The sequence below is a fragment of the Cupressus sempervirens genome, chromosome 1 (genome assembly GCF_028749045.1).
Source record: "Cupressus sempervirens isolate cs-2001-9-10 chromosome 1, ASM2874904v1, whole genome shotgun sequence".
Lineage (NCBI taxonomy): Eukaryota > Viridiplantae > Streptophyta > Pinopsida > Cupressales > Cupressaceae > Cupressus > Cupressus sempervirens.
This window is the reverse complement of record NC_143118.1, coordinates 243,564,335-243,636,423: the sequence shown is the minus strand read 5'-3', so window position 1 is coordinate 243,636,423 and position 72,089 is coordinate 243,564,335.

The following is a 72,089-nucleotide window of genomic DNA, read 5'->3' as shown; positions in this document are numbered from 1 at the left end:
AAACCACATTACATAAGGCAATTGGTCTAAAAAAATCCAATTGATTAGCACCCTCTCTCTTAGGAATAAGAGTCAAGAATGTAGAGTTCAAAGCTCGAAGCATCTGCTTGCTAGCATAGGATTCTTTAACCACCTCCAACAAATCATGATTAATGATGTCCCAAAATTCTTGAAAGAATTCAACTGGAAAGCCATCAGGACCAGGAGCCTTCCCCTTAGGCATGCCAAAGACCACCTCCTCTAGCTCTTCCAAAGAAATAGGACGCATGAGATAATCATTCATTTCCTGAGTGATAAGAGAAGGAATAGAGGACAAAATAAGATTTTCTTCATTATCAACAGGAGGAGAGTCCTCAGAGAAGAGGGTAGAGAAGTACCAAATAGCCTCCTGGAACAAAGCTGGCAAGGAATTCAGTTGGATACCTTGAGAATTAACCAAAGAAGAGATAGTGCTCTGATTCTGGTGACATTGCACTGTTTTATGGAAAAAGGCAGTGTTACAATCACCTTCTTGGAGCCAATCAACTCTAGCCTTTTGCTTCCAAAAAATTTCCTCTCGAAGTTCCCATTCTTCTAGAGCTCTAGAAGCAAGGGATTCAGCCTTGCCAAGATCCTCTGAGAAACCGCGATCTCTAATCTCCCTTGTGATGACATCAAGATCTTCTTGAGCAAGCCTCTTCATAAATTGAAGGTTCCCAAAGCATTCCCTATTCCATATCTTTAGCTGCCTTTTAACATATTGAAGCCTTTTAGAAAATGAGAACATTGCAGTACCATATGCAGGAGCACCATCTTTCCACCAACAGAAAACACAATCATGAAGAGAGGAGTCCCGAAGCCACATCAACTGGAACTTAAAAGGAGGATTCTTTGGAACATAAGCCCCTATAGTGGAAAATTTGATTGGCCAATGATCTAAACCCCTCCAATCAAGGATTTCTGAAGAGATAGTAAGGGTGCCACTAACCCAAAAGCAAGAAACAAGAAATCTATCCAGACATTCTGAGATAGCAGCAACACCAGTCCTGCGATTATTCCAGGTGTAGAGACCATTAGAAGGCTTAACATCAAAGAGATGCAAAAGAGATTTATGTTGCCGAAAAAGAGTAGAAGAAGGCCCCAATCTAGCCAAACCACCATGCTTCTCCTCCAGACTTAAAACTGAATTGAAGTCCCCTGCTAACACCCAAGGATGATAAGGATGACAATTTCTAACATATTGAATATGTTCCCAAAGTTTCTCCTTTCCCACAAGATCAACAGGTGCATATACATTAGTAACCATGATCACCTCTCCTGAGTCTAGAGCAGAAGCTACCATAGAGAGAGCTGAGTGAGAAGACATCCATCCAAGAGGAGAAATTTTTTGAGGATCCCAAAATATAGCCAAACCACCCACACTGCCTGTTGCCCCAACACACTGGCATTGGCCACGAGACCAAATACTAGAGGCATGTTGGACCATAGACTCCACAGAGAGCTTAGTCTCTTGGATACAAAAAACATCAGGGCTATGATCAACCACCAAGTTATGAATAGCCTTTTGTCTAGGGATGCTATTCAACCCCCTTACATTCCATGAGAGAATAATCATCATTGGGTAGAATTGGGAAAATGAGAATCCAAAGGTTTCACTGAACTAGACTCAATCAATATATCTCCTATGAGTTTAATCTTCTCTTGGTCTGTTTTGCGCCCACTCCTTAGAGGAGGAGTAGAAGAAGCCCGCTTAAAGGGTCGAGACATCAACCCCAAGGGGAGAGGAGAACCCTTGCCCTTACCTGATGGTAGCACATCCTTAACCAAGTCAGCTAAAACAACATCATTATCCTCCAACACTGCAGGAGTCACAAGAGCCTCTGTCACAGGAGCTACAGGGACCTCACAGTTCTGATATACTACAACTTGGGATGCCCCACAAGCATCGTTAGGAACAGATCTCTCATCTGGGCAAACTGGATCAAAAGAGATAGGAGGAGGAATACCCTCCTCTAGAACCATACTATCCAGCACCTCAAAGCGGTTAAAACCTGAATTAGATAATCTTTCTTTCAAAGGCCTCTTTTGACCACGACCCTTAGCACGAGGACGAACAGGGGTAAATCCATCCTTATCCTGCATTTATCATTCTATAGTGAAAAATATATTTATTTTCACTTAAATATTTAGATATATGTTAAAATTCTTACATTTCTTGATATTATTTCAAAATAGTTAAATAAGAATATAGATTTTTTTATTTTAATGTTAAATATGAAAAAATTAATTCTGATTAGAATAATTATTCTTCATAATTTTAGAACTAACTCAATAAAATAATTCTTCAAGGTATTTGCAAATTTTGTATTTGATTCACTATGGAGCTCTTGAGAGTGAGCAAAGAATGTAACATTTTTTATTTTTTATTTATCTCCATTGTCACTCAAAATCAATGGTTTTTTATTTCTGAGAAGAAAGTGATGGAAATAGGTACTATATTGCCTATTATTTTTTCCACAAAGAAATGGATGACATTTTCTCTACCTTTTTATATACATAAATTTTTATGTATAGATACATTCAAAATAGTTTAAATAGTTTTGAATTAATTAATTAAATTTATTTTTTCAAACTCCATAGTAAAACATATTAATGAATGAATAATAAATAAGATATAGATATAATTTTAAAAATATTAAAAAAAGAATTTTACTAATTTTAAAATTAAATGGAGTAAATGTAATAATAAATTAATTCTTAAAATTAATGATTTAATGCAGAGTTCTTATCTAATTTTAAATTATTGTAATAAGTTACAAATGTTTTCATGGATGTCTATTATGTCACAAAGTTTCTGTTTTGACGAGAATTAAAGATTATATAAAAGTACATTTAATATTTAAACTTAAAAAATTGAATATTATCTGTCCCAACCTTTTATATTAATGTCTATTTATTGATTATAGTTGTAAAAATAAAATTAACTCTAGACTTAGTGAAAAACAAAGAAAATAAATAGTCTAGCCTTTTAATTGTGCAAGTAGGTGTCTACACCCTTCAATTATAAACACCCTTCAATTATAAGGACAATTGCATTACTTCAAACTTTTTTCTATAAGCATTTGATATCAATTTAAAGAAATGGATTTTTTAATTCTAAATTATTAAATTTTGCAATGCAAAACAAATTTCATCTAATTAGAAGCTATGATTATTTTTAGCTAAGTTATATATTACTATCGACACTAACATTGCAACTTTTTAAGGTTCAAATGCTATTTATATGATACAAGTAAGATTTTCATGGTAGAAAATTCAATAATTGATCACTTGATTTATGTCAAGTAGAATTGATTCATGAAAAAACAAGAAAAGAAAGAACAATTAAACTCATAATTTCTTTTTAAAAATAAAGAGTTACAACATCATGAAAAAAATTTCCATAACATATTTTGCAATGCAAAACAAATTTCATCTAATTAGAAGCTATGATTATTTTTAGCTAAGTTATATATTACTATCGACACTAACATTGCAACTTTTTAAGGTTCAAATGCTATTTATATGATACAAGTAAGATTTTCATGGTAGAAAATTCAATAATTGATCACTTGATTTATGTCAAGTAGAATTGATTCATGAAAAAACAAGAAAAGAAAGAACAATTAAACTCATAATTTCTTTTTAAAAATAAAGAGTTACAACATCATGAAAAAAATTTCCATAACATATTTTGCAATGCAAAACAAATTTCATCTAATTAGAAGCTATGATTATTTTTAGTTAAGTTATATATTACTATCGACACTAACATTGCAACTTTTTAAGGTTCAAATGCTATTTATATGATACAAGTAAGATTTTCATGGTAGAAAATTCAATAATTGATCACTTGATTTATGTCAAGTAGAATTGATTCATGAAAAAACAAGAAAAGAAAGAACAATTAAACTCATAATTTCTTTTTTAAAATAAAGAGTTACATCATGAAAAAATTTCTATAAGCATTTGATATCAATTTAAAGAAATGGATTTTTTAATTCTAAATTATTAAATTTTGTAATGCAAAACAAATTTCATCTAATTAGAAGCTATGATTATTTTTAGTTAAGTTATTTATTACTATTGACACTAACATTGCAACTTTTTAAGGTTCAAAGCTATTTATATGATACAAGTAAGATTTTCTTGGTAGAAAATTCAATAATTGATCACTTGATTTATGTCAAGTAGAATTGATTCATGAAAAAACAAGAAAAGAAAGAACAATTAAACTCATAATTTCTTTTTAAAAATTTCTGCATCGGTATATAACTTTGATCCCTCCAAATTTAATTGCCAAGGAGCATTATACCTGAAACATTGGTGAATACATATGTAGTTAACCCAACTTGTTAAAAAATGTGAAATAGAAAATTTATACATAATTTTTTTTTGAATTTGATTAACCTGCAAACCATTCTTCCTCTTTTTTTACGAAGGCATGCTCCCTCCTTACAAACAGTGTGTCTCTCAACACAATTGAGTATATGTTCATAATCCTGGTCTATATCCATCTCAGCTAGTTGCATTGTATGCTTCAGGCATGGATGCTCACCAAAATTCTGGAAGACCTATAAATGATAATTCATAGATTATTCTATTGGATAGAGGTGAGAAACACATATTAATATTTAACTCATTTATAATATGAAACTTACATTTATGTTTCTTTGATGTGGATCATGTCTAGGATTCCAAGCATGAATAATGGAATCAAAATATCTCTCAACACATTTTCGTTCATCCCCATTTGACCAATTAATAGTGTCCATATTTGGTGCCCCTTCGAGCCATAAGAAGCCATGAACATGAGGTGAACCACGATGTTGCCACTCATATCTACACCAAAAGTCCTTTACTTTCATACCTTTTTCAAGTATTTCTTTCCTGAACATTGTATTCCTTAAGTGCATGTAATAAGTGACAATATGCGGATAGTTGATGATATTCTGCCTTGTCCATCTTTGAGCCTCTCGTGGATTAGTAGGTGTTGTACCAGGCATTAGTGCATGTAAATCAGGCTATTGCATATCTGTTGCACTTAATGTGAAGAAAATTGTAGGTGTGCCAAGTTGGTCAAGCAAGTCAGTTAATTCTACTTTACATTTTGCCCAATATGATCTTGTTCCTCTTAGACTTGTTCCAAATCGCATTAGCCTATCTGTGAGATTATTGCGAGGCATATTTTCCATATGTTCATGCAATTCATGAATAGTTATTGGCATTTCCTGAAAGCTCCTTTTTGCAAAAATAGATGCTGAACTTTGTGCGCGATGTCTCATTACCATGTTCTGCACAAAATACCTAAACCTTGGATGTTTTCCAAAGCGATGATCCCTATATTTGATCAGATGCTTTACAAATTTATGCAAGTATACCCGCTTCATTCTAGGCTCTAACCAATCACATCTTCCATCTGGAAACAATGTTGGGAAAGCCATATCCAACAACCCAGATGTGACATACTCATTGATAGGTGATGCACCTATAGATGGCCACTCAATTAAAGCAAATGGAGTTGCATCAGGATTATTAACCCAAGCATGAATTAATTCCATTTCCCTTTGAGCATTAGGTGGCCTTGAAGCCATAGAATTTGTGTGCTCAATTATATTACCTTCATCTGTCTCCATGAGAGGACCTAGGAATACAACTTCATTTGCATCAGAATCAAACTCCATGTGCACTGCTTTTAATCTATGAAAAATATTCTCATCCCTATTTGAAGGCAAGTCATTAAGAGCACTTTCATCTATCCTGACATCTGCATAAAATTTATCATTTTCAACTTTGTATTTCAATGCTCTATAAACACGATCCCTGTTCACAGTAAAGCTATATCCTGTACCACATTGATCCCTTCTTCGAACAATGATGATTGGTAAATGATCAATTGTGTGTGGCAAGAATTTTGATAATTGTTCAACATGCTGAGGAAAACCAATGGTATGTCCTTTATACTTATACTGACCTCCAGTTGCATGTGTAACTTGCAATATAGGGTTTGCACGTGCAATGAGCATTTCTTCAACTTGAGTTAAATTTGCAAGCTCTAGTGGTTGACATCTTGGATCCATATTATTTGAAGATGAAAACCTATGAATTCCTGTCTCTTGATGACACCTATTGCATATTGGAAACTAACTGGTGCGATATACTTTCATTCCTGCATATGACTCCTAACAAACATAACACATCTTTGGTGTTTTCAAACTATCTATCTGATATCTAAACTGCATTTGGAATCTTCTAAATTCGGATTGAACCATACCATTTCGATTGGGAATGTTTTCTCTATCACCTTCTAATTCATCATTCACATGGATTTGACTTTCATGTTGTGGTGTTTCTGGGACATGTTCTACAGATGGAGATCCTTCATACTGAACATTTAGTTGATTGTTTGCATCTATAGGATGTTCATGTATGTCACTTGCTTGCACTTCAACATGTTGGACTCCGTACCTTTGTGTATCTGGAAGGACCCTCTGAGAAGTACGTTGACGATTATTTCTCTGTACATTTCTGTTCTCTCTTTCATCATTTTCTAGTTGTGCAACTGACACTTCAGACCTTCTTCTACCATAACTTTGCCTATTTCCTTGATTTAATGTTATTCTTTGTTGTTCTGTTTCATTTTCTGTTTGTTGTTGTTGTTGTTGTTGTTGACGTCTACGGTATTCTCTACGATATTTTCTTTGATATTGCCTTTGGTATTCTCTTCTTGCCTCCTCTGATTCAAAATTTAACCTAGGTCTCACCATAGCTAGTACAAAACTAATATTAGTGAATTAAGCTATATTTTTCTTGACACTAAATAATTTTCCATAGAAACCATATAAATTAGTAAACTTCATCTATTAAAATGTGTATATGATTTATTTAAAGGATACTTTATTTAGTAGACATCGAAAAAATTATAGCAATGAAGATTATTATATAAGTAGTTAAATTTATATATAATGTTTGCACGAATGAAGAAAATTTATATTTTAAATGAGTAAAATCAAAGTATCTGTGAATGGAGACAAACAATTTAAAGATTTAAAGATTGCTGAAAAATATATTAATTAAGAATAAATGAAGAAAGTATGAACAATAAATAAGAGAATACATTAAAAAAATTATGAAAATACATTTTGTTAAAGAAATATACAAATATGAAGATATATAATGACCTTTTATTTATGAAACATTGGATACATCGTGTAAATATATTATTTTATTTATGAAAACCTTGGATACATCATTTTAAAAAACAGTGGTCTAAAAGACCTTTTATTGCAAAACACATGTATACATGATGTCAAACTTTGCAATAGAAAAACAAAATTGAAAGTATAAATTTATTTTTTCTTATTTACAAACAAATAAATTGATATTTTAATGAAAATATATGGCGGCATTATCATCCACTTTTGAAACATTACAAATATTTTTAGATATAGGTAACATTATAATTGATTGCTTAGTATTATAATATTTAAAAAATGGCGGCATTGCCTTCCACTTTTCAAAGATTGATGCGTAAAAGTTACTATTTATTCTTTTAAAATTGCATATAAAAAATAAGCATAACTTAAAATAAATATATGGCTACTCTAATTTTCAATCAACTAAATTAAAAGTGTAAATTTAATTTTTTAATTTAAAAATGAATAAATTGGCACTTTAATAAAATATTTGGAAAATGGCGGCATTGCCATCCAGTTTTTAAATATTAATATATGAAGATTAAATTTAATCTAAATGTAAATTACAAAACTATTATAATTGAAATAGTAATCTAATTCAAGTACTCTAAATCAATATACTAATCTTAATGAAAACATTACAAATAGTTTTTCAAATATAATTAACATTATAATAAATTGCTTAGTATTATAATATTTAATATTATCTATACTTAGAACTTTTTACATATCCTTTATTTTCTCATTTTTTAATCATATAAAATTAAAGACCATGTGTAACATCATTTTATTACTCATAAGAAAACATTATTTATTTCTTTCTTTCTTTAAATTATGTAAACAAAATTTGTATGAAAAAACTTATTTCATGTTTTTAGGTGGTTGTTTTAAATTTAACTATTAAAAAATGTTGTTTCCTTCTTTCTTTTTTCTTTTTACTAAAATTTTAGTCACTTTTGTTTTCAACAATTGTCATTAAAAAACTCATTTATTTTTACTTTTATTTACAAAGAAAGTTTCCAAAATTATGTGGAGAGGAAAAAATAAAATAGAATTTTAAAATGAGCAAAAGGAAAGGAAAGTTTTTAGAATTTTACAATGAGAAAGGAAAGGAAAGTTTTAGAAAAATTAGAATGAGAAAAAGGAAAGTAAAGTTTTTAGAATTTTGAAATGAGAAAAAGGAAGGAAATGTATTTTAATGTGGAAGTTTCTATTATTTTGATTTGGAAGTTTCTATTATGCAAACAAAGAACTGTATATAAACTATGAAAGATTCATAGCAATGGCTAATAAGGTTATTTGTGTGCTCATGATTTTTATTATTGCAACAACATTTTTGCAATATTGTTCCAAATTCAATTCTTAGCATACATAGCAACAAATAGAGGAAAATAGAGGAGCAAGCAAGAATGACAGATGTTGCTTCAAAAGTCACAATTTGTTATGGTAAAGATGATTAGGCTCCCTAACTTATTCTCAAAAATAATGAAGATTATAGAAGCCATTAAGGTTTAGACACAGTCCATGACATGTAAAGAAGATGGGCCTATTTGGTTTACTCTAAAGATTATATTTCATGTTTTTAGGTGGTTGTTTTAAATTTAACTATTAAAAAATGTTGTTTCCTTGTTTCTTTTTTCTTTTTACTAAAATTTTAGTCACTTTTGATTTCAACAATTGTCATTAAAAAAATTATTTATTTTTACTTTTATTTACAAAGAAAGTTTCCAAAATTATGTAGAGAGGAAAAAAATAAAATAGAATTTTAAAATGAGCAAAAGAAAAGGAAAGTTTTTAGAATTTTAGAATGAGAAAGGAAAGGAAAGTTTAAAAAAAATTAATTAAGATACAACAATGAGTGGAAGATTTTCGTTTTAGAGTATATTGCAACAACTTCAAACACATATCGATTCAAACATATATGGATATATTGCAAGAATCAACAACAACTTGAAACACATATCGATTCAAACATATATGGATATATTGCAAGAATCAGCAACAACTTGAAACACATATCGATTCAAACATATATGAATATGCCACAAAAAGAAAGACCAGTATTTACGAATGAAATATGGTTGAAGAAATTTAAATCACAACCTTACTTGACTCACAGCTTGTACAGTCGATAATTACTTTATCTTGGCTTAAATGCCTCCTTCGGATCTCCTCACGCACTGTAAATGAGCAAGGTAAGAAACTTTTGCATAATAGAAGAGAGATGGATATAATATATAAGGAATTAGAATTGTCCTTACGGCTTCCTGCCGTTACATGAGTTATATTCGAATTCTTTAATTCGATCATCTTGAAAGAATGAAAAGGAAATGTTTGAAATGGCATATTTGCATGGCTAATACTTCAAAACGCAAAAAAAAATTTTAATGCATGAAACGCCACCTGCATAGCCCACCTCGGCGACAGTTATTGTCACTGCTTACTCTTGCTGTTAGTAGCATAATTAAAAATGTATTTATTAAATTATTTTTAATTAAATTAGTGTGTAACGACTTTACTTTCTTTTTTATTGACAAGGAATCTTGGCATATTCCCGTGTTGGGCATTTGTGCTGCCATTGTATAGAACGCCTCTCGGTGTAACTAGCTTATATATATATATATTACGCCAAGAGTAATCGTTCTCGAGGCGCCTATTTTCATTTAATCCCAAGGTTATTTTAATCATAGTTGGGATTTATGAAAATGAAAATAGGCGCTTCGAGAACGATTACTCTCGGCGTAATATATATATAGGTATATATAAGCTAGTGGCAGTCGCGGCGCAACCAGAAAAGTATTTTTAAATTTTTCTATTTTTGATAAGGTTAGTATTGATTTTTTTATTTCTTTTTAAATATAGTTGTATAAACTTACTATAAAATAGTAGTAGTATAAAATTATTGAACATTTTTTTTTAAATTCTTATCAGTTTAATCGAGTTTTATTTTAAGGATATTGTTAGATAAATTGTTATATTGAAGAGTAGAGTTAGGGTTAGGGTTAGGGTTAGAAATAGGGTTATCGTTAGGGTTAGGGTTAGGATTTTAATTAGAGTTAGGGTTAGGGTTAGGGTTACAATTAGAGGTAGAGTTAGGATTAGGATTAGAGTTACAATTAGAGTTAGGGTTAGGGTTAGGGCTAGGGCAAGGGCTATTTTAGGATTACGACTATTCTTAGGGTTAGAGTTAGGGTTAGGTTTAGAATTAGAGTGTGTTAGTGTTAGGGTTAGGGTAAGGACAATGGTAAGAATTAGGGTTTAGGTTACTATTATTGTTAGGGTTAGGGTTAGAATTAGAGTTAGGGTTGAGGTAGAGTTAGAATTAGAGTTAAAAAAAGGGTTAGGTTTTTAGTGAAGATTTAAGTAAGGGTTAAGGTTTGGGTTAGAGTTTTGAATCGGGGTTGAGGTTAGAGTTACGGTTAGGATTTTAGTGAAGATTAAAGTAAGGGTTAAGGTTAGGGTTAGAGTTTTGAGTTGGGGTTAAGGATAGAGTTAGGGTTAGGGTTTTAGTCAAGATTGAACTAAGGGATATAGTTAGGATTAGAGTCTAATTATGGTAAAGTTAGATTTATAGTTAGAGTTAGAGTTAGGGTTAGACTTATGGGTATGGTTGGGGTAAGGTTTAGGGTTAGTGTTAGGGTTAGAATTAGAGTTAGGATCAGGGTTAGAGATAGGTGTATAGAAAGGGTTAGAGTTAGGGTTAGCTTTAGGGTTAAAATAATTGTTAGGGTTAGAGTTAAAGTCCATTTATGGTAGAGTTAGATTTAGGCCTACAATTAGAGGTAGGGGTAGGGTTACAATCATGGTTAGGGTTAGGGTTGGAGTTAAAATAATTATTAGGGTTAGAGTCCAATTATGGTAGAGTTAGATTCAGGGCTACAATTAGAGGTAGGGGTAGGGTTACAATCAGGGTTAGGGTTAGGGTTAGAGATAGAGAAAGGGTTAGGCATAAGGTTATTGTTAGGGTTATGTTTATATAGAGATAATGTTATATATAGAGGTAGCATCAGGGTCAAAGTTAGAGTAAGGGTTTGAGTTAGGGTCAAGGTTAGAGTTAGGGTTAGGATTAGGGTTAAAGTCTAGATATGGTAGAGTTAGATTTACAGTTAGAGGTAGGGGTAGGAGTAAGGTTAAGGTTAGTGATAGGATTAGAGTTACGGTTAAGGTTAGGATTAGAGTTAGGGTTAGGGTTAGGGTTATAGATAGGGGTAGAGAACGGGTTAGTATTAGGGTTAGGGTTATGGTCGAGGATAGGCTCAAGTTAAGGGTTAGAGCATGAGTTTGACTTAGGGTTAGAGTTAGGGTTATAGTTTGAGTTAGGGTTATAGTTAGAGATAGAGTTACACTTAGAGTTTGGGTTAGAATTACAATTAGGGTTAGGGTTAGAGTTACAAATAGATTTAATATTACAAGTAGGGTTTGAATTAGGGTTAATGTTAGAGTTAGGGTTAAGGTTAGAGTTTTAAGTCAAGTTTAAGGATAGATTTAGGGTTAGAGGTAGGGTTAATATTAAAGTAAAATTGTGGTAGAGTTAGATTCATAGTTAGAGTTAGGGGTGCAATAGGGTTACGATTATGATTATGGGTGGAGTTCGACAAAGGGGTAGAGAAAGGGTTAGATTATGGGTTATGGTTAGGGTTAGGTTTATATATTGAGTTAGCAATATATATAGAGTTACATCAGGGTTAAGGTTAAGGTATGGGTTTGAGTAAGGGTTACAATTTCAGTCAGCATAAAGTTAGGGTTAGGTTTAGGGCTATATTATAATTATGATAGAGTTATATTTAGAGTTAGAGTTAGGGGTAGGGGTAGGGTTAGGGTTAGTGTTAGTATTAGAGTTAGGGTTAGGGTTAGGGTTAGGGTTAGAGATAAGATTAAGGTTAAGGTTAGGTTTCAGTTTATGGTTAGAATATGAGTTAGTGTTAGAGTCAAAATTAGAGTTAGGATTATGTTAGGCGAAAAGTAGGACAATGGTTAAAGGTACAATTAATGTCAGTGTTAGAGGTAGGGGTAGGTGTAGGCATAGGGTTAGGGTTAGAATTAAAGATATGGGTAGAGAAAGGGTTAGGGTCAGGGTAAGGGTTAGGGTGAGGGTTAAAATATGAGTTAGGGTTAAATTCTAAGTTGCAATTAGGCTTATAGTTTGAGTTAGGGGTAGAAAAAGCATTAGAATTATGACCTTAGGGGAAAAGTAGGACCATGGTTAGAATTACGATTGTTGTTATGTTTAAAGTTACATTTAGGAGAGCAGCTTGTTCTCCTTACACATGCCTCTTACCATAATAGAGCAATATAAGGATTACAATGTTCCTTATGTAGTTTTATAACTTTAATAGTTGCATTTATAAATAGACAAATGATTAATGTTAATTATGCTTAGCATGAATAGTGTACAATGAAGGACTACTAAATGTTATTGAGGTAATGATTGCACTTAAAATGAGTATAAAATGAATATTTTGCTTTAGATTGGATTAATAGTTAGAAATAAAACATCAATTTTATACATAATTTAATGATCAACATATAAATGATATATCTCATGTTAAAGCTTTAATAATACAAACACAAAGGTGAAGGAAAAAGGTTTGAAATATTTGCAAGTATAGTTGAGAAGAATTTGAGCTAAGAAGTTAAATTGTTTATTTATTTTTTCGATACATAGATGAAAGGAGAACAACATCTCCTAGTACAATTCTCTAGATAAAGTAATAAGTGAAATACTAAAAATTGTGAAATCATCATATGGACCATGCATATAGTTCTCCATAATGATGTAAGTACATGACGTATTCTTTAGAGATTAAAATTGTATTACGGCCTTTGTTCGTAATATGATCATCATAGACCTCTTTCATCATGGATGGAAATGCATCTACTTTTGTAGATGTGTTGCGTACATATTTCACAACATCTTCCATCTCCATTATCTCTATCTCTTGTACATGATCAATAGATAAAGTTGCATTCTCAAGAGCTTTTACCATAGTTGTACAACATTGTTTAATTATTCGTGCACACTTCTGAAACTATGTCTCATAAAAATGATTTGAGTCTACTGAAGAAGTTGGGCTCATGTCAACAATGCTTGACTGTCTATTAGAGGCTTCCATGGCTAAAAAAAAACATGGAAAACAATTTAGAAAGCATTATCACCAATTTTAAAAAATAGAACAAATGTATACTTAATGAGAGGGATAAATATTTTATATCAATAATGGTCTTGAAAAAATAGAACAGGTCACTTAGTACAATCAATTGTGGAGAAAATGAATATAAAACCAAATTGTATTAAAATTTGTAATGAAAATTTGGGTATTGAAACATGGTAATATTATGACCATTCATGGATAGTGAAGAATAGACAAACATAGATTTAAAATATTGAGTAGCAATGTATTGGTTGAAAGTAATGAAGCAAAAACATTATGATTTATTTAAATTGAAGAATGCCTTTATAATTTGAAATAATATTATAAACTTAATTTGTGGACCCAATTGATGATCATAGTTAAATTTACAAATTAGAGAATTAGTATAATAAAATTTCAGCGTAATGGTACTTGCAAGCATTAAAATGTGCAAATAAAAAGGTTATCATGTCAGATTGAGCATATCAAATTATACTTTTCATTAATTGTGGACTATGAACTATCAATGTGCATAATAAGAATAACAACATAATAGTTGATGATGATGATCACATAATGTAGTAGAAAAAATAAATCTTTATTATTAAATAATATGTTTCAAAACATCAATGATTTTCAAGACTTCTTAGTTTACATTCTTCTACTTTTCTCTTTGAAAGTTGTTTCACACTTTTCATTTTCTCATAACGGTCGTATGTAAAGGGTGGCATTATCCTCAAACCTTCCAGTGACTTAACACGAGATATCCCCACAAATGTCAATCCTGGTCTTTCTCTTGGACCTATGTCAATTGTGGCTTTTGAAAGAGTTAGCCCTTGAGATTTGCGAATAGTCAACGCCCATGCCAACCTTAATGGTAGTTGGAAGGTCCTACCCCTTTAAAATGGTGCTATTGGTATTATGTTTGGATTGTGATCATCAAATGGTACTCCAAAGTAATTGTCAAATTCAACTGTACCATATGAAGGTGGCTCAGGTGGAGCAGTTCTTGGTTTGTAGACAATATTTCTGATATATCCCAATGATCCATTCACAAGACCAACTTCTATCCATAGATTTGTAGTCAACATTACTCTTGCATTGTTACTAATCAATAACTCTGTATCAAGTTCCTCGCTTGATAAATCTTCATTTCCATTACCATTCCTTGACTTGGTTGCAAGGCTACGTGCAACTGGATGTCTTAAAGAATACAACATCCTCATGTTATGGTTATGAACATTGTCATTTGTAGAGAATAAATGCACTACCCTATCAAACTCATCATTGCTTGCAACATCTAATCTTATAGGTGTTCGTGTCATAAGCAAGTTCCAGTCATCTATTTGTGGATTCGCATCTCTCACATTTGTGAGAAGCTGACGAAATCTTTGTTGTTGGATATTTTCTCCATCTTGCCTAAATACTTTATCTAGTGTAACCACTGTCTTGAATTCTTGCCACAATAACTTTGCCCGCCTATTGCTATCATATGCTGGTCTATCATTAACAGGAGGTAATTGCCCCAAATCACCAACTAAAATAATAGATACACCTGAAAGATAGTTGCAAAATTTTTAGTTACATATATAAAGTAAAATCAAAAGATATGTATTCTATATGACCAATCTTAATAAGAATTAGAAGACATTAATAACACCATGTGATGTACGGAAAGGGATACCTCCAAAGCTTATGTCTGCTTTATGCGGGAAGGCTTGTCTAAGTCGACTATCTATATTTTCCAGCATGTTCTGGCCAATGAAGCTCATTTCATCAATCAAAATATATTTGATATTTTCCATCTCTTGTTGAAAGCTTGTAAGTCTTGTCCCTTGTAGTTGGGCAAAATTTTTAATTGGAATTCGCAACTTTGAATGAATGGTAGATGCTCCTATATTGAAAGCTGCAACTCTAGTTGGTGCAAGCAATAGAAGAGGAGAAGGATTTGTCATCAATGCCATTTGAAAAGATTGATTGATGGCACCAATTAGATAAGACTTTCCCGTTCCTGTTGTTCCTTGAATTATCATAAATAAAGGATTTCCCACTTGATTGCTATGGTAGTGTGTCAGAATAATGTCGATTGCCTTTTGTTGCTTGTGAATAAGAGTTGTAAAGTTGATACACTATGGAATGTCATCATACATAAGAAATCCATGCTTTTTCATTTCAGATATGAAATTTATTGCTCGGATTGTCTCCTCTTCACTTTGATATCCACTACACCAATTTGTATTTCTATCAATATCTCTTCTCCCCAACATGTCAATTTCAGAAACTGGCATATGTTGACCACGATGTAACCTAGATATTATTTCCCACTCATGTTTTGTAGTATTTTCCTGAATGGCTCCATTATCTTCGGTCTCTGAATCACTTGAAGGTTCATTATTTTGTGCATGTTCTTGCCTTCAGACATGCCAAGGATTATAATTGAGGGAGTCCCAATTTGCTACTATAGTATCATCATCATGACCAATGTCTCTCTCAACATTACGAAAAGGTTTGTATAGTAACAACTCAGACAAACAAAAGTTCACCCACTTATCAGAATCTAGTGGAGGAATAGAAAAATACCTAGGAAAAACTCTAACAATAGTTGCTTTCTTTCTTGGCCCCCATTTATTATCTCCTCTTCTTTTAGGATTATATAACCAGGACCTTGCTGCATCAATCAAACTGATACCTTCCATACAAAGTGGTCTTGTTCTATAACCATCAACAAAAGATTTTATGAGTTCTTCCTCATTTCTATCATCATTGATTACCACAGGTTTGAAAACTTCACGTGAGACATTTAGATTGACAAACTTTCTACTACACTCCACCAATAGAAGTTCTAATAACATATGGCATGTTTCTTGAGCTCCAATATCTCTTTCTATAACTGTCTCTATTAAAAGCTTTCTATATGCCCATGATGCTAAATCATCAGGATTTTCAAGATTTGAAAGACGCATCAACATTTTTTGATATGTTTCAGAGCTTCTCTCTGCATTTGCTGCATACTTATATATTTGATAACTGCATGTCTTGAAAGGACAGGTTGCCAGTCAACATTAGCCCTCCACAATTGCAGTATGTATTGGTTGTGTGTATTAACTCTGTCATCATTTCTTGCTGGTTTAAATTTTTTCTCACCCGATTTTGCATCGGTATATAACTTTGATCCCTCCAAATTTGATTGCCAAGGAGCATTATACCTGAAACATTGGTGAATACATATGTAGTTAACCCAACTTGTTAAAAAATGTGAAATAGAAAATTTATACATAATTTTTTTTTGAATTTGATTAACCTGCAAACCATTCTTCCTCTTTTTTTACGAAGGCATGCTCCCTCCTTACAAACAGTGTGTCTCTCAACACAATTGAGTATCTATTCATAATCCTGGTCTATATCCATCTCAGCTAGTTGCATTGTATGCTTCAGGCATAGATGCTCACCAAAATTCTGGAAGACCTATAAATGATAATTCAGAGATTATTCTATTGGATAGAGGTGAGAAACACATATTAATATTTAACTCATTTATAATATGAAACTTACATTTATGTTTCTTTGATGTGGATCATGTCTAGGATTCCAAGCATGAATAATGAAATCAAAATATCTCTCAACACATTTTCGTTCATCCTCATTTGACCAATTAATAGTGTCCATATTTGGTGCCCCTTCGAGCCATAAGAAGCCATGAAAATGAGGTGAACCACGATGTTGCCACTCATATCTACACCAAAAATCCTTTACTTTCATACCTTTTTCAAGTATTTCTTTCCTGAACATTGTATTCCTTAAGTGCATGTAATAAGTGACAATATGTGGATAGTTGATGATATTCTGCCTTCTCCATCTTTGAGCCTCTCGTGGATTAACAGGTGTTGTACCGGGCATTAGTGCATGTAAATCAGGCCATTGCATATCTGCTGCACTTAATGTGAAGAAAATTGTAGGTGTGCCAAGTTGGTCAAGCAAGTTAGTTAATTCTGCTTTACATTTTGCCCAATATGATCTTGTTCCTCTTAGACTTGTTCCAAATCGCATTAGCCTATCTGTGAGATTATTGCGAGGCATATTTTCCATATGTTCATGGAATTCATGAATAGTTATTGGCATTTCCTGAAAGCTCCTTTTTGCAAAAATAGATGTTGAACTTTGTGCGCGATGTCTCATTACCATGTTCTGCACATGGAAAAAACTCTTCAACAAAAGAATTTGAAAACTAGTGAAGGATTGAAAAAACCTCCAAACAAAAAAAATGTCTTGGAAAATGGGAACAAAATAATAGTCATGAAGAACACCATTAAAGCATGAAGAAGCTGTAAATACTATCAAAAAGTAACTTTTGATTTGAAGAACCTCCATTAAATAGAACATGATCAGGTAGAGAAGACTATTATTTGCATGAATGCCTACAAATGACACTACTCAAATGAGGAGGCAAAAAAAGACAAATAACTGAGCTCACATATATAGATGAAATAAAACTTCAAAGTCTGAAGAGTTGATCAATCAAAGATGGAAGGTTACCTCCAAAATTTGAATGAAAAAGTGTCCATATGCTAAATGATTCATCTCATTAAAATGCATAGGTACTTAGCCACTATATCTAACTAGTACATATGAATAAATATTGTATACATAGCTCATTCAAATGAACCAAGGAAGTTTATAACGAATAAGAGAAACCCTCTCATAATTCAGACAAGTTAGAAGTGATAGACAACTAAAAACAATGGTTATTTCAAGAATTACATGTCAAGAATGAGGAACATCAAGATGCAAAGAAAGTGCATTCTCTTTACACATATCATGAGGCTAATGTCATGGAAGGAATACTCATTTGACAAAGGTAAATGACAAAAAAAATATTCATCAACCCCCCATGACACTTTATCTCAAGTGTAAGTACAAACAAATAAGTGTAAGTACAATAAGACATAAGATGTGATAGATTTCAAGTATACAAGGTGTAGTGACACTTTATCTCAGTGTGACACTTTTTCTCGATGTGTTTGCATAAAAATACTTACAAAAGATGTTGATAAAACTAGAAGAGACAAAAGGATGGTAAAACAGGAAAACAAATAAAAATAAAAATAAAGATGAGTCATCCCTCTCAACGAAAATGGTCAGTGAACTTGAAATAACAACGATATTCACTAGAGTGCAAAAAAAAAAAATAAAAATGAATGAAGAATATTTTTAGAAGAATGTAGAAAAAAAACTCATATCAATGGAAAGAGCATAAAACCATATTTTCAACAATGTAAATTTTTTGAACAATAGAGTTTGGATGCTGAATTTATGTACACAAGAGTGCAAAATAAATTTTCTTGCTTTGAAAATAGAGAAATCCATCAAAAAACAAAACAAACTTAAACCTAAATTAATGGATAGGGCTCAAAAAGAGCTTTCCAACAATATAAGATTTTTCAAAAACTACCTCTGTATGTCTAATAGAAGACCAAAAATTTGAAGGGTGCTTTGAAATGACCCAAAAGAAATTTGAAGGGCTGCTAATGTGACACTAACGTAGTTTAGAGGCTTAAATTTGTCTTCTATACTTTATTATAGTTTTAATTATAAATAACCTAAAGAATTATAAGTAGGAGATAACTTCCACTCAGGCTAGAGTAGTACTGGGATGGGTGACCTCCCGGGAAGTCCTGGTGCTTCACCCCTGTGAGCATCACCTAGATCCAATGATTTCTAAGTGTTCCATTTATTCTCATGAGCAATGGATTCATGTTGAATCACTACTAATGAAACATGGGTCAATGAGTTTGACTCAAAAAACACACAGTTAAATCTTGATAGCAATATCACAATTTGACTTGCTGTGGAAATTATCTCCTACTTATCACTTGATGAGCTTAAGGGGTTTTTTAATGAATGGTTCATAAGACTTAAAACTTGGTGAAGGTTTTAAAAATGGGGTTGCAAGCTTTGGGTTTAAGCATGGAGGTAACTCTGTAGTTAAGTGTGCTCAGGCTAGAGTAGTACTAGGATGAGTGACCTCTTGGGAAGTCCCAGTGCTTCACCCCTGTGAGCATCAACTAGATCTAATAAGTGCTAAGTGTTCCATTTATTCTCATGAGAGATGGATTCATGTTGAATAACTACTCATGAAACATGGGTAAATGAGTTTGACTCAAAAATCACATAGTTAAATCGTGATAGCAATATCAAAATTTGACTTGTTATGGAAATTATCTCCTACTTATCAATTAATGAGCTTAAGGGGCTTTTTAATGAATGTTTCATAAGGCACAACACTTGGTGAAGGTTTTGCAAATGGGGTTGCAAGCTTTGGGTTTAACCATGGAGGTAACTCTGTAGTTAAGCACACTCAGGCTGGAGTAGTACTAGGATGGGTGACCTCCCAGGAAGTCCCGGTGCTTCACCCTTGTGAGCATCACCTAGATCCAATGAGTGCTAATTGTTCCATTTATTCTCATGAGAGATGGATTCATGTTGAATCACTACTCATGAAACATGGGTCAATGAGTTTGAGTCAAAAATCACACAGTTAAATCCTAATAGCAATATCACAATTTGACTTGTTGTGGAAATTATCTCCTACTTATCAATTGATGAGCTAAAGTGGCTTTCTAATGAATGGTTCATAAGGCACAACACTTGGTGAAGGTTTTTCAAATGGGTGGGTTTAACCATGGAGGTAACTCTGTAGTTAAGCGCACTCAGGCTGGAGTAGTACTAGCTTATATATACCTCTATATATATTACGCTGAGAGTAATCGTTCTCGAGGCGCCTATTTTTATTTAATCCCAAAGTTATTTTAATCAAAGTTGGGATTTATGAAAATAAAAATAGGCACCTCGAGAACGATTACTCTCGGCGTAATATATATAGAGGTATATATAAGCTAGTGGTAGTCGCGACGCAATAGGAAAAATATTTACTTTTTATTTTTTATTTTGATAAGGTTACTATAAAATTGTTAATTAATTTTTAATTAGAGTTGTATGAAGTTACTATAAAATTATGCTTCAAAATATTTTTAAAAATTTAATATAAGGAGTTTAATATAGATTTAAAAAAAAAAAAAAAAAAATTTTGGGATATTGTAATGTAAAATGTTATAGTCATACATAGATATATGGTTAGGGACAAAGTTACCATTATAGTTAATGTTAACCTTAGGGATAGAATTAGGGTTAGGGTTAGCATTAAAGTTAGGGTTGGAGTTAGGGTTAGGGTTTGAGCTATGGTTAAGGTTAGAGATAGAGTTATGGTTATGGTTATTGTTAGAGTTATGGTTAAGGTTTAGATTAGAGTTATGTTTATGGTTAAGGTTAGGGTTAATGTTATGGTCATGGTTAAGGTTAGGGTTAGAGTTATGGTTATGGTTATGATTAGAGTTAGTGTTAGGGTTATAGTAAGGCTAAGGTTAGGGTTAGGGTTAATTTTTGAGTCAAGGTTAAGGTTAGAGTTTAAAGGGTTAGGGTTTGAGCTAGGATCAAAATTAAGGTTAGGGTTAAGGTTAGAGTGCAATTATGGTAGAGTCAAATCCAAAGTTAGAGTTATGCTCATGGTTAAGGCTAGGGTTAGACTTATGCTTATAGTTAGGGTTAGGGATAGGGTTAGAATCCAATTATGGTAGAGTTAGAATTAGGGTTAGAGTTAGGGGTAGAGTTATGCTTATGGTTAATGTTAGGGTTAGAGTAATGCTCATGGTTAAGGTTAGGGTTAGAGTTATCATTATGGTTATGGTTAGGGTTATAATGGGGATAGGGTTAGGGTTAGGGTTTGAGTCAAATATATTTATAAATTTAATATAAGGAATTTAATTTAGATAATTTTTTTTTTTGGGATATTGTAATGTAAAATGTTATAGTCATACATAGATATATGGTTAGGGACAAAGTTAACATTACAGTTAATGTTAACCTTAAGGATAGAATTAGGGTTAGGGTTGGAGTTAGGGTTAGGGTTTGAGCTATGGTTATGGTCAAGGATAGAATTATGGTTATGGTTATCGTTAGAGTTATGGTTAAGGTTCAGATTAGAGTTATGTTTATGGTTAAGGTTAGGGTTAGACTTATGGTCATGGTTAAGGTTAGGGTTAGAGTTATGGTTATGGTTATGATTAAGGTTAGGGTTATAGTAAGGCTAGGGTTAGGGTTAGGGTTAAGGTTTGAATCAAGGTTAAGGTTAGAGTTAGGTTTAGGGTTTGAGTTAGGATCAAAATTAACGTTAGGGTTAGGGTTAGTGTCCAATTATGGTAGAGTCAGATCTAGAGTTAGAGTTATGCTCATGGTTAAGGCTAGGGTTAGAGTTATGCTTATAGTTAGGGTTAGGGATAGGATTAGAGTCCAATTATGGTAGAGTTAGAATTAGGGTTAGAGTTAGGCATAAACTTATGTTTATGGTTAAGGTTAGGGTTAGAGTAATGGTCATGGTTAAGGTTAGGGTTAGGGTTAAGGTTTGAGTCAAATATTATTTTAAATTTAATATAAGGAGTTTAATTTAGATAAAAATATATATTTTATTTTTGGGATATTGTAATGTAAAATGTTATAGTCATATGTAGATATATGGTTAGGGACAAAGTTAGGGTAAGGGTTTGAGCTAGGGTTAAGGTTAGGGTTAGGGTTAGATTCTAATTATGGTAGAGTTAGATTTATAGTTAGAGTTAGGGGTAGGGATAAGGTTAGTGTTAGGATTAGAATTAGGGTTAAGATTAGGATTAGAGTTAGGGTTAGGGTTAGGGTTATAGATAGGGTTAGGGTAAGGTTTTGGGTTAGGATTAGGGCTAGGGTCAGGTTTAGGGTTAGAGTTTGAGTTAGGGTTAGAGTTTGAGTTAGGATTAGGGTTATAGTTTGAGTTAGGGGTAGACAGAGCATTATAATTTGGGTTAGGTTTAGGGTTTGAGTTTGAGTTATGGTTAGAGTTAGGGTTAGAGCTAGAGCTAGGGTTAGAGTTAGGGTTAGAATTAGGGTTAGGTTTAGGGTTTGAGTTACCAATAGAGTTAATTATATAGTTGGGTTAATGTTAGAGTTAGGGTTAGGGTTAGAGTTTTGAGTCAGAGTTAAGGTTAGAGTTAGGGTTAGGGTTAAAATTAAAATCCAATTATGATAGAGTTAGATTTACAGTTAGAGTTATGGGTAGGGGTAGGGTTACGCTTACGGTTAGGGTTAGAGTTAGATTTAGGGTTAGGGTTAAGTTTATATTTAGAGTTAGGGTTATATATATAGAGAGAGTTATATCAATGTTAAGGTTAGGGTAAGGGGATTGAGTCAGGGTTAAGGTTAGAATTAGGGTTAGGGTTAGGGTTTCAGTCAGGATTAAAGTTAGGGTTAGGGTTAGAGTCTAATAATGGTAGAGTTAGATTTACAGCAAGAGTTAGATTTAGGGTTAGAGTTAGGGGTAGGGTTAGGGTTAGGGTCAAGGATAGGGTTAGGTTTAGGGTTAGAATATGAGTTAGGGTTAGAGTTTGAGTTATAGTTAGGGTTATAGTTTGAGTTAGGGGTAGACAAAGTATTAGAATTCTAGCTAGGATTAGGGTTAGGTTTTGAGTTATGGTTATGGTTACGGTTAAGGTTAGAGTTAAGTTTAGGGTTACAATTATAGTTAGGGTTAAAGTCCAATTATGGTAGAGTTAGATTCAGGGTTACAGTTAGTGGTAGGGATAGGGTTACAGTTATAGTTAGGGTTAGGGTCAGGGTTAGAGTTAGAGGAAGGGTTATATTTAGGAGTTTTCTTATGGTCACAGTTATAGTTAGGAGGGGAGTAAGGGTTGGGATTTTAGATTATATTTATTATTATATCAGGTGCCCTATATAATAATATGTATATTCTCATGCTCATGGATAAGGTTAGGGAAATAAGTAGGACCATGGTTATTAGTGTTACATTTAGAATTTCATTTAGGAGGGCATTGTTGGCTATTTTCCCCCCTATTCAACTCATCACTGATGTTTGATCTGAGAGACCTTAAATGGGATAGGTTCTTTGCAGAGGGTTAACATTGCTAAAGTTGGCAGCTAACATTTTGTGTTGGCTCAGTTTCTTCATTGACCAAGCTGGATCATTTTTTCTTGGTCAGGTTGATACATGCTGTAAGATTCGACAACACTTGTTTCTTTGTGAGGTATCTTTCCATCTTCCCAAAAGTGCAAGATGTTGCCATGCATTCCCATTCTAACGTTTCTTTATACGCTAGTGTCTTCGAAACACTCTAAAGCCTAGAATTGCACAAGATGCTGTCATGCATCTCCATTTTGATGCCTCGTCATGCTACATTGTTTCTTCAATTCTCTAAAGCCCAGAATTGCATCATGCTACCACGCATTGCCTTTCCAACATTTCCTCACTCCACAATGCATTCATGAGTCTTTGAAACCCAAAATTGTGCCACATGGATGGGGTTCACGCCTTTTGTGCTATTTGCTTCGTTCATTGGGAGGAATCTCTTCACTACATCTTAGTCATCCATTGGAAATAAAGCCAATCTTGATTGACGAATGTGACTTAATCCTTTATTGGGAGGAGTTTCCTCGTTGCATGTCAATCATCCTTTTTGAGGGGAGAATCTACATCGATGGTTGTGACTTAATCCTTCATTGGTGAGGATTCACGATGCATCTATGCCGTCTATTTTGAGAGGAAGACCTTCATCGATGACCATCATTCATTTTTGGGGAAACCAAATTCCCCCCTATGGTCAACCTTGCATTTTTTGTGGGAGGTTAACACATCATGTTATCCCTTTTCGCAATTTTTTACCAGTGACATGAAAGTCTTTCCTCTTCTTTCCACGAGTCTCCATTCTAGCGCCTCCTTACACTGCATTGTTTCTTCAATGCTCTAAAGCCCATAATTGCGTCATGCTACCACATGTCACCTTTCTGACATTTCCTCACTCTGTAGTTCTTCCATGAGGCTCCAAGACCCAGAATTGTGCCATGTAGCGGGGGTCCCCACCTTTCGTGCTATGGTTACAATTTAGATTTTAGGGTTATGGTTAGAATCAAGGTCAATTCTAGAGTTTATAGAATATTTAGAGTTAAGATTAGGGATTAAATATACATGAGGGTTAGCATTGGGTTGTATGATAGTTACAGTTAGGATTATAGTTAGATATATCATTTAGATTAGGTTTTAGTCAGGGTTTAATTAGACTTAAGATTATGGTGAGGATCAAGGTGAAGTCTATATTAGGGTTCATATCATGGTAGGATTGAAACTAATGTTAGGGTTAACATTGAAATTATGATTAGGGCTAAGGTGAAGATTTATATTTGGTCATGATTGTGGTTTGTGCTAAGATTAGGGTCTAAGCTATGATTAATTTTATGATTGTACCTTTAGGGTTAGGGTTTTGTTTAAGTTTATGATTATGTTTACAACTATGGTTTATGGTTCAAGTTTAAAGTTGGGAATGTGATTAGGATCAGGGATTAGTAAATTTTTTAAGAGTTCGGTTATAGGTTTACACCATGGTTAGGACCTTGGGACTGGATTTAGAGTTTAATATCATGGTTATCCCTATAGTTAGGTTTAGGATTTTGATCAATATTTTGGAGTTTTTTTTTACATTATGGTTAAGGGTTAGATTTTAGGGTTAGAACTATAACCAATATTAGTGTGTAGGTTTTTGGTTTAGATTATGGTTTGGGCTGAGATTTTCGTTATGATTAGAGTTTAGAATATCAATAGGGATATGTTTTAGTGCTATAATTATAGTTTAATGTTGGATTATAGTTAGATTGTACATCATTGTTGGGGCTAGGGCTAAGGTAGGGGTTGCTGTTAGGGTTAACTAAGGATGACAATTAGGATGGTTTATCTTTTCAAGTAGAAAAAAAAAATTCATATTGATTGAAAAACAAAGAAATTATACTTCAAAAATATTTTTCTATGTCATAATAGATTCATTTATTTTAATTATTCTATTAGTTAATTAGTTGTTTGATGTTTCAAAGTAAACATGGATTATTTTATTTAAATTTAAATAATATTATTGTTTTGAACTGAATTTAGCTTAATTGTTAATGATCATATTTATATTTCTAATATTAACTCCAATTTGATCAAAGACCAAATATATTTTTGGTATTTTTGTAAATGAACTTGCATAACACTTCCCTATTTCAAAGTTAATAAAATATCATTTCTATTGTCTTAGATTTGAGAGTAAGTATATTAAATAAGTAATAATAAATGAACATTATGATTAATACATTTCTAAAATAAAAATATATTACTTAAAAACTTGTTTACTTTAAATGAATAAAGTACTCATTTATTTGTAAATTTTAAAAATAGAAATTAATCTACATATATATAAAATATTTATTCTTTTTCCTATTTGCATACAAATTCATTAAAATCTAAACTTTAAACTACATAAGTATTTTAAAAATATATATCCATCAACAATTAGTTTAGAATAAAGTAAAATCTAAAAATTAGACACATATAGAATCTTTTTAATTTCTAGATACATGTTTTTCTAATTTATTTCTACAAACATGCAACTCATATTTCTATTATCCATTTTTTTCCATTCTAAAAAAATCTAGATGTAAATAGAATTTTTTTAAAATTTTTTTTATAGACTGTAGCAATCGGGTGCAGCACGACCCCCCCTATAAACTGCAATGCGCTGGGTAAAATTTTTAACGTGACTGGTAGCGCTGGCGCGACACGGCCACCAGTACCACGGGGACAGGAGAGACTAGAACCCGTGACCAACCCCCTGCAACAGGGAAGATTTAGCCAACCGAGCTAGGGCCCCCGCCCAAATAGAATTTTTTTAGATGCATGCAATCTTTCTAATTTTTTCTACATACATATATTAACATTTCTATTTTATATTTTGTTTTTACATTATGGTTATTTCAATCAAAATATATAGATGTAAATAGAATTCTTTTCAAAAAATCTAGATGTATATAGAATTCTTTTAATTTTTTACATACATAAAATCTTTCTAATTTTTTTCTACATACATAAAAGAATAATTTCTATTTTCTATTTAAAAAAAAAGCTATCGTAAAGATTGATAAAAAAATTGATTGCATATGCATTCTTTATTTTGTGCACTAAATGCATTAATTTTTTTCATTTATCTAATGGTTTTGAACAAACTTTGTCTCATCTTGGCATTGCATCTTCCAAAGTAAGCAATATCAAGATATAAAAATATCAAAGTTGAAAATATTAAAATGAATGACTAAAATATCAAATGCTCAGGATGCAAGGCAAAAATAAACTGTGTTGAAGTGTATTTCATTGATTAAATGATGACTTTTATATTGAATTACTAAATTACCAAATCTACCCACCCCATTGTAAAACTTAATTGCTCTGTTTCAAACGTGATTAAATAAAAAATAGAAAATCTAAACAACATAGATCTATTTTGCATAATGCAGATTTTAAAACTATGTAAAAGATTTGTTGTTCTGCATAATACAGATTTTAAAACTATGTAACAACAATTTATTCCTGACTTCCAACTATTTGTATCTTCTCTAATATAAATTATTTTGTTCATATCATACATTATATAATGAAAGTAAATCCATACCAATTAATATTATTGTAAGTGGGAAATAATTTTTTTTCACATTGATAGAAGAGTATGACAGAATCCATAATGGGTTTGCCGTTGATTTGCATTCTTGCATCAATAGTTTAAACTGATTCTGTACTCATGAATCACACCAGCTAAAATACACTGAAAAACAATCCATTGCAGGGAGGCGATAAACATTAGTAAAGAACTTAAAGAAGACACACGGGTATACTACGAAGCATTTTCAGAAGTGATCATCTTATTAGCTCCAAGCTGGAACCTCACAGAACAATCTATCACAGAACAATCTAATATTCATTTAGGTTTTTTTTATAAAAACATTACAAATACTATATTTTCAAAATAGAGAGATTGATCCTATCAACACTGAAATGAACAAGACTTGTTCTTATTAACAACATTTACAGAGAAATAAAATAAATAAAATCTGAGAAGACCGAGCAACTCTGGAATTTTGTCCAAATACAATGACCCAAATCAAAGTCAAATAGAAATTGAAATCAAAAGGCTCCAAACATTCAATGTTTCAATTTCTCATGGATCTTCTGAATTTTGCAAAGATTTTAGTGCGCTCAGAGATTGGAAGATCTAAAAAAGAAAGCCTTCTCCTCAAATTCGTCATACCCATCTCCAAAACCAAAAAATTTGTCTTCATATTCCATCTGCACAAATCGTCAATATTTCACTATAGTCATGAATTAGCTTTGTATTAGCCAAAGATTAAATTACAATAAAGAAATCCATAGCAGAACCCACTAAAAATTACAATAAAGTATAAAATAATTTTGGTAGAATATATGATTCGACCACTGCAATTGTATGTGTTAACTTTATCAACCTTGCACATTCTCGAAAAACCTCTCTTTGTCATTTGTGTCTCTCCCTATCAAACGGTGAACAGAAATCATCAACCTCATTGCACATTATAACAAATGTATCGAATCTCCTATTGCTTCACCTTTAGAATGAGTTCCACAATGAAAGATATATAGGCACAATCGTAACAGAAGACTCCCCACTCCCTTACATTTCATATTTTTCAATTCAACTGCAATTATAATCAATGATTCTTCACCTTCTAAGGAATGCAATGAGATTAATATTTTATTCCAAACCATGCAGTTGGCATTCTATTTCAATTGTAACGACAATTTGTGTTAAGGGAATATCAAATATTTCTAATATCAATTTGTGTTGGGCCCTATTTTTTTGGGTCCTACTTTTTCGGGCCCTATTATTTCGGCCTCCATTTGGCTTCCTATAATTTCAGCCAACCATTATTTCGAGAATGCTTTTTAATTCTATGAATTTAGAAGTTTGTAACTGCTCCCTTTTCTTTTTTATTGACAAGGAATCTTGGCATATTCTCGTGGTAGGCATTTGTGCTGCCATTGTATAGAACGCCTCTCGATGTAACTAGGATGGGTGACCTCCCGAGAAGTCTCGATGCTTCACCCCTGTGAGCATCGCCTAGATCCAATGAGTGCTAAGTGTTCCATTTATTCTCATGAGAGATGGATTCATGTTGAATCACTACTCATGAAACATGGGTCAATGAGTTTGACTCAAAAATCACATAGTTAAATCCTAATAGCAATATCACAACCTAAAGATTTATAGATTAAATTTTATTAATCAAATAAAAATAATTTTTTTAAAAATAAATTAAAATACATTTTTTTCAACTATAATAACATAGCTTTCCGAAATCATAATTTGATTTGAAATAAATGAATAGTAAGGTAGCACAAAATATTTCTCTTTCAAATGAGCATACATATTGTTTAGTGATGACCCATTTTCAAAGACCAGAGAAGTTAAATCATTACCCAAAAAAAGGCCTCAGTCACTGTTAGTTACTCTTTGCAAAAGAAAGATCCTACTACTTTAATCACTCTACTATTAATGTGTTGGGTCCACAATTTTGAGAAAATTTTCAACAAGCGCAATTTTAAGTGCTATTGCGATCCAAGAAATAACGTATGTTTTCAATTCAATTCAATATGTAGAACAATAAATAAATAAACTTCATCTCAATTATTAAATTACATTTAAAGGGAGAACCCACACAAATAAAAAAAATTCAAATATTAAAATAATGAAAGGAATATACCAAAATATTAAATATTAAAATTGCCTTGAGATTCTATTTTCTGAGGCTTAGTCTTTGTGAACATAACTTCCTTATATATCTTTCGATATAATTTTCCTCTCCCAGTCAGTCATCCTCAAGGAAAAATGATTAAATAAAAATTGACAAAAATAAAAAATGGATATGATGTGTTAATAAATGGTGTAGGTAGACTTTGTCATTCAAGTGGCTGACAATAAAATGAAGACTTCTGACCATCGGACATGGCTCCGGATCTCAAATAAGCTTTTGAAAATATGTGTATTATCGATTTATGTATTTGATACTCATGGGTATGTTAACTTTAAAAAGTAAATATTAGAATGTTTGATTTTTAAGGTTTAAAATCAAATTTATAAAGTTGTCTAGTTATTATTATTATTATTATTATTTCAGATTCTGATCAAGATTAATTTATATAAATATGGTCAAAGCTACTAGAATATGGTCTTAGACTTATTATTTATTAGTATTGGACACAGTACTATTATATCAATTGAGAACTATTTAGTTACTAAAAAGGTAATTTCTATTAGTTAGAATACAATTTTTTTTGTTGTTACAAAATTCAATTTTTATATAGTGTATATACATGCATTTTTTATTTAATTTTTAAAGTTGAAATAAATATTTATGATAATTTTATTAGATAAAGTAATTTCTTTAATATACATGAATTTCAATCATAAGACACTTTGTAGAAAAGATTTTAGGAAATATTTTCAAAACATATGCTTTTTTATTTAATATTTTATTTATGCAATAAATGTATATTAAAAAATATATTACATTTTATTTAATTAAGTTCAATTTTTTTCATCGAATAAATTTACACATAAAATATCACACTTGAAAGAAATGTTTTATTGTGACTAATGCTTACTTTTTAATTACATCATTTATCAATATTGAATGCAAAATTTGAACCTTAATATCGGTTAGGGACTTTTCACCAGCGACATCACTATCATACTCAACATTGTCATCATAATCTTTGCCACTTTCAATTTTAATTCTTCCACTAGATCCATGACCAAATGCAACATCTCCATCTACTTCTTTCAATGGAACTAACCACACACTATTCATTCAAACTATACAATGTTGAAATGATTGTAAATGATAAATACATTAATTATTACACTCACTTGGCCTGCTCTGGCAAACTTAGGAGAAGTCCTGGTTAGAACAACCTTGGTCTCCTGAGAAAATGAATTAAAAGTAGTAGAGATTTTGCACACTATTTTATGTACCCAGTGGATACTCTTTTTTGGAGGTTTATCGAAACCACGACATCTTACTAGCGTCCCTTTTGTATCCACACAAGGCATCACTCTTTCCTCACTGTAGGGTACCTCTTTCCCATCCACGCAAGGCTTCACTATTTCCTCAATGTAGCCCATGCCTCTTTCATATCCACATAAAGCTTCACTCTTTCCCCAATATAGGGCACCTCAACTAAACCGTTGATCTCTATTAATTTGTCTTTTAATTTTAGCATCATAAAGAGTCTACAATAATATAACATGAGTGTTATTGTAACTACATCTTCATGATACGTTGAGCTCTCTCAAAATCTGAATGGTTTGATGATATTATGCTTTGAACAGAACACACTACAATTTATTGTTTTGTTGTCTAAAAAATTATATAAATAGAGACCATTTATTTGTTGTATCTATCTTTCTTTAAATGTATTTCATTTGCAAATCTACAAAGGGGTTACTCTGATGGGACATACACAATAATATTAGGACTCAATGTACATGGAGGTAAGATATATGTGCACTTGATTATACCTTCAGTTAAACAAACTAGTACATTATCAAATAATCCCCTCTATAAGAAGTTATCATGTTATAATGTATTGTTGTTATTATGCACAACCATACAACTTCCCAACCATAAATCACATTTCCATTGACCATGTAATCATTTTATGAAAAAAAATCATTTGGAATAATTTGGTGTTCTAATGAGATTAACAAACAAACAAATTATTCATAAAACTATTTTTGCAAAATATATTACAATGATCTAGTATATTAATATTAATTATAATCATTTTATCTTGTTTGATTGATCTTCTAATTGGTTTATCCTAGCTGTTAATGATTAATTAATTATCTTAAATATGAGTCTGAAATTGAAGCCGATGTTGAGAGCAAATATTTGCAGCTTCATCCTCTATTGTACCAAAAAACAAAAGGATTCATTAGCAGTAGGTGCCAAGGTTGAATCCTTGCAGATGCATCAATCAAATTATATTATTGATGATAAGGGATTTGATCTCTGCTTAGTTCTTGGTCCCAAAAATCCCTCGAGGAACGATTCCATGTAACTGGTGTAAGTTGAAATTTCTCAAACGGGTTGCTCTTTTACAAAAAAGTTATAAAGGTATTTTCTTGACAACTATTCTTACTAAAAAATTGAAGTTTTCGTAGAGGTTTATTAATTCTAATGGTAATTTGTTTATGGTAATTTGTTTATGAACTAATTTGAAAATTGTAAATGATCAATGTAAATAAGTTTCCACAATCCTGAATTTATGTTTGCAACCCGGATTAGATTGCATACATAAGCACTCCATTGTCCAAACATAAAAGTAATTGATTTTGTTGAAAATATTTTAGCCCTTTTTTAAAAACATCTACATATAACTTATATTGGGGCTACCTTAAATTTCTATATATCACTTATTTGTGTTGAATTTGTGACCTTTCTTCTAAGAACACAATTTTTCTATTAAATTCAAAATGAAATGTTAAGAAAATTAATGATTTTGGTAAAGAGATCTTTATTTTTGTTTTGTAAATAAAAGATGAGAGAAATGGTTTTTGTAGTTATGTGCTTGCAAATAGTAAGGTCTTATATTACTATATTATCAGATATAGACTTCATAACTTAGGCTACAACGGTAAGATATAAAATGATCTTTCTTTTCTTTTTTATTTTAATATAATTTTTTAGATCTATCTAAATTTCTTGTTGAAGATAGTTAAGTGCACTATAAAGGAAGTAGTAAGTATACCTCTTATTCATGTTAGTCTTTTTTAAGAACATATATTCTCCATCACTTAACATGATTTAAAAAAAAATTAAATATAAACTATAATACTTATTTATAATAGAAAGTATAATTTATGATTTTTTTAAATATAAACTATAAACTATAATACTTATTTATAATTTTTTTTATTGTGAGAGTAAACCCATCAATAATTATCATAAGTTTCTTAACAAATTAATTGTGTAACAATTCTATACTTATATTTTCATTTGCATTCTTCTTAGGCCACTCAACAACAACTCCTTCAATGCAATGTTACCCAATTTGACCGACCTCTACAAGATAAAATTATTGTGAGTACATCAAACCTTTAGTTGATAAATCTTTTGATTGCATTGCTTTGATCTTCATAATTACCTTATTTTATAAGATTTATAAAATATACAATGTAGACAATCACAATCATATCATGTACATAAAAATTATGCTCAAGATGTACCTAATTCATGAATGAACAAGTGCCACATAATAGCGTGTACTTACTATTACTTCCACTTGCTACTCTCACCTACAACTCTTGTGCATCATTTTCCCCTCCTTGGAGGGCTTGTGCATCCCCCCTCCCCGTTGGATCTGGAGCAAGTATGTCCAGACTTTCTTTTAGTTCTTTTTGCAAAATCATGAAACAACCATGTGAGTTATGATCTTGTTCCCATCCCATCTAGGTCAGTTGGCATTCCTAATGACCTGGCCTATTTGGGGCCCCTCCCCCTCAAGGGCCCTGCTAAGGTTATGGGGTCCAACAGAGATGTAATCTTAAAGTTAGAATGGAAATCGGGTGTCTTGGGTTCCAAGGTACCGACGAATTCCGGTGATCAACCTAAGGTGATTGCAAGATCTGTAGGGCCTGAGATTTCACTACCAGACTCGTTGGTTGACTCAATCTCCTCTAGGCTATCCTTGAGCCTAGTTTGGAAGTTTTTTTCTTTCTGACCTAATGTGGATATGGTCAGGAAATGTTGTTTGACTAGATGGAGACTAGTTGGTTTTGTAATTGTCTTTGTGATGGCAGGCTCTCTCTTTCTCTTTAGCTTCATAGCTGAAGTTGACTGAAATATGGTTCTGGTCGACTCTTGGCATTATGGTAAACACCTTTTAATGCTCGCCAAATAAAAAATGGGTTTTTGCCCTAAACTTGATCTACATAGGCTTGTGCTAGTTTGGGTCAAATTATTGTGGCTCTCTCTAGAATTCTTGGATGAGAGAGCTTTTAGGTGGATTGGAGACTCGTTCATGCACTTCATTAAAATAGACACAACCACTAATACTAAGGCCAAACTGGTTTTTGCTAGATTTTACATGAATGTGGCAATGAATAAGCCACTGGTGATAGTTGTGGCCCTAAAATTGAAATGGGGTGCTTGGTTACAACCTATTGTATATGAGAAAGCCACACCCTTTTTCCAAAATTGCAATATGTTTGTCACTTGGTTGTTGATTGCAGATGAGGTGAGAAGCTAAAGGACAAAGTCTTCTCTCTAGGTGTGGTTGTGGTCAAAAGCTCGAAAACAACCAAAACAAGAGATCAAGATAATGCAGAGTCACCTAAGGTTTTGGAGGAAAAGTTTGCTCAACCTTCAGGTCTAGTTTTAGAGGTAGAAAATATCACTGAGGTGCAAGACAATAGGAACCTTGAAGCTAAAGAGATTAGTGGTAGGGGCTTAGTGACCAAGGATGGAGATGATCCTAAACTTGAAGAAGGGTAGATTTCCTCATTACAAACTAAGTTGGCCACTCTCCAAACAAAGGGGACAAAGAATAACTTTCTAAATCTTTTGGAGGAGGGTGGGAATACCCAGATATTTTATCCCCTCAAGAACCTCTCTAAGAACAAGAAGTGTTCGCCTTAGTTGAATGGTACCCTAGTTGTTTCCATCCTAGGTATTATTGAAGTGCATTCTCCTATAGATAGGCATGTGTTAATAAGGATGATTGGACCCTGGATGATAATGTTGAATGGATTGTACCCAAAATAAAGTTAAGCGAAGAGAGAAAAAAGTTGATGTTGGAACAATAGAGAAAATTGGGAGATCCTGAACCAAGACCCTTCATTACAAGAGGACAATAAGAGATATAGCATAGGGAAAGAAAAAGACCCTAGAGGAGATACAAATATAGAAAAAATGATGATTATATCCTAGAATGTGGGAGGGATTAACAACCCTAGGAAGTTGTATAATTCAAACAAAAGATCATCGAATTTAAAGTGGACATGATTCTTTTGTAGGAAGTTAAAATGACAGCACAAACATTTTCAAAATTGTTTGAATACATTTGGGCACGTGCAAAATTATCTTATAGCATTACAATGGGTGCTTTGGGGGGCATAGCTAATCTTTGTAATCTTGATAGTGTCATGGGACATAAGGTCTTCCTAAACCCTCATTTCATTTTTGTTAACTTTATCTCTAAAACTCATACATGGAACTTGTTTAATTTCTATATCCTCGGCACTCGCATTGGGTAGCTTTTGGTGTGGTATAATGCAATAAAAGTTGTTGACTCACTGATGAATGAGAGAATGTTATGTATGGGAGACTTCAACTCCCTTCTATACCTCTCTGAGAATATGGGCAGCTTGGAAGACTTCTCTAAAAGCATGTATGACCTAGCAAATTTCCTCAGTCAGAATGACCTTCTTGATATTGATCTCCAGGGATCCCTTTTACCTAGTTGAACAATAGACTAGGAAATAACCTAATCCAAGTTAGGTTGGATCACGTTTTGATCTCTATTGGTTGGGACATTCTCCCTCATACCTCTCTAATGGCATACCTAAGGCACATCTTAGACCATTCTATGATTCTCTTCTCATGGAAGAAGAACCAAACTTGCAGAAGAAGACCCTTTATGTATGAAATAATGTGGCACTCACACATAGATTTGAGAGACTGTTTCTCCAAGTGGTGGAACATTTCTATTTAGGGCTCAACTATGTTTTGCATTGCTGGGAAATTAGAAAGGAGTCGAAAGGAGGTCAGAGGTTGGAGTAAATCTTCATTTGATAACATTTTTAAGGATAAGAAGGTGATTGAGAAAAAATTGGGAACTCTCCAAATGAATATGGTCAATGGTAACTCATCTTAGGGAGACCAATAGGATGAAAAGGCTTGTTGTGTCTAGTGGAAAATGTTATTAGCTAGGGGGGAATTTTTTGGAAATAACGGTCAAGGCTTTAGTGGATGGTGGAGGGTGACAGGAACACGACCTTCTTCCACAGATCATCTTTGAAGAGAAAAAAGAGGAACACCATAAGTATTTTGGTGGACAAAAATTTTCATGAGATTTCTGAAGAGGTCAAAATTGAGGAGCAGGTTTTAAAATATTTTCAAGATATCTGCAACCCTCCCCCAACCCATTTAAATACTAACACTCAAGATACTTTTTTAAGGACTGTAAACCCGATCATTGTTGATTCATTGAATAAAGACCTTGTTTAACATGGTTGAATGAGACCCTAGGAATATTTTTTACTTCCTACCAAGGTCTTCGACAAGGGGACCCCCTATCTCCTTATTTATTCATCATAGTGGTAGAGGTGTTGGGAAGGAACTTAAAGGCTCTTGTGCAACAATGAAAAATAAAGGGCATTAGACCTACCTCCTCGAATCCTCCACAGGTACTCCAACAATTTGTTGACAACACATTCCTTTTGGTTATATCCTCAATCCACGAAGCAAGGTCCTGGAAAGGCCTTCTTAACTAGTATGGAGAGATTTCGGGTGAACACGTAAACTATCAGAAAAGTAAGGTATTTTTTTTTTAACATAGCCAAGGATCTAAGGAGAAAGGTGATTAAAATTATGAAATGCCAAGAAGTGGGATTACATGACATAGTCTATCTTGGTCTCCCTCTCATGATTAAGGAGATGACCTCCTAGTACTGGAATGGGTTGGTGGAAAGCTTGCAGGCTAGAAAGGAAAAATCTAGACCAATGCTGGAAACTCCAATTCCTATCAGCCTCTTTACAGGGCATACCAATGTACTTTCTATCCCTTTTTAGACTCCTAGGAAGATAGAAGGAAATTATTGAGAAAATAAAAATAAAATTTCTTTGGTCGAGGACTAAGGAAAAGGCTAGAATAAGCTTGGTGAGCTGGGATAAAGTTTGTAGGCCTATGTCTCTAGGTGGCCTTAACATTAGAAGGATCAAAAACTTGAATAAGGCCCTTTTGTCTAAGGTGGGGTAGAGACTAGTTAATTCCTCAAGTAACTAGTGTAATATTATTAGAAATAAGTACTTTAGGGGCTACTCGTTTCATCATCATCTCTTTAGCACTACTCTCTCCTTGAGGTCAAGAGTTTTACACTCTAGAAAAATCATGAAGAAGGGTATGCATTGGGTTTTAGGGGATGGGGAAACCATTGACTTTTGGAAGGATCATGTTAGAGTGGGGTTGTCATTGCACCAAAAGAGTAATCTATCAATGCCTGATACAACCACTCAACTTATAGTACACAAGAGGTGCTTAAGACCTTATCATGAATCTTGAGGGGGGCGTTGAACAAATTTCCAACAATCTCCCCCTCAACGTTACCCGAGAGTCTAAGGATTTGAACCTATGACCAAGCTCTGATACCACTTGTTAAAGTGGGGTTGTCGTTGCACCAAAAGGCCAATCTGTCAATGCTTGTTACAACCACTCAACTTATAGTACATAGGAGATAGTTAAGCTTTTGTCATGAATCCCAAGGAGAGCGCTGAACAAATTTCCAACAGATCATTGGCTTGAGGGTGGTCCCCTCACCTATATCAGGATCCAACCAGTTAGAAAGTACTGCTCCAGATAGTTTGGTGGTATGGCTCAGAACTATATCATACCTGTTAACTGATGGAAAAGACTTCAAGATCAAAATAATCCTAGGACAAGATTTCTCAAGTAGGTACAAGAAATAATTGATAATTATCGTATACCCACCACCCCTATGGAAGACTCCTTAGTTTAGAACCTAACCTCCTCAAGAGAATCCATAGTGAGATTGGTTTACAATTGTTTCATTGAGGGAGATGAAGTGTTGAGGGATTGGAAACATGTTTGGCATCCATGGATCCTACCAAAGATCAATTTCTTTTGGTGGACGACTTTGCATGGCACCATCCTCACCATTGATAACCTCTAGAAAAAAAGCTTCCAACTGGCTAATTGTTGTGTGTTATGCTACAATGTTGCAAAATCCATCCAAATTCTTCTCATACATTTCCCCTATGGCCAAGATGTCTGGAGGGAGGTTCTTTCTAAATGGGAGATTTAGTGGTGCTTTAATGGGGATCTCCATGAGTCTTTTGACTGGAAAGGTTTGTCCAATCACCCGTTCCTTAAAACCTTTTGGAAAATCACCCCCCCTTGTTCATGTGCTAGAAAGTTTGGAAGGAATGGAACAACCACATCTTTCAAGATAAAGAAGCTCCATCCTTAGTGGTGGATATTCAATTCATGAATCTTCTAAAGGAATGTAGTGATATCTAGTACTGGAACACCCCCCCGAACCCTTGAGTGACCACGATATTAAATGGGCTACTTCATGGAACCTTAGCATGTAGGTGGCAAGATTCGACATATCAAAAGTTGATGCTAGACATGAAATGTTTGGCACCCCATGAAGTCTTGGATGAAACTTAACTTTGATGGCTCAACCATGGCTGGAAGGATTATAGTTGGTAGGGTGATCCATGATAGTATGGGAAAACTGTTGGTGGACTATACAAGGAACTATTGAGGGGGATTAGATAACAAAGTGGAAGCCTTGGCCCTTTTATAAGGTATGAAGATAGTGGAAGCAAGAAGAATTGGTAGGTTAGTTTTTGAGGGGGTGATTCCTTTTTAATTATCAAGGTTGTTAAGGGAGTTGGAAGTAGAACCTGGAAGATTAAGTCGACCATTTAGGAAATTTGTACTATCATGAATGGGTTTTGAGAGGTCCACATTCAAACCACATTTACTGGGAAGGCAATAGCATGGTTGATGACCTAGCAAAAGTGGGTCATAGCTTTGTGGGAATAAAAGAGTGGGATGACATCAACCAGACCCTACCCCAAAGCCTAGTGGATAGCGAACGAATTAATCGCAGTGCAGTATGAAGAAGCACAGGTGGCAAATTGGCATTAATGCAAAAGGGTGAGACATTTTTGGGTTGAGCATTGTAAAATTATTAATGATACAATGGATTTTGAGATTATTTACCTTTGAAGAATTTTCACCATAAATATTTTTAATCATGGTGAGAGGGCAATCTACGAGGATCATATCAGATGATTAAAGCCACCAAGGATGGGTTCTTTGAAAGATGATAATGGAAACTCTTTTGTGTATCACTCTATGGGAACAAGGTATAGATGGCACTGCTTAACCACGATGGGAAAGGTATCGTTCATACATGTTAAGATAGGATGGGAATTAGAAAATGTGAAGTATTGTGATCATAATATGGGAATCATTTATTTTATAATGATCATTTTTAGCATTATAAGCTTAAATGGACTCCTCTTTCATGCTTTGTTCTGTAACAAGGCTATGTCAGTTCAAACTAAGGGTTTAGTGACCGAGGTCAAAGAAGGAAAAATGGGTGGTAATTCAAATTGTATTGAGCTGGATGACATTGAAGCCTACATCAAAGATAGTGAGGTGGTGTGGGTCTATTTGCAGGAAGGAGGTCTTTTACCATTTATGGAGTACATCGAAGGGTATAACCAGCATGTGTCCCTATAATTTGTGAATTCTTGAGCTAACAAAAAGGTGACCATTAATGGTGTTTCCTTTAAAATAAAAGAGGAGATCATTGCTAAGGTTGGTGACCTGTCTCTCAATGGCAAGAGCTAGCACAAGCAACCCAAAATTTTGGATGAAAAGAGCCTAAGGAAATTTTTTGCCCTAAGGAGGGACCTGTTCATATGCATGGTGGCTTCTCTCGTGAGGAGCTACCTAAGCCATGGGACATTGTGTGCTACGCCATCATGTGCTACGCCATCATGTGCTACATTACACTTGAGGACTAATTCTAGGTGTTGTATTATTACCACTTCCCTATTTTAAATCACTTTAGAAACAAGAACTTAACCTCTTTCCCACACCTTATTCTACATTCTATGGAGGATAGTGTTTTTAATATCCAAAAAAAGAGGGAAGAAGGGAGACCCTTTTACATCCATCACTAGGCCTTCATATTCAAACTACACAAATTCCAACTTGCCCTTAACCCTCCTGCTTGTGGTTAATCCTCTTGCTACTATGAACCCCCAAGCCTCCACTAACCTGAGCCCTGGATCAGCCTTGAAGGGACGTGTAAAAAATTCCCCATGCTTATGGAAAAGATATTAACTTTATTGATTTATATATCAATATTGGGAAGATCAATAAAGTTTCTAGAAGATCCATCAAAAGGCTCAAAATAGAGAAATTCAAGAGCCCCCCAAACCCACCCCCCCACCTCCCCCACCCCACCCCCCCACAAAAAAAGAATAAGATATTAGCTCAGAGTCCAGGGAGACCAAAATGAAACATTCAAGGAAGAGGAAGATTAAAATGATCCACCTTGGCTCCGAGAGTAAAGAGATCCCTAGTCCCTCCTATGTCTTTGATACCATGGAAGACAATCTGTCCTCAGATAAGAGCCCAGGTGAGGATATCACCTCCCTAATGAAGGAGGGTGCTAAGGGTGGGGGAAAATGGGGAGTTTCCACAATGAAGAGGATAAGAGCAAAACTAGGATGGATAGGCTGGAGAAATCCATGCATGATCTAACCAACAATTAGGAGGCCTTGTACCAAAAATTTGGGACTGTCAAGCAAAGTTTTCTACAATGGTAATGCATTCAGTGGTCACCACTTTGTGCTTTTTGTAGGTGAACAAGGAGGAAAAGGGAGCAAGAAAAGAAAGTGAAATCACCTACTCCCTCTATAGCTTTCTAGTGGATGACTTGCTCAAGACCTTATTTGATAAGCCTATCAAAGAGGAGGAAGACAAAGAGGCTAAGGAGGATCTGGATGGTAAAGAGTGGAAAGAGTGGAGCTAGCCCCTATGTTCTTTTTCCTTTTACTTTTTGTTATGTTATGGTTTATGGTGAACTTCGTGCCCTGTGAGGCAATTTTGATTAAGCTGGATAATTGTTGGTTAGATAACAACACCCATAATTTATGCTGCCACTATATTATTTCATTTAAACTTTATAATTATATGGTTATTTATGTTAATGTTGTTAGTAAGAGGATCTTAGATTTTATTTTGGTCGATAAGATGTTTTTTAATGTCTAGAAAAGGCATAGGTTGAATCATAAGGGTGTGACTACCGGTTGTTTTCCAACCTATTGTACTTTGGGGTCAGCCTCCTTTCTAGGTGCTTTTTAATACATCAAAAACTAAAACTAAAAAATATTTAAGAAAACTATCTCAATCATTAGAATTATCAATATATTTAATATTCATATAGACATAAAGTAGGATATAAATTAACCATTTAGAAGATAGAAAGTAGAATTAGTTAAAAATTAGAATGCGTATAATTATTTATATGGTAGGATTACAATTGTATATATTTATGTTTATAAATAATCTCTATGGAGCGAGCTCAAAAAAAAGGGGTCCTATAAGAACAAATAAATTCAGTCACTTATGGTTGAGAAAAATTATTTTTAAGAATATATTTAATTGATAAAAAATATGTAGACTTTAGAAATATAGAAATGATGTAAAAATATTTGAATATAATTAATTGATATGTATAAAACTAATTTATTAATCATTCAAAATAAATGCAATAGTACAAGCCTACAACAAGTACACTAATACATATAATTTCCAAAAACTACATTGTAATAGTTAAAGTGAACGAAAATATAAAAACTGATCATAATTTTATCATAAAACATTATTTCTTATAAAAAGTTTTATCTATAAATATATGCTTAAGATATTTAGAAACTAAAACAAATCTATAATTAGAAAGTTTGTTGATTATGCAGGCATCTTTGAAACAATCATTTATCTAGTTATCTAAACTCTCTTACATCAAAGAATTGTATGTTACTCTCATCCTTCATTATACTTTGTCAAGAAAAACATATTGTGATATTGTTATCAAGGATTTAACTGTGTGATTTTTGAGTCAAACTCATTGACCCATGTTTCATGAGTAGTGATTCAACATGAATCCATCTCTCATGAGAATAAATGGAACACTTAGCACTCATTAGATCTAGGTGATGCTCATAGGGGTGAAGCATCGAGACTTCTCGAGAGGTCACCCATCCCAGTTTAACTCCAACCTGAGCACGCTTAACTATGGAGTTTCCTCCATGGTCAAACCCAAAGCTTGCAACCCCATTTGCAAAACTTTCACCAAGTATTGTGCCTTATAAAGAAAAACATACTTAATAATAATGATTTAAGTTTTATACTTTCATTTGATTTGTGACAAAGATATATCCAAAGATAATTTCAAGGGTGTCATTCTGGAATAGCTTCTCAACTAAAAAAATTTGGCATTCAAGTAATTTTGTATTTATTTTATTATGTTCTATGTAAGTTATAGATTCCATTTTCTCGTCTTCTATTTGAGAATATTTGATAGCAGAATTTGATTTACATCATGACACAGTTTCAATGGCAACAAACACCTTTTCCACATAGAGAAAGAGTGTCATGCTTGTGTCACTTCGATTGCGCTTGGAGTAGCAGGAGCCCATAGCAAAAAAAATAGCAACAACGGTACAAAATAAAGAAAATGTCATAGTTGGAGCAATACAAATAGCAACTGTATGGAAAATTCTAGAAATTAGTCCCGTAAAAATTTCCTATTTGATGCCCTATATTGATCTCTTTCTTGCCAAGTAGTTGATTAATCTGATCCTTAATTCATTGAATCTGAAAAATCCAGTCTCAAATCTTTGTCAGCAGCAACCTATAGCTAAGAGAAAAGAGATATTAGACAATAGAAAATGTCTGAATAAAGCCTTAAAATACAAATTCCAGATGATGACTATTGTGATTACTAAAGGCCATTGCACATCTTCTTCTCCATATATGGAATAATATAACCTGCCACATGCCATCAACAATAATATTTCAACTAGTAGTTATATTTGAACTAGAAAAGAAATGCCTCCAAGAAAAAGGAGAATGTGAAAGGCCAATGATATGTACTCTAGACATGTGATTATGAAAGGCCAATAGCAAAAATGAAATAAGATAGCACTGTTTATTACACGTACAAATTGGATTAAAATCTTTTGTTTAATTCATTGTAACATGAGTGGTCAGGTACGTTGCGATGACTAGAGGCTGTGTCGAGTTTTTGGGGATTAGGGAAAATGAGTTTTAATTTATTGGACAATGGGGATGGTCATGGGACAATGGTAAGGGAATGACAGGGTGTTGTCTCGTATATATATAGAACTTGAAATGTTAGTTATGAAATGATGTTTCATTATAACATACCAAATTAAAATACTTAAAATAGAAAATTTGCAACATTAACTAGAATTATTGAATATTCAATATAGTAAAATATTAAATATCTGATAATAATATTCAAAAATCAAATTTAAATAGAAATGAGAATACTTAGATACTCAAGTACCCCATACAGAGATGTCTTGAGAACAGGGACTTGGAGATTTTGGAATCCCCCTGTTATGCTGATTTATTTTGCCTTGTTCCAGGAAGAAATTTCAACAATTGGGGATGGGATCTGCCATGGAAACCACCATGAAAAGTGATCCCTCCTTTCATGTCATTTCTTATTCATCAACGGATTTACAAATATCAATAGCTCTTTTCAATAACTATCTTTAATGTACCTTTTAATAGTATTACTGAGGTTGCACCAAGTTGATAATTTGGTTGCTTTTCTAGGTTTCTTCTTTGTATTTTAGAAATTGAGATTGAATTATCCCATTTTAATTTGTTGACTATTTCTCTACAAATCTGAGTTAATGAATTGATTGATGGTTGTTCAATAAATTAAAATAAAATTTAGGAACAAATTCTTTCAAATTAAAACATTGTATTATTGTGGAATTGGTCACTTTTTTTTTTCAAAATAATTTAAATCTGAGGTTAACAGTTATTTTTCTAAAATAATCTTTATAAGCTAACTTCATAATGCAAAATAGTTAAACTTAAAAAATATTTATTTAGGATTAAATTTTAATATAATATGTTATGGATATAGTATGCATATATTTTATTTTTACTTGCAAATGTTCAAAAAAAACCTTATAATTCAAATTGTACGAAAAGTTCTGTTATTTAAATTTATCTAAAAAAATTGAATCTTACTATAAATTTTTTTTAACTTCAAACATGCATTTTTACTCTCCCTTACAAACAAATTCTACATCAATTGAAAATAAAAAGTCTTCTAATGTAATTTTTCTATATTTTATATATTATAAATTAATAATCAAATTATAATTATTTATGTAACAATTCTAAAATTCTAAAGTAACAAAATTCTTCTCTAAAATTTGTTAAGTATATGTCAATAATTTTTTAACTAAATGTTTATCTGATTGTGTCCAAACTGTAAGTCATAAAAAACTATGTACTACCATATTTTTTTATGTATGAAATGTAATATTAAGATACTTAATTGATCTTAAATTTAAATTATTTTTTCTTTAATTTTACAACTCCTCATTTTGTTTTTCAAGATTGAACCTAATGATTTTCTTTACATAGATTTGATAAAATCTAAATATACTAAATTAAAAAATATAATCAGATATATAATACAATTATAACATATAGTGTTGTCCATGTGCCAATTACAAGCTATTTATTAATAAAAAACTTTGTTAAATATACATTGGTGCTTAATTGCAATTCCACATTTTCACATGTTATCCATAGAATGGATATTTTCCCATACGCTAAAAGCTAATTTCAGTTCTAAAAATGGAATAGGAAAATTTGAACGAGACGATGAAATCCTGTCCTGAGTCAACACGCTTCGCTCTATTAATCCATTTTTTAATTAAAAAAGCAAACGAGCGGATTCATCCGTAACGACACAACATTCAACTTGTTCCCCAACCCAATTTTAAAACAATATTTATATCTCCTTCTATGCCCCCCAAAAACCAAGTCAAAGCAGGGAAACCACAGTATAAAATGATATCTTAAACTTACATTGACGTCCCATACTGCAGGCAAAGCTGACACAAACCACCGTACCCACCATACACAATGTTGAAGCAGGAATGTCAGAGGAGATAGGTGATGGTACGAGAGAGGGCAAACGGAAGGAAAACTTGATGGAGATAAACGGCATGGCATACCCAGCCAGTCGAAATAACTGGCTGGGTAGCCGTTGCCACAAATTCTTGCCATTTTCTTTGACTGTTTGTTTTTGGCTTTTTTTGTGTGTGGAATACGTCAATCAAAAAGAGGATTCTTATAGAGGTGGGAAAAGTAATGATTATTAATTTATATTTTCAAATAAATTTGATGCTTATACTAATATACAACACCAAAAATATATATATATTTAAATAAATTAAAATATTTTAAATTCTTCATAGAGAAATCACATATATTGGAGAAATTTTTTTCAAGAGCTATGGTTAAAAGATGATCATAGAAATACAAAATTATTTTTATGCCTCTATCTAAATTCTTTTATGTTAATTTGATTTTAGAGTTCTAGTGAATTTCGTTCTTAACTAAAAGTGTTTATGTACATCAATAGAATATGTAATAAACTAATTAGAGGTGAGTTAATTGTGTAAACACACTTGAAATGTATGAAATTAGTTTGCAAAAAGAAAAATTAGCCTTTGCAAAAAAAAAATTTAACTATAGTATTATCATTTTTGCAAGAGTACCATCACTCTTAAACATCATAAATTTAGGAAAAAATTAAGGTAAGAAAAAGTAAGTCAATTTTACACTTATAACCTAAAATAATATTGGTAATGAAATTTGATTTAACTTGTCCACACTCTTGAGCGGTTTTCTACATCTCTGCTCTCTGCACACTTTGTTGTTGCATATGTGAAGCAGAACCGTCCTGATCTTTCATCTTTTACAATCTCTTGATGTACGCTTCTACAGATGGTTGTGTACATGTCATGTATCAATTAATAAGAGATTTCTTTGTTTCAGAGTGGATGTAGACAAATTTTACCGCACCATTACAAACTGTAGTATTACGTGTTTATTTTATTTTACTATCGCTGTCTTCAAATTTATCTGCCGGAGTAAATCTTACACTTGTATGGTACCATGTTTATGTACTTAATGGGGGGGACAATTTATGGTAGGCACGAGGCTACGATCGTAATATGTACCCACATATTAGGCACCGACCACGGTGCAACTTGGGTAACTTTTCTGTAATGCCTTTATGCATATAGATACACGCATGGTATGCTATATGCATAAAGACATTACAGAAAGTTTATGATTTGGCCATCGCCTGCAACTTATTTGCACCTATAGAAATTCGTGCCCGAATGCCCATGTCTATGCCATGACATGCCTCCAATGTTTATGTCCATGCACGAACCCCACGGTAGAAGTCTGACGAAAATTGTATTTTGTGTTCTGCATTGAGTCCATAAGTGTGAATTTTAAAATTTGAAGTTTGATTTAAATTTTTTTATGGTAAATAAAAATTTAATAGATTTAATTAGAATAGATTTTTTATACCATAAAATAGATATACAATTAAATTTATATCATATTTTAATATTTCATTATAATTTATTTAATATTAATATTTAATAATATAATATATATTTATATACTATTAATTATATATAGTTTTAATTTGATAATGTACAATAAGTTAAACATATAATAAAATTATAGTTATCTAATATTTAACATTATTATAAATTTGTAATATTATATTTTATAAAAATAATAATTATTTATTAGCATATTATTTAATAATTTTTTTTCAATAATAAAATAAAATATTAAATTTGTAATGTAATTTTGATCTACATAGTTGCCATTGAAGTCAATCATGTTATTTTCTTGTATTTATGAACCTAATTACAACTAATGATCATCACGATGAAGCAATAGTTAGAGATAAAGAAAAGATCAATGCCAAAGTCAATCATGTTATTTTCTTGTATTTATGAACCTAATTACAACTAATGATCATCACGATGAAGCAATAGTAGATAAAGAAAAGATCAACATGTTGATGGATAATGTATTGTGATCCAAAACATTGATACAATTGGTTGAATGGTAAGCTTTTGATTCTTATTATAGATTTACTTTTAGCATCAATATTATTATTATTTTTTGTTACAATTTTAGGTGATAAATTAATTTTTCATATTGTTGAATGATAAACTTGATTGATTGAAACAATATTGGTTGAATGATAAAAAAAATCTTAGCTTTTGATATTTACTCTAGACTTATTTTTAGCATCAATATTTAGTTTTAGCACATTAGAATGAAATAATGTTGGATATGAAAATAATAAAGTTGATTGATTAAAATTATTATAAGGAGAAGAATTATTTTAATTCTTAAGAGCTTAATATTATGAATACTTTTACTAATTAAATAAAATATAAAAGTATTCAAATTATTGCCAATCAATTTTTCTATATGTTGTTTACACATATCAACATTGTTATATCATATTTTTTAAATTCATCTTCTTATGTTTACTTTTTCACATATGTTATGTATTTGACACTTCTAAAACATTATATTTTACTCTAAGAAAAGTTGAAAGATAAAAGATGAAATTGATTGATATGGAAAATTAATTTATCACCAAAGGTGTTTTGAAGGAAGTGAAACGGAGATGGCTTGGCGGATGGGCGTCTGTGCGAGGTCGTCGAGCTAGGGCAGTCGTGCCCTAGCTCTGTTCAAAGTTTTTTGAGTGTGCGCCTACGGGGGGAAGGGTTGCAGTCAGCGGGAGGGCTGGTGTTTGGCCTGTAACGCCATTTTGGCCGGGTGATTTCGGCTCTTGGGTTGTTCTGCGGGCAGAGAGAACCGGGGGTTGTGCGGCACCTGGGTTGGGGTCCCCCACGGTGTCTAATCCAGGTTGGTGGAAGGATGTCGAGGGGTGAGCCATCTAGGGTTTCACCGGACATCATTTTGCATGATGCGGAGGACATGCATCTGCCAAATCAAGGGGAGAGGGTGTTTGATAATGCCCTTTTTGCTCAGAATTCTGGGGTTGCAGCACCGAATACATCCAACAGTTCCTGGATCACAAAGATTAACGGGTGCCTGGAGAGATGTAAAGAAAGACCTAAATTGGTAATCCCTTACGAGATGATTGCTGAGGATGTGGAATACTATTCAAAGCATTCGCTGTACTGTAAATTTCTAGGTTTAAGAGTATCCCTTCAATTTCTAGAAAACTGGGCTCAGAGAATCTAGGAGCCGGAGGGTGAAATGGAGGTCACGTTGCTTGCGAACAACTTTTTCATGGTTACATTCACTTGCATGTCAGATCGTAATAGGGTATTTGAAGGAGGGCCATATTTTTAAACCAGGTTGGGCTATTTGTCAAGCCATGGCATGCAGGATTTAACCCTTCTGAGGAGCTTCCGAATTGGGTCCCAGTGTGGGTTCGGCTACCCAAATTTCCAATAGAGTGTTGTCGGGATGATGTTTTCCATATGCTTGCTTCGATGCTGGGGAAACCGGTAGGGTCCTCAACCCAAACCCTTGGGAAGAAGGTCATGACTTTTGCTCGAATCTGTGTGGAGCTTGATTTGAGTAGACCACTGCCAGATGAAGTTGAAATGTGCGCAGGGCCATATTCTTGGGTGCAGCAACTTGATTATGAGACCCTTCCCTTCCGGTGCCGACTTTGTCATGAATATGGTCACCTGCTACGTAGGTGCCCGAAGGCCAAGTCGGTCAATCAGCAGCCTCCGCCCCCTCCTCGTCACAATTTTGGGGCTGATAAAGGGAAGAAGTCAAATTCAGGAGAGGAAAAGGATGTTGAGGGCTTTGTACAGGTTAAGGCTCGCAATCGTAATAGAGGTCACAAGAGTACTATGATGGAGAGATAGGAGGAGGATACCTTTAATAGATTTGAAGTCCTAGATGAGCTAGGGCAGCAAGAAGTTATTCTGGGATCTAGTAGCTTGGCCCAATTGGTTGTGGAGCCTGATCATGGGATTGTCTCTTCTGACCCTCCTCCCGTTCCACAGGTTGAACCTGCTATGCCTATGGTCATTGATGGACAGGCAGGGGCTCAGATGCCTTTGGGGTTAAATGTTGATCGAGGTTAAGATGTAGGGGATGTGGCCCTTCCTGCAAGGAGTGTAGTTTCAGATACGGATAAGCGTGGATAGTCTTCTCCTCTCTTGGGTATTCTTCAGAAGGATGGCAAGAAAGGGGTTTATGAGAAAAGTGGTAAAAGTGGCCGTAAGAAGGACATGGAGAAGATTAAAATGATTGGGGAGAATCTGGTGGAGTCAGGAGCTGTCAAGACCTTGGATTCTCATTTCTCGGCTTCCCAGAAATGATCATTATTTCATGGAATGCAAGGGGCTTGAACAACGGCCCTAGACAAAAAGCTGTTCGAGAATTGGTTAGAATTCATTCTCCTGATGTTCTTTTTCTGCAGGAGACTAAACTTTCTGTTGAGAGTATGATGAGTATAGCTCCTAAATTGTGGAAGAATGGTCAATGTCAGTGCATTGGTGCTCAGGGTTCTTCAGGGGGGGTAGCTTGCCTTTGGAACCCTCGTAAGATTAGGCCTATGTGGTGGATATCTTTTAGATCATCGGTATCCTTGGTCTCGCTGTGCTATGAGTCTGGAGAGTCTGTTCTTCTCTCCAACGTCTATGCCCCTGTTGAGCTCCAAGGTAAGATCCTTACATGGAATAATATTCATTTTGTTTGTGGACTATTCCCTTATTTGCCATGGATTATTGCTGGAGATTTTAATGCTATTCTTGATCTCTCTGAAAAATGGGGGGGGGGGTATGGCAAGACTTGAGCCCTCCTCTATGCTTCTTCGGGATAATATTTCAGCACTCAATCTCATGGATATCAAGCCTAGTAATGGCCAGTTTACCTGGAATAATAGAAGAATAGGAGATCACTGCATTGCGAAGCGACTAGATCGTTTCATGATATCCTGGTTTTGGGTGGGTGGATTATGGTCATCTAGGTCTGAGATATTAAATTGGAGAGGGTCGGATCATTGGCCCATTAAGTTAGTTATCTCCTCCAATCGGATGCCTCAGAAGCCTCCTTTTAAGTTCCAGCTTATGTGGTTAAGGGACCCAGATCTGTATGGTTATGTAGCTGAGTGGTGGAAGGAGGGTAGACCGGCCTTTGGGACAGCAATGTATATCTTCGCTAAACTACTACAATATGTTCAATATCAGCTTAAAAGATGGAACAGGTATTGCTTTGGTAATATTTTCCAAGAGAAATATGCAGCCTAGGCTGAGTTGAATGATATTACCAGGATGCTAAGGGAAGAAGGGGTGTCAGATTATTTGTTGCGGGAGGAAGCTAGGGCTTTGAAAACTCTGAAGGAGTGGGAACTGAGAGAGGAAATCTACTGGAAACAAAAAGCTCATGTGGAATGGCTTCAGGAAGGTGATAAGAATACTGCTTTCTTCTTTAATACAATTAAGGCAAAAAAACATGGTAACTTCATAGCTACCTTGGTGAATGATAGGGGAGAGATGCTCTCTTCCTCTCAGGATATTTTCAGCGAAGCTGTGCAGTATTTTGAGTCTTTATTTAAGGAGGTTTCACAGGGGGACTCGATTGAAGAGGCCCAGGTCCTTTCTTGTATTCCTTCTTTAGTCTCTTTGGAAATGAATGAGCATCTTATGAGTGCCATCTCTTTGGAGGAATTAGAAGGGACTGCTTTCCAGATGAAAAAAGGAAAAGCTCCAGGTCCAGACGGCTTTCCGATTGAGTTCTTCCAGGAATTTTGGGATATTATCAAGATAGACTTACTGGCAGTTGTTCAAGAATCCTAGAGGAACAAGCAAATGCTTCGGGCTCTGAATTCTACTTTCCTTGCTCTCATCCCCAAGGGGGAAGGGGCTGATCGGATTAGTCAATTTCGCCCTATCTCTCTATGTAATGTTATTTATAAAATTATATCTAAGCTGATAGCTAACAGGTTAAAAAAGTGGCTTCCAAGGTTAATTTCTGAAGAACAGAGTGGATTTGTGATGGGGCGCCAGATCCTAGATGGGGTGGTTGTGGCAACTGAGACTATTCATTCTATGGCCAATTCCAAAGACAAGGCTATGTTCATTAAGTTGGACATGGCTAAGGCATATGATAGAGTCCGTTGGTCTTTTCTCCAAAGGGTGCTGGGTGCCTTTGGTTTTGAGGAGGAATGGATTCGATGGGTTATGAGTTGTGTGAATTCGACTTCTTTCTCAGTTTTGATTAATGGGGAACATTCTAACCTTTTTGGTGCTTCTCGGGGATTACGGCAGGGCGATCCCCTATCTCCTTATTTGTTTCTTCTTTTGGCAGAAGGTCTGGGGCGGTTGATAAAAAAGAATGTTGAAGGGGGCTTTATTCAGGGCTGACAATGGGGAGGAGGGCTTCTTGTGCAATCTCACCTTCAGTTTGTGGATGATACTGCCATGATGGGTTTGGCTACCATTTGGGAAGCTTCTAATATTCAAAAAGTGTTGGATGTTTATCTTGCTGCTTCAGGTCAGATGATTAACGAGGAAAAATCTTCCATTTATTTCTTTAATACTCCCCTTTCTATTCAGAGGAGAATCGTTCAGATACTTAGATTCCAAATTGGAATTCTTCCGATGTCCTACCTCGACATTCCTATCTCTGGTGGTAGGCATTCTAAGGAGTCATGGCAGGCCATTCTTGATAAGTTCCGAGCCAAAGTTACTCATTGGACCCACCGCTGGCTATCCTTTGCTGGACAGGTCCAACTGATTCAATCTGTGGTTCAAGCTCTTCCTCTCTATAGGAGTATGGTTCAGGTGGTGCCGTTGAGCTTTGTTAGGGAATTGGATTCCCTAGCAAGACAATTTTTATGGGCTGGTAATCTATCGGCAACCAAGTGGAGTCTTGTCAAATGGGAGGTTATCTGTAGCCCAAAACGGTGTGGTGGTCTTGGTCTACGAAAATCAGTGCTAACTAGTATTGCTCTGGCTGCTAAATTGTATTGGCGTTGGTGTGTGGAAAAGGAATAGGCCTGGGCTAGAATTTTGTCTTTGAAGTACTTTCCAGGGATCCCCCATATTGATATTCCTTGATATGGTTTGTGTGGGAAAGGCTCTGTGATTTGGAGTACTCTCAAGAAAGGAAGGGTGCTCATTAAGGGTGGCTTACATTGGATCTACAAAAGTGGCTCAGAGGCTCAGTTTTGGCATGATGCTTGGGATGGGTATCCTCCCTTGGTTGTTCAGTACCCTCATTTGCGCAGGTTGGCTCAGAGTTTCTGTAATGTTGGATGGTCAAGAGTATGTGACTTTAAATCCTTTTCCCCTTAGGGCCAGCTGGTGGAGGCAAGGTGGAAGACTCTAGGGGAGTGGCCTACTTTTGGTTCAGAAGCAGAGCGGGCTGAGCTCCTGCTCATTCTTTCAGGGCGGGACTGTAATGCCCTTAGGGGTGAAGATGTGCTGGCCTGGTCCCCTAATCCCAAGGGCATTTATACTGTCTCCTCTGGTTATCAGGAGTTGCTCTCCCAGCAGTTGGTAGGAGGGGAGGTTCAATGGTGGAAGAAAGTTTGGAGTCAGTTTTCTTGGCCAAAATGTAATTCCTTTATTTGGACCTTGGCTTGGAACAGGTGCCTGACTTGGGACAATATTCGGAAGAGGGGTTTTTCTGGTCCATCGAGATGTATCCTTTGTTATAGGGAGGAAGAAGACTCTGTGCATTTATTCTTCCAATGCTCTTTCACTCTACAGTTATGGCATCTCTGGTGGGAGGTTTGGAAGTGCTCGTGCTTTCATGCCTCCTCTTTGACAGATTTTTGGTTGAGACTAGGGAGGCCTTTGTCCCTGGCTCCCTTCTTACAGGATGTTTGGTATTTTGGTCCTACCTTCTTACTATGGCAAGTTTGGCTGGAACATAATCGAAGAATTTTTCAGGGGGAAGCTTTGGGGATTCAACAGGTCTGGAGTAGAATTTTGGGTATGATCTAGGACACAGTCTTAGCTAAAAGTGAGGTGGTGATGCCTCTTGAGAGGAATGATGCTGTATTGGTGGACAAGTTTGGAATTCAAGGAATTTCTCCAGATTCTGCCTGTGTTAGGAGAGGCAGGAGGGCGAAACATAAAGTCCATAGGATAGGGAAGTGGAAGGCCCCTCCGGCTGGCATTTTAAAAGTTAATACTGATGGTTCCTCTAGAGGTAATCCAGGGCTGGCTGGTATAGGTGGGATTGGTAGGAACTCTTCTGGTAGGGTGGTTTTTATATTCTCTGTCAATAAAGGGATGCAAACTGTTAATCGAATGGAAGGAATGGCTATTCTTTATGCTCTGCAGAGGGCACATGCTCTGGGGTGGCGCAAGGTGATTTGTGAATCTGACTCTCAGGTTCTTGTGAATCTTCTTCTTGAGAGGAAGTATTCAGATGTTAGTTGGGAGTTTTCTTTGATAGTGCAACAGATTTTACAGGTTAGTTCTATGATGGATTCAGTTTCTTATATCCATATTCCAAGGGAGTGGAATAGGGCAGCTGATAGTTTGGCAAAGTGGGCATCTGGAAATGAAGATGGTTGGTGGATTGATGAGTGGGAGCAGCTGACAGGTGAGTTACGTCAAGACTTGGAGAGAACGTTGACAGAGGATGTAAATGGAATCAGGGAAAGTTGAGTTTGCCTCTTCGATTTTTCTGTGGTTTCTAGTGGTTCTTGGGGTTTAGGCCCTGGGCTGTTTTGTACTGCTTTGTTCTATTCTGCAATAAAGTTTTTACCCCTCTTTTTTCAAAAAAAAAAAATAATTTATCACCTAAAATTGTAACAAAAAATAATAATAAATATTGATGCTAAAAGTAAATTTGGATCATACTACATGATCCATCAACATGTTAATCTTTTCTTTATCTCTAATTATTGCTTCATCATGATGATCATTAATTGTAATTCAATTCATAAGTACAAGAAAATAACATGATGGCAACTATGTAGATCAAAATTAAATTAAAAATTTCACATTTTATTTTATTATTGAAAAAAAATTATTAAATAAGATACTAATAAATTATTATTATTTTACAAAATATAATATTACAAATTTATAATAATTTTAAATATACTCTTAATCTATATGACTATAATTTTATTATATGTTGAACCTATTGTATGTTATCAAATTGATTATATATATAATTAATAGTATATAAATATATATTATATTATTAAATATTAATATTAAATAAATTATAATGAAATATTAGAATGAAATATAAATTTAATTGCATCAAATATAATATATTATATTAAAATATAATTATAATTTAATTTTATATCTATTTTATAGTATAATTTAATCTATTCTAATTAAATCTATTAAATATAAATAAATTTTAACAAAGGCACGCTAAGATAGAGTTAATTATTTACTATAAAAAAAATTCAATCAAACTTAAATTTCTAAAATTCACACTTATGGACTCAGCGCAGAACATGAAATACGATTTTAGTCAGACTGTACTCTGTCGCGGGGTTCGTGCATGGACATAAACATTGGGGGCATGTCATGGCATAGACATGGGCATTCGGGCACAAATTTCTACAGGTGCAAATAAGTTGCATCGTAGCTAGTGCCTATGAGTGCGTAGCCGATTCTCCATATTTGGGCAACCACAAAAATATAAAAACATATGATGGGGCTTTTTTATACTAGACTTGTTTACAATATGTATGTCTTCACTATGTATGCCAAAAAAATATGAGAACAAAAAAGGAGCTAATGAATGAACTAGACTTGTTTACAATATGTATGTCTTCACTATGTATGCCAAAAAAATATGAGAACAAAAAAATTGGGGGGAAAGAGCCAGCACTACTACACAACACAACATTTTAAGATGTTAATAAGAGACAAAATTATAATTTCGTCTTAATAACACGTTTTCTATTTAAAATTATATTTTTAATTTTAAATGTCTCAACTTAAGATAATAGCATAAAGTACATGTGTTAACAATTATTACAAGTAGTTGTTAAAGGATTATTATGGGCGTTAATAACAGGGCATAATCAACTCATTGTTTCCTGCGTTGTTATTGTAGTCTTCTAATTCAGGGCAAAGCAACTCTTATGGTTAATGCAACTATCAATGGCATGGATGCTCATGCCATGGCACAAAATATTGGTAGTTTGGTATCTATTGTGAAAAATCAACTATTGCAATCACTGATTATTAATCTCCTATCATAAATGATTATTAAACTATCGAAAACAAATTCCTAGCTAATATCAAAAAATAACACAACTGCAACTTCACTTATAAAATATGGAAAGAAATGTGCAACACACTGAACACAAATTCTCTTAGCGTTAATGCAGCTATCAACAACATGGATGCTCATGCCATGGTGCAGAGTACTGGTAGTTTTGTATCTATTGTGAAAAATCAACTATTGCAGTCACTAACTATTAATCTCCTATCATAAATGATTATTAAACTTCCAAAAAAAAATTCCCAACTAATATAAAAAAATAACATAACTACAACTTCACTTATAAAATACGAAAAGAAATGTGCAACACAACGAACACAATATTTTAGGACAAATTGTCCCTGGAAAAACCCCTATTGGAAAACTAGTTCTATAGATGAGGAATTATATTAAACTTCAGCAAATCAAGAGATACAAAATTCCTTGCCTCTTACTAGCAGAACTCTGACAACCTCCTAATTTCTCCCGCTGATATTTGTCACTACTATTCCCATGCTAACACTGTGCCCTTGCTAACACTACAACACTGTAAAATTACAAACTCATTTGCTAGCACTGCAAATGTTTCTCTAAACTTCTTCCTTGTTCCCTAAATTCCCCCTAGATGCCCTTTTATACTACTCTCATTGGTAAACCAACGACCAAGATCGATTTACAATAGATGGGCATATGCACCGAGTTGTGGTGCCAAAAAGGTGAGAAGTTTTTTTTTTTTTTTTTTTTTCCTATTTTCAATAGTGCGTACGTGCTATTAGCAAAATCAAAAAAGTATATATGATGGGCTGCACACCCATAGCCTATCATTTTCATCAGCATTTTCTACTATTCCTACAGAGAGCAACGTGTACACGAGTTAAAAATCCAACATTTTCACCATCCTTTGCCAAAATGCCTCCTCGCCGATGAAATCCAAGACCACAAGCACACCCACGACGATGCTGTAAGTGATATAAACTTAACTTTGCATTGTTTGAGATGTTTTTCATGTTGTTTTGTAGGTTTTTTATATTGTTTTGTAGGGTTTTTACAAATTTCATTTAGATTTGTTTATTTATTTGGATTTCAATTGATTTTTTATTAGGAAATGTCCATAATCAACTGGCAAATCCACAAGAACCTCAAAAGCCTCAAGAACCTCAAAACCAAAACCCTCCTCAAGAAGAACAACAAATTCCACAACCCGAACCAATTGCAAGACCTTCACCAAGCACACAAGAAAATATAATAAATGAAATAGAGAGAGGCAAACTGAATTAGAAAGACTAATTGCTCAGTTGAAAGAATTCAGACAAACCAATCCAATGAGGGCTCAATTGGCATCATCCCTCGAATCCATTAACACCTAGATAGCCTCAGTTAGTGGTCAGTTAGATATTTGGCGGGTTAAGAGGGATGAACAAAAAAGGTTTTATGCAAATAAATTGTCATATGAAGATGTCATAAAAAAAGAAATACCAAAAGGTAGTATATGTGCATTATTTAGAAAACCCGATGAGTAAAATACTATTAGAGAGGGTACTAAACGATTCCCCATCCATTGGTGCATACACAATGCTATTAGAAATACTTTTGGGATAGATGGTGGATGGTTTTTGATGCCCCTCCTTGCAACAATCACGAGGTTCCCATGTATTTTTTGAAGAAATTATATTGTGAGTTTGTCCTTGGGGAGATCCCCAATTATTTTGATATATTAGACTCCTAGGGTAGAGGTGGGGGGTCATCATTTGAGAGGTTGAGAGCACGTCATGACCCTAATGTAGTTAGGGTACCTGTGGTCAAGCCACTGCTCGAGCATGTGACTATTCCTTCAATTGTGAAGAAACATGTAGAGGCCAACACTCTAGGGACCATTAATTCTTTGATGCAAACCCTCATCCATTCCATGAGCCCATTAGTTGAGGGGGAGCCTTCTATGCATCATGGTCACATGTGCACTTCATGCGGATCCCTATGCACATTTTGCACTCATGCTGGAGATGGTGCGGATGATGGGCTTGTCACTGATCAGTTCCTGAACAACACATTTGGAATTGACACATAGTTAAATTACAATTATAATTTACTAATTTGATCACATTTCATATGTATAGTGAATGATTAATTAATTAGCATCTATTGACATTGTTTAAAATTTAGGGTCAGAGTGTTGTTGGGCCTAGCAGCGATCCTCCAGGCCCATTTTTTGTCCCTTCCATGAGTCCAGAGGTATGTATCGATTTAATCATTTTAATTAATACATATATTTATTACATAATCAAATTAAGGATTGAAAAAAAAAATTATGCATGTGCATCAATTCTCCACAGGACCCTCAACCTTTACTATGGACTCAGAGCATAGACATTATACGAGCTTCACATAGGTACAGTTGTTTCATGTTAATTTAATTCATTGATTATATTTATTTCATGTTTCTTGTTAGATGTAACGTGTATTGTATGACATGTAGCTCATGATGGTGGACACACCTCCTCATCTGCGACAGTCTATTGATAGTGGAGTGGTCGCAGCTGTGGCTAGCTCACAGCCATTGATAGAGGTATGAATTTTTTTTTTTTGTTTTAGTTGTTTATAATAGTTAGTCTCAAAATTTCTAATGTTATTTATAAGTGATTATATTTATTGAATTGTTGTAGGGTCTCATCACGCCTGATTGTCCACAAGCATTCAAGGTGGACTTACAAAGTGACTATTTGATGGCAGTAAGAAAATAATTGATTTTGTGTGTGCATATATTTGATTTCAACATACAATAAATATTGATTCATATCTACTTTCTTTGTATCAGTTGGAGTTGGAGAAGAGCCTCAACAAGAGATCGAGTGAGCATGTTAGGAGGACCCTGTCATCTCCACCGTCTCCCTCCACATGATGACAGAGGACGTCAAGAGACTTGTTTCCTTCCCCTCGTGGGAAGGAAAAGATATAGTTGATCTAGACATGTATATATATATATATATATATATATATATATATATATATATATATATATATATATATATATATATATATATATATATATATATATATATATATATATATATATATATATATAGGCATCAGTGGACATAGTCGATACACATTTGATGTATATGAAATTCTATATTTGATGTATGACATTTATTTGATGTATGACATTATTCGACTTATGACATTATTGGTTAATATATGATATGTTTGTTCATATACGACATTATTGGTTATCATAATATATTATGTGTTTGTTAATGTACATGACATTATTGGTTATCATTTTATATTATATGTTTGTTCATGTATGACATGAAATTAGATATGTTCATGTATGACATTAAATTAGATATGTGCATGTATGACATTAAATTAGATATGTTTATGTATGACATTAAATTCAATACCTAATCTATTCAAAACTTTTATAGAAGATTGATTAACAATAAACTTTATCATTTTTAAAGCATAAGTTAATCATTTGCAATATGTCATCATCATATGATTTATGATCTTGTTCATGTTTAAAGTTTTCCTTCTCTATCATTTTTTTATCAAGTTTAATTCAATATGTAATTAGTTTGAATTTTTGACACAATATTGATTGGCAATAAACTTTATCAATCAAGATCGATTAGGACCTCTTGGCAATAAACTTTATCAGGCAATATTCGTGGACCTCCTAGCAATTGGTCACCTAAATGAGAACCTTGAGATTTATTAGGAACTCCATTAAAGAAATTAGTAGTTTGAAATTACTCTATCCAACAAAATTAGATCAAAAGTTCTCTAAACATTTATGTTAAAAATAAGATAAAAAATTTGATCACAAGTGGTCACAAAGTTTGTGTAGAAGAAAAAATCATTGTTACAAAAAGAATATAGACAACAAGAAAAACACAATTAACTTGTTGAGATTCAATACACAACCACCATTCTTTATCATCAATTGAAAAATGTCAGAGATAGTAGAGAAAAGATGGATTATTTGCAAAAAAAAGTTATTTAAAAAATCATAAATGTAAAATAATCACTGATAGTTTAATGTGTTTTCATACATTAATGATTGTAACATAATCACCAGTTGATTGGAATGTGTTGCTATTATTCTATAGTAACTAGATTAAGGTAAAAATAAAAGTTTAATAAATAGTTGTGATGTATAAGAAAGAGAGATAACTCACATGAGAGGGGGACGAATCTAAGATGACACATAAGATACTTGTAAGAGGGAGCAATACTTGTTAACGAATTTACAATGCATGTTAGGGAAAATCATAGAGCATCTTTAAAAGGAAATAAAAGAGTATGACAAGTGGAAGGAACATGTTGTTTTGTAGACTCATTTTCAAATTTGGGTGTCGATTTTCTAATGAAGGATTCAAGCACTGCAATTTGGTAGTTTTGGCTCATGTTATCCTTATATCTCACTCTATCTTATATCTCACTCTCTCTTATTCCCCCCCCTCCCCTCTTTATATTTCTATTTTTTCCATATCTATGTAGCCATCTATCCTCTTCATCTCCCCCTCACTAATGCAGAGATGTTGAGCAAGAAGTGAGGTTTAAGCAATTTCTTCTTCCTAATCTACCAAACTAAACTTGTGGCCTTCCTAATATCTTACTCCTTTAGGATATCATTTTTGTGGCCTATTCAAAGTGATAGGGTCATTTGTGAACTCCTCCAAGGTGAGTACTTCTCCAATCAAGATCTTGCACCTTTTTGTTTTAGGGATACTAGCCCTATTCCAAGCCAATAACTGTAACTCTTCACCAATGGCTTCACCAACCCCAAGTTTCTATTGGGACACCTTCCTTATGTTGAATTGATTGAGAATCAACTCTTGGTTTAACCCTCCAATTGTCATATAGTACAAAATGTTGACTATCATAGAATTCCTTGTAGGTTTCCTACTCTAATTTTTTGGACTTAAATTCCTCTTAGGTTGAAATCTAACTATTCTATGGGTAGATTCAGATACCCTTTTGAAATTTATTTAAGACTCCAAAGCCTAGATTCCCAATTCCATTCTTGTAGCACCTAACCCATGTAAAGTACATAGACCTAATAAGGTCACACTAGGTTTGGTTTTCAAAGTAATTACTAGATAATTGGTGCATGGCCTCAAACCTCCTATACTCACCAATATTTATCATCTTCAAATTATGACGAAACACAATAATGTTTCCACTTTTTTCTATTATAAATTCCCCCTTATGAAAATACTCATAGAACTAATAAACCCTTCATCTCCTCCTTGCAACACTTCTCTACTTCATGTCTCTGCTTGACTCATATCTTAACTATAACACTTCTCTCCCTGAGTAGCATTCGCCAATAGTTCATTTCTCCCCCCTTTGACTCATATCTTCTATTTTTACATCACTACCTTTGATATAAGTCCATTCAATATTTTATCTTCATTAATAATTTATCAATGTTTTAAATTAAATTTCCCCTTTTTCTTAACATCTTTAAAGTTAGTCAATATTGATTATACATTGTCACATAGGAATATATTTATATTTTGTAGAAAATATTTTATATCTACTCATACTCTTATCATCCCTAGTCATGAAAAACAACATAGAACAATGAGTATTTTCATGTGGTATTTTCATGCATTCATTGGGTTTCAATATTATGGCTTTTGTGAGAGCAATGTTATCATTACAAAGAGATTCACACCTTGAAGGTGAGTGCAATGTACCCTTCTCAAACATAATCAATTTGAGAATGATTAGGCTTTTTTGAGTTTTTTTGTAGACTAATTTGGTAGACAAGGGAGAACTCCAAATTGGAGAGGACAAGGTTGATTGAGCAATGATTTTTTCATGGACAATGTCAACCTTGAATTTGCATAAGGTTACTATTTAAATTAAGTTTACATTTCAGCACAAATTATTCCTAGACCTTTCTCGAAACTTTGGATGGGGCTAAATAAGAATGCTAACAAATTTTTGTTGAAAGATAATGCCTATACTTAATGTAATAAAATTTCTTGTTATCAAAGTTGGCATAAAAAGTTACAAGTCAATTTTAAAGGTCATAAAGACTCCTTAACAAATCGAAAGTGTTTGTAATTAGTGTAGTGGAGAATGTTCGAGAATGTAGGAACATGGTCTCCACAAAGTGAGAGAGGTTATTGTAGGTCTCCGCAACACAGTCTTGTAGGAACTAGAATTGCATCCATACATCACATGAGCTCTGAGATATGCCCTGTCAAAGATCACAGCCCTATGGCATTTAGTGACCCTTAGGGACATTTCGGTTTGGCATGCCTGAGAATGTTTGAGCACTAAAGAGGATAGGAAAAGGTTAGGTATATGGTTTATCGAGACACTCGGAGCTAAAAGAGTAGACAGTTCGATCCCACGATGAAAGGTGAGAGAGATTTGGCAGTTGGCAACTTTGTACTGGCCAATACTGCAAGTTTCAACATCACCCGAGATGGCATTGTAAAATAAAAATAGAGTGTGATCTCCAAAAAGTGAGAGAGGTTATTGTAGGTCTCCACAAAATGGTCCTATAGGAATTAGAATCGCATCCATACCTCACATGAGCTCTGAGATATGCCCCGTCAAAGATCGCAGCCCTATGGCATTTAGTGACCCTTAGGGACATTCTAGTTCGGCATGCCCGAGAATGTTTGAGCGTTGAAGGGGACAAGACGAGGTTGGGGATAGGGTTTACTTGGCCACTCAAAGCTAACGGAGTAGATAGTTCGATCCCATGATGAAAGGTGAGAGAGATTTGGCAATTGGCAACTTTGTACTGGTCAATACTGCAAGTTTCAGCATCACCCGAGATGGAGTCGTAAAATGGAAACAGAGTGTGATCACAAAAAAATGAGAGAGGTTATTATAGGTCTCCGCAACATGGTCTTGTAGGAACTAGAATTGCATCCAAAACTCACACGAGCTCCAAGATATGCCCCGTCAAAGATTGCAGCCCTATGGCATTTAGTGACCCTTAGGGACATTCCGATTTGGCATGCCCGAGAATGTTTGAGCGCTGAAGGGGACAAGATGAGGTTGGGGATAGGGTTTACTCGGCCAGCTAGAGCTAACAAAGTAGACTCTTTGATCCCATAACCCTTTTTCCACTAAGTTGCAAATTTGAGCAACTTTTACAACTGTCAACAATGCAACTTTGCACAAAAAGTGCAATTTTTATATTTTTCACTTGATTCAAATTCTATGACTTAGAAATTTTTTGTCAATAGTAAAACCTCAAAGGAATATAGGAATATAGACAGTTTTATGGTTATTTCATAAAAGTTGCTAAATTGTTGCAAAAGTTGCTAATGCAACTTTGCAATTTTTGCACTTTTTGGAACTTCAACTAACCACCAACCTAAATGAATCCTAATCACCCCAAATGATTATAGTAGACTCAAAACCACTAAAACAACCTACAAAAGTGGCAAAAATTGCGAAAAAGTGCAAAAATTTGCAAAATGCAAAAGGTTGCTAAGAGCAATTTTTGCAAATAATAGTTGTCAAACTGAACATGAGGTTGTATGGTGTTCCAATCATCCAAATGGAAGTTATAACTACTCAAAGGAATGTAATTAAGATCTCCACACATGGAAAAGGTCATTATACAGATGGTGGATAACATTGGTCAATAAAAAACTCAGATTTTATGCCTTTTTTACTATTTTTTCAATTATGTACGACTTGTCCGAATTGGAGGTGGTACAAGTCTTATATTGTTGGATAGACGGTTGAGTCAGGATTCCATTTCAATTGATTTGTGGTCTTTATCTTGTATACAAAAATTTTTATATCAGTTTTAGTGTAGGTAGGTCAGATTTACTCCAAATTTGAGAGTTTCAACAAGATGGAATCCTAACTTGCAAACCCATTGTGGGATTTCAATGTCGCTTTGTGGAATACAAGTTAGGAGAGGATTCTTTGAGATGGAAGAGATTCAGGGCTATAGGATCATGGCGTCTATTTTTACCAGCAAGCCCTAAACTGAACATAATCTTATGTCTGGTATAGATTTGAAGGAAAAAGAAGGATCAGGCTCCTAAACTAATTAATTTGACCCAAGTGAAGGGTGTAGAAGGAAAATTTTGATATGTAGCAGAGATCCAAGGGGTTGAACCAAGTCTATGAACCCATTTTTTTATGTTTTCCTTGTAACCCATCCTAAACTGGCCATTTAGGACTGTGACACAAAGTGGGCATAACTTGATGTTGGAGCTGAGTTGTTGGTTAATCTTTTGGAATCTCTTAGGGGATGTTGAAGAGTATTTAAAAATGAAAAAATAGTAGGGGGTCCTTTTTATGGTTTGGGAGTTTGATCGTTAAAACTAGAAATTGTCCTAGTAGGAAGTGTTGGTAACATTTTTGAAATTTGATTGTTGAGTGTTGAGAAACCTCAAGTTTGAGATTTTTCTTGTTGGTTTGAGTCTATAATAAACATTTCCATCTAAAAAGTAAAGTGTTGAAACCATTTAAGAAGTATTTTCCTTTGTAGGCCTATTGGTTGCAGGGAGTTCCTAAGTGTTGATCCAAGTTGTTTGAGTACCCTAAGTTTGAGGGTTGGGCTTGTGAAGTGGAGTCCACTTGTAGGGTAGAGTCTCCCTGTATTAGAAGTCCATTGGATCCTTAGTCCTTGGTGTCTTCAATGAATGTATCTTCATAGAATGACCTTAGTGCCCCTACACCATTAAGCGATGATGATGAATATGAGTAAAATTATGAGATTTGTGCCTACATGTTACAATGAAAAAGTCGTATCTATTTTGAAATTAAGAACTATAAAACAATTTTCAAGAGAAGCTTAGGCTGTGATGCAAAGCATCATATGCTTATCAGAGGCATATTGGAGGTCCAAGTCATCATAGAGGTCATGGAGAATCTCCTAGAGTCAATTAGGCAATCCTTCAACCAATCATGGCATTTGAAAGCATAAAAAAGTCATAATGTTGTATGATGTCTTGATGGATTTCAATGTTGGAAAAGTTGTAATTGAGCCATTGAATAGGATCTAGGGATTTCATAGGGTAGGAGAGTCCTTTTATAGGGTCCTATAGGTTATCATAACCTTAGCATGTCATTTGATATGTTAAAAGATTCAAAAAGGTCTTTAAAAACATAGTTTAATAATTAAAAAATTTAAATCTTGAATGTAAGGCTACATGGGCATTTTGGAGGGAAACTCCATAGTTTAAATTTTATGAAGGAATAGGAAGTGAAACCAGTTGGAGTTGGTTAAGGGGGTTAGTGTCTATCTCCCAAGTCTATAAATATTTGTTTTGTATGAACTGCAAACACCGATTGTACGGACTGTCTCAGAAAAATAGAAGGAAAGTGCTTGGTTTCAAGAGTAATTTGAATATCTCTTTGCTTTGTGAGTTCTTTCACATGTTGGAATGATTGGTAACATCTTAGTAGACATTTTTTGAGATTCTTTACTCAGTTTAGCATTCAAACTTGAAGTTTTGTTCATCAAATTTCTATACTGTTGGCTATAGTAGTCTTATTTCTAAGCATTTTGATAGTTTTTTGCATCTAATCATGGTCGTTCCATGAAATGCTCACTATTTCTTCATGGGATGCGATTTATCTAACTTCTAAAAATATTTCTAACCATGAAATGAAGATCTAACTTTAGATTGGTGGCCACCAAATGAAATAAAGTTGTGAAAACAAGGGTTATTTGGAGGGGACAATCAATTAGGAAGAGATTTTCCTTAAGGAGGGTAGTGTTTGTGAGTTGATTCATGTTAATGGTGATAAAACATAGATGTCTAAATTTTGAATTAGTCCAAGAAGGCTTGGCACGGGTGAGATTGGTGATGCACTAGGAACAAGGGTTTTGAGAAGGTGAATTGGGGCTTTTGGGGTTAGGGAACCCATAGACTGAAATTGAGAGTGGATTTGTCTAATTGAAGACATTTTAGGAGCATATGAAAAGTTTGAAGTCAATAAATTGATTATTTCTATATGTTGCTTTGTAAATGCACTATTGCTTCATTGATGAAAACAGGGGCAGTGTGAAGAATCTCATATATTTTCTAAAGGAGTTGCATCTAAGTCTTACATATGTTTTAGAAAAGGATAAAGGGTATCTAGAAAGGTCATTTATTCAAGGAGTCATTTGAAAAAATCAAAAGTTATCCATCATTTTGTCTTGCTGTTGTCATAGACTTGTGAAAATGCATTGACAACATTTGGGTGAATTATGCATTTTGGCTTGCAGGGTATGAAAACTGAAAGGTGTTGATGGGAACATGCTAGATAGGCTAGAAAAAACCTATTAAAGCCTAAAAACATCCTAGAGTTGACTATTTGTGGGATTTTCCCATCAAGACCTAGAAGGGTCACTTGGCACGTTGTTACAAATTTGCTCATTTTGAGTTGACATAAAAATTCCATCTTGAAATCGTCCACCTCTTCCACCTTATGTTTTCTCATCTTTTTTAAAATTATACTTAGTCTTTAGGGTACTAATAATCTTATGTTATGTTTTGAAACTTAACTTATTTAATCTTATCTTGTATTGAAGCTCTATAAAAGTATTCAAATACCTTTCAAGCCTTTTAACTTCATCATCTCTATAACCCTAGATCTGATATCTAATAAATAAATTTACTTAGTATAGTTTGTCATACTAAGATATTTCTTTGAGAGACAAGGATGATGAAACTACTAGATTTAGAACTTTAGTTACAATGAGCCTGTAAAATGCAGTTTTACATGTTAGGCATACAACTCTAACTTCAAATTCAAATCTCTTATCCTCAAAATTTTGAGATCTAGTCTTGTTACTAATTTCATAATACTTTCTTGATTAAGGATAACTACCTAAATTTATATAATTATGTGACCAACACATCAACATAATAAATATTAAATTTCCAAATGCTAAGAAAATGTATAACAAATATAGGCCAGGAACCAAATAATATGGATCTATTTCCATGAGATGTGAAATTATTGGAAAGCCAAGATTCAAGTCCACATAAGGTCAAGAACATCAAGAAATGTTCCATTATATATGCTTCATCGATCAAAAACTTCCTTCATGAGATTGGGAAACACATAATGGGCATAAACCATGAAGAACATTTGTGATATGATAAGAATTACCAATAACTTGAGTACAAAGAGTAGAGAAAGGTACAAAGCTATTGAAAGGTTCAACATACTATCCAGAACATGACCCTATCTACCTAATAGTAGGAATGAAGTCCTTTGAATTCTTAAGCATGTTATACAAATAGAAAGATAACAACCAAGTCTAGAAAACCATAGTAGTGTTGTCGACACTAACAAAGCATAAAATCATTTAGAACTATTGATATCCTCCCAATGTTTGGTGATGCCTTTAAGCTATCTTTTCTATCTTTCTTCATCCTCTTCTTCCTAAATATCCTTGTTCTCTTCTTCCTTCCTACTTATTTTCAAGTACTTATTTAGTTTTCTCAGATTATTAGACCATCTTGTACTAGATACATATAGAAGTGACAAAAGAATAAAATTATTCCATTGAGATAGTATTAGGAAAAACCTATTTTGATGCAAGAGTTCTATTGTGTAGTGTCTCAACATAATCCATGACATTTCCTTCAATAGTAGCACTCTACATTTGGCTTTCTTGAATAGGGTTTTCCTTCCTAGTTCCTACATGGGTAGGGAATTACACTCTAAATTCCTCATTTCTTGCACATTCCTTTGATTTACTAAAGTATGAGTAGAATTTTCATCCTTTGAATCCTCAATTTATTCCTCTTTCTCATAATCTTTTTCCTTAGAAATAATGGTTTCTTTAGGATCCACAAAGGTATACTCTTTCTTTGCTTTACAAGCCGCTTCCCCTTCTTTAACTTTCTTCATAGTGTCTTTCTTACTTCTAAACCTCAACAACCTCCTTTCTCCTAAGATAGACTAATTTTTGTTATTTTTTTCCATGCATCATTTTTCTATCCTCCTCTTATTAGGTTTCCTTGTCAAAATCTCCCTAGTCAATGCCAATATATTTTCTTCTTTTGGGTTTCAATTTCTAGTTTTGTCAAGGTTACTTTTAGTAGTCGAAGCTTTTCTTTTCACTTTTTTTTATCAAGAGAAAATTCTTCAAGGGAAACATGAGGTGAGATTTTATCTTTAGAATATGAGACATAGGGCTTAGCTTCTTTTTTTCTCTTTGGAACTACTTTCGGGGTTTTTCCTTGAGAACTTCACTACTCTTCAATTTTATCACAAATTTTAGGAGGGATTCCTAGCTATGGGTAGTTCAAATATCTATTAGTGGTTTGTGAATTATTGTACACATGCTAATTGAGGACATAAATTAACTCTAATTGACCTCTTTATGTTATTATTTTCTCATTGTTACAAATGGCCTTCGAAGGTCATTAAAACTTGTAGTGAGTTTAATTATGGACATGTGATCTTGTTTTGATCATAGATTGATCATATTATAATCAAAGCATTAATGTAATACTTAATGAATGGATAGTTTTCCCTAAAATTTAAGTGCATAAAAAGGGGTATGTGATTGCTCCAAAGGTGGATTTAGTGTTTTCTCCAAACAAGAGTTGCATTTTATGTTGGAAGTCATCTAATATAACCAAAGTGAAGGTGTTTCAACCATTTTGGAGTTCTAGAGACGTTGCAAAGTAAGATTTCTAGAAAGCCCCAGGGTAAAGGGGCTAGAAAGGAGGGTTTTGTAAAAAAACATTGTAAAGTTGATCATGAGACCAAAAAAATAGAAGAATCTTTGCATTTGAGTCATCTCTTAAGACTTTTTTGGGTCATGGGAGTTCCAAAAGTCAAGGGATTGTGAGTTTCTTTGTAAATGGCCTTAAATTAGGCCTAGTTGGCAGACTGAAATAACCAGTTTTGAGTGATATTTTAAAAAAAAAGTGTAGTTGGTTTTGGAGTATATTTTAGAGTGAGGAAAAGGGTATTTTAATCACCCAATAGTTTAGGAATTTCTGTGGGAAAGTTTGGAGAAAACAACAAATTAGTGACTGGCAAGGGCTAGTTGGAACAAGCCTAGAAGAGGCAAAATCGAGAAAGTGTAAGTGATGAGTTGATAAGAGTGTGCAAGGAGTTGGAACATGTTAGATGGGATGTTTTGAGATGATCAAAGGTGTTGGGGTCATGTTATGAAGCCAAGGATGAGTTTTGGTATGTTGGAGGCACTAGGGTACACTAGGTGCATGGTGAACAATGTGAGTGTTTAGAAGAAAAACTGAAGATTTGGGTTATAACCTCTCAGACATGGTTGTAGGAAGATGTTACCAAGTTAGAGACCTCCTCTTGAACCCTAGTAGAGTCTAATTACTTGGGTAGATTCCAAGAATACAAGATAATCCCAAAGTTGAGTTGTGGTTCCTAGGGGAATATAGGAGGGCTTTGCATCAAACACACACACTTGTTGTATAGTCACGGATATTGTGATCATTCATGAACTTGAAAAACACCATGTTAGAAATTGTGTTGTGAAAAAGGACTAAAAAATAGAGGGAAATGTCCATCAAATATGCATGATTTAAAGAGCTAAATTATCCTTAGAGAGAACTATATCTATCACTGCCCCATTATCATAAGATGATTAACATACAATGGTACTTGAACAAAGAACACTAATCAATATTGAGGATGTGAATTGATAATACCATTTCACAGATGATTTTGGCATCTCACCCTTAATCACTTGTGCATCATTTTTATTAGCCCTCTTCTTTGGTGACCTGCAAATGAAGAATTAGCATAGTAAAAAATCTAAGATAAGAATTAGCCCTCCTCTCTCTCTCTCTCTCTCTCTCTCTCTCTCTATTCAATCTAATGAGCCAACTGGATTTGCTAGACATTTTTATGTCTCAAGTATTGCCTCATGATCCGACTCATGAATTTTCCAAAGAATCTTATTATGTGGTTTTCCACCATATTTTATCAAGTGGACATTTGATGCAACAAAAAGGTTTGAATAATGAAGAATATTCCTCTCTATTTCCCAATCCTTGAATAACCACAAGTTATGGTTCTTCATAGAATATTGTCTAAGCCATGTGCCTATTACAACCACCACACTGACATGGCACTCTAAACCTTCACCATATATAACCGAGTGATCCAAATTTTGTTTGGCTTCAACACAATGACACAAATAATAATTTGTCCCTTATTCATTGTCTTCAGGTGCAATAACGACAAAAACATGGCTTGCAGTGAAAAATGTACAAAATGCAGTCATTAATTCAGAAAATACTTGGGTAAAAGTTATAAAGTTACATATTGAAATTAAAAAGATATATAAATATATATATATATATATTACCAGGTTGCACTAGATCTAATAAGCAGTCAAAGTCAATAGACAAATCCATCTCTACCATTTCCAGTGCTTCTGGGGGATGATATGTGTCAATTGGGTCCAAAACTCGTATATCCCATTTGTCCACCCATTCAGTTGACTCACAATCATCCCAATTTTCCTCTGCCCATGATGGACAATAACATGCCATTTTTCATATGTGGATACTCCATGAACCTACATTAAAGTTTCTAAAAGAGTGTAACTCACTAGATCCTGTTAGTGTATAACAATCCTGATCTGGTGCAATGTTAGTATTATCTATCAACTAAAAAAATCTACGAACTGTAGACCCACCTTCCTTAGCTGGACCCATTGTAGTGTTACACCATTAGACGATGGATTTTGCATCTATCTATATTGCTCCATATTTGTACTTTAGTTCTTCACGAGCCAAGGCTCTTTTAATGCATGTGCCTGCACCATCGTGGTCTCCCTTACCATGACTAGCCTCTGTGAAATTTCACATATATTGAATTCTACACAACCTGTGCATCCTGCTCAACTAATAGAACATCTGTGCATTCTTGAATTGAGATGCACAATTGTTTGACCAAATAATGTGCTGACAATATATTATGCCCTTATTAGCCAAATCTCCTTAAAATAGTTGAAAACAACCATGTACGAACTTCGTAGAATGTGATTGATCATTGTTGATGTAAAAATGGTACTCCCTCAAAATCTTTTTGTCATCCTCTGTACTTGTAGGTGAATGCATGAATGTTATGTGAACAAATATGGAAACTTGTTGAGAAGTATAAGAAGTATAATACTTTGCTTGCACCTCATTTTGTGGTTGTAGTGTGTAGTTCTCTGTGAAATCTACAACCGAAACAATGGTATTTAGTGGAAACGTATCCTTTCACAACTTGAATTGCAAATCTAGCCATCAAGCTCTATGGGTATGCCATGCACACTCGTAAATAATCTTTTCACGAAAAATCTTCACAAACTCATACATTGAAATTTTTTCAATGACTAAATCACATCTTTTACCATGTTTTCCATCTTTTAGAGCATATGTCATTGTCTTAAATTTTTCGTAATCTACTATTTTATTTCCAATTGCATGTGTACTATCCATATGTTGACAAGTTGATAAAAGTTGCAAAGAACCACAAAATAAGCACATACCATCCAAGCATGATGTCTTGTAAAATTGTTGGCCATCCCCTATTTCACATAAAATGTTGGATATGAATTCCCTTGAAGATCTTGGTGGCTCATTCATGTCACAATCATGCAAAACAAACTGAGAATGCAAAACTACTCATATATGCCTAAAAATATCAAAATGGTTAGAAAATTCAATATGTATCCTACAGCAACAAGTTGTGTGTGTGTGATTTATCTTCACATAAAAAGGTTTACCCATCTCAAAAAATCTTTGACTTATTCAAATTTGAGGATACATACCAATAAATTTTGGAAAAAATTGTGTCTGAGTTGAGTCCAAAAAATGTTTCGCATGTGGGTCGTGATTTTGGCTACCAATCTAGATTCTTACAACATCTCTTTGATTAGGGGAAACACGTATGTTATTTTTCCAAAAATCTTCGATCAATGATTTCAAGGGTTCACTAATTTCTTTATCCTTTCACGGTAGTCTACTGCTAAATGTCCATAACTCATTTTTTTTTGGATCTTCCAATCTCTCACGCCTTAGCATGACTCTCCTTAGAGTACCTCTACCAATTTTTAATATTTTGCTTGTCTTTCTCATGAGTTGAGATTTCTTCATTTGGCTACTTACTATTGTCGATGTAAGTACTCATCTTGTGATATTACTATCTTTGGTGTGTGATTTAGAACCCACTTTGTCATAAGCACTCATTAGATTCTTTACAATATTTTTTTCATTTGAATCGTCCATCTTTCTTAGCCCAAGAATCTTCATGATAGGCCTAAATTTCAAAATTTTCATCATTTCAACAAATAATTGGCATTGACCTATAATATTTAATTCTTCAAAAAATAATCTCCACATACGATTAACTTTTCTTTGACAAGTATGCTTGCTAATCTTGTCAGGCATTGATTTCAAAATGTTAGTATCAATATCAATCAAATATTTTAGTCTTCTAAAATAAATTCTAGAAAGTGTTATAATCTCTTCCATTCCCTAAATATTTTGAACATTAACATAAGGTCGAGTGTATTGTGTACCTTGAACCGAAGATGATGTGCCTTGACAATAAGATGCAAAAGATGGAATATCACCTACTTGATGTATTGATGTTGTGCCTTCAACATGACATGATGGAGTGTGTATATTGTCGAATCTACAAATCAGTGTCTCTTCAACATGAGAGGATGATATGACTTCAACATTGGAAGATGGTGTAGCGGACAATATGACTCCAACATTGGAAGATGGTGTAGTGGATGATATGACTCCAACATTGGAAGATGGAGTAGCGGACGATATGACTCCAACATCGAAAGATGGTTTAGCTTCACAATTCAATTGTCTTCTTGAGCATAACAGTCTCATTCGTTCTCTTTGTCTTTCCAATTCTTCCTCTTTATTTCTTTGTACTGGTGGTTCTTGATCCTTTTCGAAAGTTAATTCTTCATTATTGCTTTGCAATTTTCTTTGCTTACGTAGTAATTTCATATTATCTCTTTTAATTGCCAAATCTCTCTCTCTCTCTCTCTCTCTCTCTCTCTCTGTGTATCTTCATTTGTTTGAGTTTTTGGTTTCTTCCTTGGCATGATGATAATTTGACAAACATATGAATTACTTAAAATGTGTAAATTAAAAATTATTCAAATACATATAAAAATTATAATTATTTGAATCAATACACAATGTATATCAAATGACCTGTCAAATTTCTAACCATTTCAAAATAACATTTCATTCAAAGATACAAATTCCAATGAATTCACTATATATTAATCAACTTGTCAAATTATAATCAAATTTGTATCTATATATCAAAAAACAATATTTAAAATAGATTGCACTAACCTTTTCTATATAAGGAATATTCAAAAAGTCTTCAAATCACGTATCCAATGATTGAATTTGGTGTTTGCTAGCTTTCAAAAGCGTTGAAATAGTATTTGCTATGTTGAAACCCATAATTTTTTTCAGAATAATAGAATGCATAACAGACCAAAAGCAGAGAATGGATGAAATGGGCCTCAAAGTTGCTTTTTGCCAGTTTTTAGGTGATTTCTCATAGTGCGTATGCACTATGTGGAAACACATCACTCTCCATCTTCCTTACTCTCTATCCTCCCTACTCTCTCTCCCATCCCCTACCTTCTATCTCTTCCTACTCTCTCTC